The sequence below is a fragment of the Anomaloglossus baeobatrachus genome, chromosome 3 (genome assembly GCF_048569485.1).
Source record: "Anomaloglossus baeobatrachus isolate aAnoBae1 chromosome 3, aAnoBae1.hap1, whole genome shotgun sequence".
Classification (NCBI taxonomy): domain Eukaryota; kingdom Metazoa; phylum Chordata; class Amphibia; order Anura; family Aromobatidae; genus Anomaloglossus; species Anomaloglossus baeobatrachus.
Window position 1 is genome coordinate 289,623,201 of NC_134355.1, and position 72,089 is coordinate 289,695,289.

Genomic DNA, 72,089 nt, shown 5'->3' on the forward strand with positions numbered 1-72,089 from the left:
TCCTGGTGGATCTTTCCCGATCAATGCTTGCAAAAAGGAGGGCCCTGAGACCCTTACTTGAGGTTCTACGCAATAAAAGCATTGCTTATTCTTGGGGCTATCCTTTTCAGCTTCAAGTCAGGAGAAGCCCCAATCTGATCATATTGAGATCTCCAGCTGACTTGCTAGATTTCCTTATGATTATGGATCTTCCAGGAATAAAGCTGTTGGACTGGCCATACACTGCACCTCTACCTCAGAAGGGGATCCACCATGGAAATTCCTACTCCTCTGATCAACAACGTGCTCAGCGACAAAGGCCTCAGAAGTCGTCAAGAACCTCACCAGCAAATACTTGAACTCTCGATATTCCTGGGGTGTAATTGTTGTTCGAGGAGAGGAATGGAGCTCGATACTGCCTGGTTTGATGTCTAACCAATGCTGCCCTGTGTCTTTCCCCCCTTCCCCCTTTTTTCTTTTTTTTTTTTTTTCCTTTTCCACCCCTCCCCTCTACACCCCCCTCTATATCTAGGTTGCATTGCCTTGTTTTCTGTTATTGTTGATTTTTTTCTATATAACCTGGGCACTACCATTTCCAATAATGCTGGGATTCTCTGCCTCCCCTCTCGGCATCCCCCAATGTTGAGATGGGATAGCTGATTTCCCACGGTTATGTCTGCCTCTCATAAAAACTTTATGACATATGAGTTAGAGGCGGGAGAGTATTATTACCCTGCCCCTGATATTGTTGTTAACCATACTAAGCCTGGGGAGCTATGTTTATTACTTACATTTTGGTAAGGTGGGTTACCGCCTGTGGTTTTCTGCATTAACTAGTTAGGTAGTGAGGTAGCCAGCCTCTTAGTGACATAGTTTTCAGTCACCTCCCACATTAGGGTGTGTTCTTAGAACACTAGTTACGAGAATTTTCTCAGTTTTGATTGGTCCTCTGAGTTAGGACTCAGGAGACTAAGTAAAGACAAGTTTTTACATTATTCTTTATTATTCTGGTCTCTTTTTCTTATCTATTTCTTTTTCTGCTCTCTTTTCTTCAATCTTGGTTTCCTTCTTCTCCCTTCCCACTTCCCTGCTTTTCCCTTCGGGTGCCCTGGAGATAGTGCTTCAGAGATGGTGAATCTTAATCTATGCTCTCTAAATGTCAGAGGATTTAATGTACCGGAGAAGAGATCCAGGATCCTCTATAATATGCATAAAAAATTCCATATCTTATTGTTACAGGAGACTTATTTTAAAGCAGACCACATACCCACACTTAAGCATAGATATTAAAATTCTTGGTTTCATAGTACCAATCCGGCTGCAAAATCCAAGGGTGTAAGCATTGCTCTGCACAAGTCTCTTCCAGTTTAGGTCCTATCAGTCAAGTCCGACCCAGCGGGACGATTTATTTTTATCAAAATTAAGATTTGTACCAAATTATTTACTATTGCCAATCTTTATTTCCCAAACCAGGACCAAGCAAGAACTTGCCAAAAATACCTGAACATACTCTCTGATTTTGCTGAAGGCTCCTTAAGGGTAAGTTCACACAGTGCGTTTTTCGCGGCGTTTTTGCGCAGTTTATGACTTTGCTTCCCCAGCAAAGTCTATGAGTTTTCAGTTTTGCTGTCTGCACACAGCGTTTTTTTTCAGCTGCGTTTTTGTGGTGCCACAAAAATGCAGCATGTCAATTATTCCCGCTTTTTTCACTGCGCTTTTCATCCATTGAGTGCAATGGGATGTTGAAAGACGTTTTGGTGCGTTTTAGTGCGTTTCTAAGACCAAAAACGCAGCTATAAACGCAGGAGGTGGGTCGTAAAGTGACATGTACAGGAAGAGGATTCCTTCTGTCAGCAAATACAGAAGCGTGAATCCTCCCGGTACCGTCACCGCCGCTTCCACCTGTGCATGTATGCTTCCGTGCGGCGCCATGTCTGGGCGGGAGGTGGAAGCGGCTGCGAAATCAAAAGTGAACAGTAGAAAAAAAAAAAGTTATACTCACCTGTCTGCAGACTCCCGGTGGCATGCCCGCTCCCATCTCCTCTCACGGTCCCGCCGCTCCGGCTGTGTGCAGATGCTGGTGCTAGTGCTGGGACACCTCCGATAGATGCAAGACCTGGCGATGGATCACCTGATGCAGTCACCTGACGCATCAGGTGATCGTAAGTATCGCGGTGACGCGGGCGCCCGGCCGGTTTAAGCTATCAGCGGATGTGTCAGGAGACTTCATCCCTGATTACCGGCAGCTGCTGCAGCGATCGGACAGGATCAGACTCCGCTGCAGGAGCTGACGGTAATCAGCACATAAGTGAGTATTTTTTTTTTTTTTGCACCGATGCATCTGCTGATTGTATAAACGGCTTTTATACAATCAGCTGATGTGTGATGTGATTCAGCCCCTAGAACCTGACACATCATCTGATCGCTTTGCCTTCCAGCAAACCGATCAGATGATATTGGATCCGGATTGGACGGCGCGGGACCCTTGACCCAGGATTACTGCGGAGGGGGGTTCTTTATTTCAATAAAGATGGAGTCACTAATTGTGTTGTGTTTTATTTCTAATAAAAATATTTTTCTGTGTGTTGTGTTTTTTTTTTATCTTTACTAGAAATTCATGGTGGCCATGTCTAATATTGGCGTGACACCATGAATTTCGGGCTTAGGGCCAGCTATACAGCTAGCCCTAACCCCATTATTACCCAGCGAGCCACCCGGCATCAGGGCAGCTGGAGGAGTTGGATACAGCGCCAGAAGATGGCGCTTCTATGAAAGCGCCATTTTCTGGGGTGGCTGCGGGACTGCAATTCACAGCGGGGGTGCCCAGAAAGCATGGGCACCCTGCACTGTGGATTCCAATCCCCAGCTGCCTAGTTGTACCCGGCTGGACTCAAAAATTGGGCGAAGCTCACGTCATTTTTTTTAAAATTATTTCATGAAATTCATGAAATAATTAAAAAAAAAAAGGGCTTCCCTATATTTTTGGTTCCCAGCCAGGTACAAATAGGCAGCTGGGGGTTGGGGGCAGCCCGTACCTGCCTGCTGTACCCGGCTAGCATACAAAAATATGGCGAAGCCCACGTCATTTTTTTTGTTTGGGGGGGGCAAAGAAATCCTGCATACAGTCCTGGAAGGAGGATGCGGAGCCTTGTAGTTCTACAGCTGCTGTCTGCTCTCCTGCATACACTATTGGATGGAGGATGCTGAGCCTTGTAGTTCGACAGCTGCTGTCTGCTCTCCTGCATACACTATTGGATGGAGGATGCTGAGCCTTGTAGGTCTGCTCCCCCTGACTCTCCCTCAAGCATACAGTCCTGGAAGGAGCATGCTGAGCCTTGTAGTTCTGCAGCTGCTGTCTGCTCTCCTGCATACACTATTGGATGGAGTATGCTGAGCCTTGTAGTTCTGCAGCTGTCTGCTCTTCTGCATACACTAGTGGAGAATGAAGAACACGTTAAAGAAGGAAATGACATCAGACCTTTTTTTTTTGTTCACTGATAAAAAACGCATAAAGACGCAGTGAGCAAAAATGCAGCAAAACGCAGCAAAAAAACGCACCAAATCGTGGCAAAACGCGTGCATTTTTTGCCGCGTTTTTTTGCCGCGGGTTCGTTTTTGTGCGGTTTTTGCCACAAAAAACGCACAAAAACGCACCGTCAAAAAAACGCAGTGTGTGAACCTAGCCTAATTCTTGGAGGAGATTTCAATCTTATCTTTGATCGGGCTGTTGACTCTTCTTCGGGTAGGTCTTCTTTCCCTTCTGTGAGACTGTGGGGTCTCAGGAACAAGTTACTTGATTTGAGGCTCATTGATGTCTGGCGTGTTTTACACCCTAAAACGCGTGACTACACTTTCTATTGTCCTGTCCATGATATGTACAGTAGAATAGACCTTTTTTTTTTTAGTCACCACTTGCTCTCGTGTGACCCGGCCTGTAATATAGACCCTATAGTGTGGTCTGATCCTGCTTCGGTATGATTGTCTCTCATGCTGACAGATCTGCGCCCCGGGAGTGGCTATGGTCACTGAACCCGAACTTACTAAAAGATCAGACTTGTCAGTCAACCATTAGGAAGACCATTACAGACTTCTTCGAATTTCATGCCAATGATCCAACCCCTTTACCTCTCCAGTGGGAGACTCTGAAAGGGATGATCCAGGGGGCCTTTATTCAACAGGGAGCCAGACTCAAAAAGGATAGAGCCTGTGAAATAGACAGACTATTGACATCCATTCAGCGCCTGGAACAGGCCCATAATCGGACTCATGATCCTCAGATTTTGGCAGATCTGCTTAAAGCTAGATTGGATCTGGGCTCCCTCTTGGATGCAGCGTCCGCCCGTCATCGAGATAGATGCCGGAGGTTTATGTATGAATTTTCCAACAAACCAGGCAGAGCTCTGGCTAGGTTTCTTAATCCTCGCCTTCCCTCTACATTTATCCCTACCATTAGATCGCCTTTGGGTCATTCAGCACATAAACCTCATGAAATAGTAGATGTGTTTCGAGACTATTATAATGGTTTATATAATCTTAGTAGCCCAGTGGCAGACATGTCCCCACCAAATTTCCAAGCAAATGTTGATGAATATGCTAATAGAACTCCTCTCCCCCTACTGAACCGTACGGATTCTCTCATGCTAGATGATTCTTTTGACGAACGGGAGGTCACTGAGGTCATTAAAAATTTGGCCAATGGTAAGAGTCCTAGTCCGGATGGGTTTCTGGCCAACTTTTATAAACAGTTTGCCTTGGAATTGACGCCCTTCTTGACTTTCAATTCCATATCTTTAGCTTGTCCCTTTGCCGCACAGACTCTTGCGGCCACCATAACAGTAATTCCCAAGCCTGGTAAAGACCCCTCTCTGTGCTCCAACTACCGCACTATTTCTCTCATAGGAGTAGATGTCAAGATTTTCGCCAAACTTATAGCCAACCGGTTATCTCCACTATTACCTGCCTCAATCCATACTGACCAAACAGGGTTTGTCCAGGGTAGAGAGGCGCGCGACAATACTATTAAAACTTTGCTTCTGACCTCCCATATGTACAGACAAGGAATACCGGCCTGCCTTCTATCGATTGATGTCGAGAAGGCATTTGATCGTATTAATTGGACCTTTTTACGCTCATCTTTACGACAGCTAGGAATCGGTCAAACTATGTTAGAGAGAATTTTTGCCTTATATCATAATCCCTCAGCATGAGTCCACGCCAACAATACTCTATCCTCTCTCCTGCAAATATCTAATGGCACTAGACAGGGGTGCCCTCTCTCACCCCTGTTATATATTATAGCTATGGAGCATTTGGCTATATCTCTCCTAAACTCTCCTGATATAAAGGGCTTTGAAGTGGGTCAGAAACATTATAAACTTGCCTTATACGCGGATGACTTACTCCTGTATTTAACAAACCCGGAAATCGCTTTTCCAATTCTTATTCAAGAATTCCAACACTTTGGCACAGTTTCTAACTTGAAAGTAAACTATACAAAGACAGAGGCCCTTAATATTTCTCTTCCTGCCACACAAGTCAATAGACTAAAGTCCACCTTCCCATTCAAATGGGAGACCCAATCCATCAAATATCTGGGGATATCTGTTTCGGCTGATCCAGATGAGTTGTTTTTGGCTAATTACTCCCCATTACTTAACAGAACTCTTGCTGACCTTAATAGATATGACCGGGGCCGACTTTCCTGGTTTGGCCGAATCAATGCCCTAAAGATTGACATACTCCCGAGGTTCCTCTATCTATTCCAAACAGTCCCGATAAAGGTTGCCAGACAGTATTTCCGACAACTACAAAGAGCATGTAGCAGGTTTGTTTGGGGGACGGGGAGACCTCGGATTAGATACTCCACATTGGTGAGGCCTAAATCTAGAGGAGGTGCTGGCATACCTGATTTTGAAAAGTGCCACCAGAGTGTCCTCCTTGCGAGGGTCTTGGATTGGAGATTTAATGATCTCAATAAACAATGGGTGGGTGTTGAGACCCTTTTTTCCCCCTTCCCATTAGTGCAGCTCCTATGGGCCCCCCTACAGCATAGACTGGCAATTTCGGGGTTTCAACCTTTGACTCAGGCACTCATGGTTTTCTGGGACAGACATCTGGAGACTTTAAACTTATCACACAGACCGGGGCGTATGAGTTTACTTTTTAATAACTTAGACTTCCCCCCTGCGATGGAGAGATCTTCCTTCCTGTGTTGGAACTCATCGGACTGAGTTACACTGGGACAGGTTGCCAATAGACTATCTGGAACAGCATCATTTGGGGCCCTGCAGGGGACCTGCCCGGAGAGGAGACTATCCTGGTTGGAATATACTCAATTGACCACATTCCTAAAAAAAAAAATTCCCGGGAAATGCTGTATCATCCCCACCTACACATTTTGAGACCCTAATCTCACTTACTGTGGCACCGAAACATGCCATTGCATTGATATACAACCTCTTATGTGCAGCCCAGTATAGAGATACCACATCATATATAGAGACTTGGCAAAGAGAACTCCAGATCACGTTGTCGGAGCAGGACTGTCTCAAAATATTTACACTTTCTCATAAAATGTCCATTTCTTGTAGCGCACAAGAGAAGAATTTCAAAATTCTTACACGCTGGTATAGATGCCTTGACATATTGCATAGGATCTTCCCCACAGCAGCAGATACCTGTTAGAGGTGCGGAATCGAAATTGGTACTATGAAACACATATGGTGGGATTGCTCTCTGGTATGGACATACTGAGATTCAATTTTTGAAATATACTTTCAAGTGACGGGTATGCGGGTGGCCCCCACACCTCAAATAGCCTTGTTGTCCTTACTTCCTGGGTCCCTCTCTGTAGCCAAAGGAGGTGTCCTACGTTTCTTTCTCATCGCCGCTCGTATGATTATCCCAAGACATTGGAGGACAACTACAGTCCCCTCTGTGAGGGAGTTTTTGGAGGAGATGAAGAGACTAAAACGTATGGAATCCCTGATGACGGACGATAGTGACAAATGGGATAAATATGCTAGCACTTGGTTTTCTTGGACTCTTTTCCGAGAGACCTCGGGTTGTACATCTTGGCTCAGATAGGGGGTTTTGCCTGGGTCTTTCCCCCTACAGGTTCTGATATGTAGCTAATGTTTGCAACATGCGAATAAATACGTCTATCTCTGCGAGGGAGCTCTTTGGGCACCCTATCTACCCATACCTACCCATATCTACCACTTACTCTTCTCATACCCCTTTCTCTTACTCTTTTCTATCTTTTCCTTCCTTATTTCTTTTTTCTGATTCACAATTAGTCTTTACATTTAATATTGATATCCATAATGTTTCTATAAGATTACATTCCATAGTAAGGTCTACTTTGAGTTGGTATGTCTTATCTCCTTTATTGTCTTAACAGACTATGTCACATTCTTGTGAAAGTATTCTTTTGATACAGCATTTTCTGAATGAACTGAATATTTAGATAAGTTTCAGCATCATTATTATTATTCTCTTACATGTGTTATAAGCAATATCTTGTTTACTATACCTTTAAAATTAAAAAATTATTTACTGGAAAAAAAATGAGGATCATACAGAATCATGCAGGAAAATACATCAACTGGTATAATTCTTCACATAGATAACATAGAGACCAGACAATCCTGATCAATCTAACATTCACTTATTGTACACTGTCCTGGAAATGCATATGTTATCATTAGTGCATTATACATGAAAACTTGCTTTATAACAATCGTATACAAACGATATCCCATTGATGATAGTGGAGCAATCTCCCTCAAAGCGCTGCATGGATTCATGGAGTATCCTCAGAGCTTTTGTCCAGCTGCTCAGCCCGGAAAGTCTTGAAACACAGGACTTAAAGGTAATCTGTCACCAGATTTGTCCCCTATATGCTGCGGTCACCACCAGTAATTCTGAATTCTAGAATGTTGTATATAAGTGCCTAGGTTGATTTGTATAACATAAAAAATGGCATTTATTATAGTATATGTGGATGACGTGTTCTACGACATTCACACAGAGTCAGCCATTGCGCACTTCTCTCTGCCCTGCTGCGGGCAGAGCAAAGTACTGTAATGTGCAGGTGTTTGGAAAGGTCAAAGACCGAGACCAGAAACGCCCAACAGACCAGACCGCCCCGCAGATGTGTACAATAAAAGCTCATTTTTATTTCCAATCTTTCCAATCTCCTACAGTCCACTGTTTGTTCTTTTTTGCAAACTCAAGTCAACGTTTCTTATGACCGTTTTTTCGATCCACCAACAAACTTGTGCAACTTGTGTCACAAGGTGCTTGCTTGTGATCTCACTATTATGAAGCATATGAGTCACGTCTACTGCCGTGTTTTCACACCAGAACTGAGAGACCTTGGGATGAGCCAACTTGTTGTTTGGATGTCCACATCTTGGCTTTTGAATGGACGGATGGACATCATTTTGTATTCTTCCAACTGTCATGGCACTCACATGATGCAGTTTATCCTCAGAAGAAAATATGCAAAAATTTAGGGAACCAAATTTAGAAAACTATAGAAAACCCCTGAAAAACAGTCCTTTATTCAGTCTTGTTAAAATAATAACACATACAAATATGTGCACCTTATAACCATTAAACAAGAAGGGGGGTATCCGTAACAGTGAGGATCAATTTGCCATAGTCAGTGTTAGACAGAAGTCAGGATCCAGCACTAAGTGATCAATGTCCCCAAAATGGAGGGCTATTCCTTCCCTATAGCAGCAAAAATTCCTGCCTACGAGCAGTTTTTTGGTGCCCCTGTTCCATGTTGGCTGTCCCTCACTAACCCTGTACGGAACACCTTTACAAGCCACCAACACCCTAAAGTCCAAGTGCAGTGTGCAAGTCAGTCTTGAGTCTCTAAGTTAGCAGGCCATTGGTTAAGCAAATATGGTATATAATATGTATATAGCAGGTTATTAGTTTACTCAAGACACTGACTGGTAAAGTGCCCTTGTGGTTCTCTGTTGCTATGTTTCTTTGTGACTATACATTAGTTATTTCCAATAAGGATATCACTCATAACGGCACTGAATCAGCTGCCATATACAAGAGGATCCAATCTTTCTGTTGTGATAGCGACTATTACATCACACAAGTATTTAGGTGATCAGCCAAGTACTCATCACTGTCCTGTCAAGACATGTTTCTCCCCCATAGTATACAAAACAGCCAACGTGAAGGGTGGCCACCAAAAAACTAGGGTTTAAACCTCCGCTGATAGGCAGGAATCTTTGCTGCTATAGGGAAAGAATACCCCTCCCTATATAGGGCATTGACCCCTTAGTGCTGGCTCCACACTCCTGCCTAACACTGACTACGCCAAATTTATCCTCACTGTTACGGATACCCCCCTCTTTTTTAATGGCTATAGGGTGCACGTATTTGTATGTGTTATTATTAACAAGACTGAAAAGAGAACTGTTTTTAGTTTTTTTTTATGTTTTTACATGTCATGATTCAGTGTACCAATTTTCTTGCCTGATGAACCAAGAAAGCTGGATGATGTTGTTTCTCTTTTCTTGGGAAATCTTCTTCATGGCTGCTGCTTAATTCGAACCAATGACCATTCACTTGGTAAACAATATAATAACACAGTAAGCTATTAGGAAATGTGAGAACAGGTTGTAATTAGTAGTATACAAGAAGAAAAAGATTTTTCCACCACCAAGATCAAAACAGTAACAATGACATGACAAGAATCTGCATAAATAATCATATGCTATATTGTTGGAAGTCAAATTTATGTTTGAAATAACCAAGATGATTGTCTATAAAATGCAGATAGTCTCAAGTTCTGAGATGTAGTGGATGGTGAAATATGGAGCCTGAAAGTCAAAAACACAAAGCATTGCTACCTTTTTACTCATCTGTGTATATCCATTGAAGTATTCAATATTTTAATACAGTGGATCATTTTTGTGTTAAATAAAAAAAAATAATAATAAACAACAAAGTTCAAATATTAAGTATAATATTTTTTTTTATTGAAACCATAACAAAACTAATTAAAAGTTGATAATTTAATTTCATTACCAGTTTCACTGCTATACCATTTATGTCCACCAGGTGGCACTATACATAGACCTTCCACTCAATATTGTGCAATGAGCTTTTGACATATTAAAGCAGAGGCAGTTGAATATTAATATATAATATATTTAAATTCATAATTATATAATAGTAGATCTGACGAGATTCAAATTCATAAAATCTGACGGATTTTACCAGGAAATTATATTTGCATCTAATTTATTCTTCGTGAATTGAATGTTCATTTTTATGCTATGTGGTCTGGTAGAGACCCAAAGAATACTAAATATAAGATGTGGGGAAAAAAACAGCCAATACTCACCTGATCATTCAAGTCTGATTCTCACCATGCAGCTCTTGGCGGCTCTTCTTACAGTATTTGTAAAAGCCTAGCCATCTTCATGCTTCTCCTCCGTCCATGACTAGGCCCACTAAGACCCCATTCGAATGTCCCTGTTTCTAGTACTTCTGGTGTCCCTTTTCACTAAAGATACCTTCACGGGCATTCATTAAAATCTCTGTAGATTTTCACACTTCCTCGTTTTCACATGGACCATGTGTTCTTGTGAATCACAAGTGTGTCTATGCGATCCACTGGGAAACATGTCTGTTTTTTAGCATCAGTATGGATGACCAGGACCAATTGAATTTTATGGGTCTATGAAAAACACGTACAGCTCACGAACGACATCCGTGTGACATCTGTGCAATATCCACGTAACACGGACCAGAATTAAATGCATTCGAGAAATTAAACATTTTTATGTGTTAAAGATGTGCAAAGATGATAGAGAGATAGATGATAAATAATAGATTGATTGATTGATTGATTTTATAGCTATTAGCAAAATAAATAATTAAATTAAAAAACTGACTTGGTCCCCACCATTTTTTATAACCTGCAAAGGTGAATGAGACAGCTGTGAGCTGATATTATCAGGCTAGGCAGGTCCATGGTTATTGGTCCCTTCCCCTCCTAAAAATACCAGTCTGCAACCACCCCAGAAGTGACACATTACACTAGATGAGCCAATTCTGGTGCTTTGCTTTTCCTCTTCCTAACTACCCTGGTGCAATGGTAATCGGTGTAATGGATTAAGGGGTTTATGTCAGCTGTAAAGTGTCAGCTGACATCAAACCCAGGAGTTAGTAATGGAGAGGCATTTATCAGACACACCATTACTAACCCAGTAAACAAAAAAAATTCCCGAAGAAATAATTTATTTCAATAAACACTACCCAAAACTTTTCCTTGACATAGTCCAAGGATGCTGATGAGCAAAGTAAATGGACCATCGTTGCTAAACACTCCACAGACTTTGTTTACAGGCAATTCTGGGTCCTGCTATACTGCGTGAGAACCGGTGCCTTTGATGAGCAGTGAAATCAGTAACATTATTGCTGTTCAGGGTCGCCGAGTCATCAGATCACCATGGATCACACTGCACTGTGGGTGAATTGACAACTCTGATGACCGGTAACGTTAATGATGTCCCCACTCATTAGAGGATCCGGATCTCTTACAGTGCAGCATAACCTGGAGTGACATGATGACCTGGTGATCTTGAACAGCGGTAACATTAGTGATGTCACCACTCTTCAAAGGCTCTGGTACTCATGCAGCACAGCATGACATGGAGTGACATGGTAACCCAGCAACCCTGAATAGCGGTAACGTTACTGACCTGGAATTGCCTGTAATCAAAGCTTAGGGCGGCACGGTGGCTCAGTGTTAGAACTGCAGTCTTGCAGTGCTGGGGTCTTGGGTTCGAATCCCACCAAGGACACCATCTGCAAGGAGTTTGTATGTTCTCCCCGTGTTTGCGTGGGTTTCCTTTGGGTACTACGGTTTCCTCCAAAAACATACTGATAGAGAATTTAGATTGTGAGCCCCAATGGGGACAGTGTTCCTGATGCATAAAAAGCATTGCGGAATATGTTAGCGCTATATAAAAATAAAGATTTATTTTATTTTTTTTATGAGGTGTTTGAACGATGCTCCACAGACTTTGTTAGTCGGAATCCCTGGACTACATTGGACCAGCTGGGAATTTTTTTTTCTTTTGAATAAAGTGGTGAATGAGGTTAGTGTCTTGTTTTATTTTTCTGTGTTTGTATGTTTAGGTTTTTTTCAGATACTCTTTTATGGGCTACAATGGCTACTGTCAACAGATTAGGTGGACTATGGTGGAGCTGGGTTTTTTTGTTTTGTTTTTAATAAAATGGTAAACAATAGAAAGTTTTGGGAAGTGTTTATTGAAACAAATTAAATTTTCATGAGTGTATTTTTTTGATTACTGGGTTAGTAATCAGGGTGTCTGATAGACACCTCTGCATTGCTAACACAAAGGCTTGATGCCAGCTGACACAAAATAGCTGACATCAACCCCATACATTATTACCCCAATTGCCAATGCACAAGGGCAATTGCATTTTGATACATAGCCAAGATAAAGCACAAAACTGCTTGCTGCAGCCTTCAGCTGTCTGCTTTATCTGCACTGGGTATCAAAATACAGGGGACCACATGTCATTTTATCCAATTATTTAATTTTTAACTCCACCACTGGGACCCATACAGCTAGTGTGAGGGCAACCAATCAGAGACACCGGCACAGAGGGTAAGGGTACAGTCTGACTGCAACCAATCACAGATGCTGTCACAGAGGGTGGGCAGGGTAAGCAGTGAATATTCATAAGGTTTAATAAGTGGACCCGGAAACAGTGGGAGAGCTGCGCGGAAACTTGGTAAGCATAATTGTCTTGCTTTAATTGCCATTTTGCTTTCTTTTTAAGCCCCCTAGACCTTACTCACACCCTTTTATAGCACTAAAGTTCATGTCCCCGTAGACTTATATGAGGTTCGGGGTCCGGGCTCAAGTCTAGACACAAATTGGACTTTTTAAGTTCGGTTGGATCTGGCAAACCCGAACATCTGCAGGTTCGCCCATCTCTTCTGGCAAGTTGTGTTGTAAAGGGCATCATATGTATTTCACAAAAAGTTTGGAACAGGTTATACTATTTAACACATTAATGCAATCCATCATAATTATTTGCAGTTACAATTATTATAATTTAAGTGTGTATAATAAAGAGTTTGAAGAGATATATGATTCAGTTCACTTATTATTTTAGCACATAGGGCCCAATTCATCATTTAAGTCGCTTTTCTTTTTTTTGTCCAGTGATATTTATTAACAGTTTTTGTGTCAAATACTGCAAAATGGCACATACAGCTCACGAGTTTTGCTTAAAATAAAAAATGCTTTTTGTTCTTGCCTTTAACCTGTTTGGTGCCTTTTTACAGCAAAAAATATTGAATGTTGCTAGAAAATGTCACAACAATTTTGCTCAAAAATATCAAACAAGTAAAAGAAAAAAAACCTAATACCTCCCCACTAACCTGTTTTGGCACCCTCTGCTGTCTATGGTGTCTGCCTATTTGGTCCATAGGGCCTCTTTTTTCATGACACATGCGTCCTTATTTTCAATTCAGAACAGTGCTTCTGGCCACGGGCCAGACCTCAGAGGTCAGGGCATGACATGAAACCAGACCTCTGAAGTTTGGTGTCTTTAATCCAGAAGACTACTTTTGGGTGCGACTGGGACTCAGAGGTCACACAACACTTGGTAATGTTGTGATATCATGATGCGCTGTGATCTCAAACACCTAGTCACTAGTGGTGGGCGAAGCCGAACTGTAAAGTTCGGGCTCTGTACCGGATACCTAGTGTCCAAGCACGGACCACGAATATAAATGCCTCAGGGAAGTCCGTGTAACTGTTCGGGTTCGGCCTCCCAGATAATGATACAAATGTAAAAATAAATAAGAAAAAGAAAGAAAATAAGGAATAAAGCAGGAGCATTATACATACCTACCGACCTTCCCCGCTGCTGTCACACTGCTTCCAGGTCCTCTCATTAACCCTCATACATATTCTCTGCTTTCCCCTCCAACTCAAAAAAAATTGCCTATCTCTAGGGCTGGGCATAAAAAAAATATATATTTTTTAAAGTGACTTTTAGTTTTAAACAAAACAAAGTAGTAAGTAAATAATAAAAAAAACTGTATAAAGGTAATACTGTCATTACTATATTGATCCACATAATCACATTTACATTCCAATGATGAATGGTAACTGAATTGCTTTTTGTTTATTCCCCCTCCCAAAAATAGTAATAAAAAGTATCTGTACGTACAGCAAAATGCTCAAAGAAAACTAGTCACTAGTGATGGGCAGACTTGCAGATACCGATCCCGAATATCTGGCCGAACACCGGTCCATATTTAAGTGTATGGAATCCTGAATCTGGCACTTTAAAATGGTGGTAGAAGGGATTGGAGCAAGCGCGTTTTACTTAACAGTTTCCCGCACGGCTGTAACACTACTTCCGGGGCTGCTCAATAACCTCATGCATATGCACTGCTTCCCCCACCCACCGGCAGTCCCGGTGTCTGTGATTGGTTGCAGTCAAACCACGCCACAGCCCTGTGTGACAGTGTGTCTGACTGCAACCAATCACAGATGCTGTGTGTGTCCCTATCGTGGTGTAAAAATAAATAAATAAAATAATTTAGAGTCCCCCCATAATTATGATACCCAGCACAGATAGAGTATATGGCTACAGGCAGTAGCCCCTAGCCATGTGCTTATCTTAGCTGTGTATCAAAATAATAGGAATAATTTAAAAAAACAGCATGTGGTCCCTCCCCCCCCCCCCAATTTTGACAACCCAGCCATGATAAACCTGACAGCTGGGGGCTGGTATTCTTAGGCTGGGGAGACCCATGGTTATCGGCCCTCCCAACCGAAAAATAGCAGCCTGCAGCTGCCCAGGGTTTTTGCATCCATAAGGTGTGACAATCCCGGAACTTTACCTGGCTCATCCCAATTGACCTGGTGAATGGCAATTGGGGTAATAAGGGGTTAATGACAGCTCACAGCTGCCAAAATCCCTAGATTAGTAATGGGGAGGGTCTATAAGACCCCCCCATTAACAATCTGTAAGTGAAAAGAAATAAACACAAACACCATAAAAATCCTTTATTTGAAATAAAATACAAAAAAAAAAAACAAGACCTGAGTCACCCTCAGACCCTAGCACACTGTCTGTATGTATAATAAAAGGTCTTTTTGGTGCATTGCATACAGGATTGGGGACATACATGCAGCATCCTAGAATGTTATAAAAGAGGGCTTAAAGGCTCTAGTCGCTACTTTATATGGAGGAAACATGGTGACAGGTTCCCTTTAAATTATATGTACTCCAAAATAACCTAAACAGTTTGCTCAGTAAAAAACAAGCTTTCTGATGGTTATGTTGTATTCTTGCTTATTTTTTTAATTTTGTGTGAAACCAGTGTAAATCATGTACTGTATCAACACTGTGCCGATCTTACACTGTTTTGGTAGTGCTGGAGTTGGAGTGGTTAGAAGAAATACATCTAAGGCTAGTTTCACACGGATGCAATGGATGTGTTGCATATAGTGGCACAACGGATCGTACAAAACAACGGAATCAGCCTTTTTTTTTTTTTTTTTTTTACACAGTTTCACCGACGGCAGACTATTGTGAATATATCAGCTGATCGCTCCCAGCAGCCGGTCGCCGGGTGATCAGCTGATCGCTCCCAGCGCCGGGTGATCAGCTGATCGCTCGGCCGCTGAGAATGTGTGCGGGGGGCGGAGTGGGTGGAGCCGAGCGGGGCCATGGCGTTGAGAACAGGTGAGTGCGAGTGTGTGTGTGTGTGTATATGTATATATATACATGCGGAGTGGAGTGCAGAAGGGGGCGGAGCCAAGCGGGGAAGTGTCAGGCTCCCTGCACATGTGGCCAGGGTAAATATCGGGTAAAGCACTTTGTTTAGTTACCCGATATTTACCTTAGTTACGGGTGCAGGGAGCCAGAGAGAGCATGCACAGGGAAATCCTAAGGTTTCCGCTGCTCAAAAAACGTTACATGCTGCGTTCCTCCCGCTGGGCGGAAGCAATGCAGCGTCGCCCTGTGGAAGCAACGCAGGTCCTTTTGACACAATCCGTCATCCATACAAGTCTATGGGAAACAGCGGAATCCGTTAACGGATTCCGCTGTTTTCCAAAAGGGCGGATTGTGACGGAAGGAAAACAATGCAAGTGTGAAAGTACCCTAAAGCATTGGGGATGATGCAGGCATTATTTGGGGTGCACAAACAGAGCGTGCTACTGTTCTAGAAGAATTGTCAGTTTTGCCGGTCAAAGGTTGTAAAGCAATGTGGCAAATTTATTGTCCAAACAGCCCTGTTATCATGCACAGAATAGATTTATGTTTGAAAATATACCTTTATCAGATCCCTTTGACATAGGGATAATGTATTTTTCTGTCCGTCTGGAAAAAAAATAGATTACATTCAATTTAATTTTATTTATTTTTTTGTATTTAATTTAATTTTGTATTTTATTTTTTAATGCCATTTAGTAGCTGCAATATGTCTACACTTCCTATTGACTCATTAATACCTCTTTCCTAGAATAGACAAATCTTTTAGTTTGGCCTTAATGTTTATTTATGCCAGAAGCAATTATTAACATACACTTACCAAGTTATCATTTACCTGTCTACAGTAACCTGGAAAATAGAGAAAACATGCAGTGTTATGCCCAGACAAATCTGTCTTTCTCCCATAGCAGCCGGTTATATTACAATAAATGAAATATATACATGTTTGCTATTCAATTGCACTACTGTAATATAAAGTTTTGGAATGCCTGACTAATGGATGTTATCTGCAGTCGGTATTGATTAGCTTATGGGGAAACCTTTAAATATAGTGATTGTTTATATAGTTGTCGCTGCCTCTTTTTGGTGCAGGTTATGGGGTTGTGGCGCCCCTGACCTGGTCAGGCATCACTGAGTACTGCACCCATGCTGGGGACAGTACAATACAGGTAATCCAGAAGGCTGACAGGGGTGTGGTACACAGGCGCATAGTGATCAGCTCTCACACATGTACCCATGAGAGGACCCCTGGGGATCCCAGGAGGGGGAAAAGCCTTGACCTTCACTGGAATAGTGGAGGGGGCCAAAAGCCTCCATCTCCTCTCAAGGGGTGTGGTGGAGAGTCTGGTTGCTAGGTGGCGTAGGCAAGAACAGGAGAGGAGGGGCAGTGAGTCAGTTAGAGCAGAGAACTCCATAGGGCTCAGTGAGGAGCAGACCTGTGGGGCTGTTGCTGTCTAACAGCGCCCGCGCAGTGGCTACTGACGGGGGAGAACGGTCAACTAGGAGTGCTACCTGAAAGCCAGCTTCAGCTAGAGAGAAAGCACGGAGTGGGAAGTAAAGAGACTGCTAGAGAGCACCAGGCCCAACCGGGCGGCAGATCCCGAAGCGAAGATAGATCCAGCTTTCTTCTGCTAAACCTGCCGGTGTGGGGCTCTCAAAGCCCACACCACAACACCACAAAAGCCGCAGCCACGTAACCGCAGTGAGGGCCCATAGGTCACAGGAGGCAAGCAGCTGGAGTGGCCTGGTCCGGGGAACAAGCAAACGGCAAACAAAAGGGGGAGAGAGGCTGCAGCATCTTCCCTGGGTGACCCCCATAGGGACTCAAAGTCGGGGTCACCCCAAACCACCAAGGGCTAAGGAAGGCGAGTCAGTAGTCACCCTCATAAAGTCAGCCTGAAGGATACCTGGTTCCCATCTGGTTCATCCCAGCTACGCCCGGGCTACTCACCCTGCCATCAAATGTGAGTAAAGCCCTTGAAAGACAGTTCTGCCTGTGTGAGTCATTCTGCGACTTGTGGTACTACAAACCTACACTGGGCCCTGGGGCTTGCCTCACTCTCAGGAGGCTATTCCAACTAACTGCACACACCATCAGCCCCAGGCGACCCTCAACCTGCAGTGGCGGTCCCTACTGGCCGCAATACTGAGAGTGGCGTCACGATCAAAACCGAAGATTCCCTACCTGTGACCAGATCCAGCTGAGTGGAGTCCCTGAAGGTAATGCACCGACACTACACCTGTGGGGCTTCACATCTGGCGTCACGAACAGGATAAGGACTAGACCTGTTCAGACAGGTGACCATGTGCCTGGGCGGTCCGCTTGAAAAATTGGAAGCGCCGCCATATTGCCACCATGAAAAGCGCGCTGAAAAACAACAGCAGCCCGCGCTGGAAGAAGTTACCGCCCACGAAGAGGTGTGGCTACCCAGAGATCCCCTGCAGAGTTCTGACCTTGCCAGCTATGAGAGTGGAAGCGTCCGGAGACGTCGGGACAGAAAGGGAGCCACAAGCCTGCTGCTGGGAGAGGAGCTGCTGAAAGAGGCAGAGCAGAAACTGAACAGCTTGCTATCAGAGGCAACGGCGAGTCCACAGCTGGAGAGTCGTGCAGAAGAGGGCGCAGAAGAAATGGCGTCTGACCGCAGAAATCCAGAACCGGGCTCCGCTGCCTGGTGGTATCGGGAGCTGGCCCAGTTCTGCGACCGACTGGAGACCCGGGTTGTGGAGCAGATCCGGGAAGAACGAATGGAAATGCTGGAGATGACCGCGGCGGTTCGGGCCTATGAAAGGAGAGCCGCGCGCCGAGTGCCAGACAGGACGGCGATGACGCAGACCCCGATGCTGCCACCGGTGGCTGAGTCGAGTGATGCCCCGGCCAGCGCAAGTGCCCCGACCCCTGCTGCCACGCCCGCGGTCCCCGAAGAGGCGTCCGGTGCGGCGACGTTGAAGCAGGCCGTAGCCACGCCAGGTGCGGCCTTCCAAGCCCCAGCGGCCGCAGCGGTGCCCTGCTCGGCCTACCAAGACCCGGTCCCTGCAGCAACGCCCAGTCCGGCCCGCAAAGAACCGGCTGCCACCGCGACCCTCATCCGCGCCGCAGGCGTAACGCTGACCCAGGCCGCCGCCCTGCTAGGCCCGGCCCGCCGAGACCCCACCGCCGCAGCAACGCTCGTCCGCGCCGCAAGTGAGGTGCTGAACCAGGCCGCAGCCACGCCAGGCGCGGCCCGCCAAGCCCCGGCCGCCGCAGCGATGCCCTGCTCGGCCCACCAAGACCCGGTCCCTGCAGCGACGCCCAGCCCAGCCTGCACAGATTCCATCACAGCTGCGACGCCGATCCAGGCCGCCGCCATGCCGGGCGCGGCCCGCCAAGACCAGGCCGCCGCCAAACAGGGCGCGGCCCGCCAAGACCAGGCCGCCGCCATGCCGGGCGCGGCCCGCCAAGACCAGGCCGCCGCCATCCAGGGCGCGGCCCGCCAAGACCAGGCCGCCGCCATGCCGGGCGCGGCCCGCCAAGACCAGGCCGCCGCCATGCCGGGCGCGGCCCGCCAAGACCAGGCCGCCGCCATACAGGGCGCGGCCCGCAAAGAGATTGCATCACCATTTACCCCGGCCTGCAAGGCCAGAGCAGACACCGCTCCCCAGTCCAAAGAGGTCCCTGCTAGGAAGACCCTGATAGGAGAGGACTCCGCATACTGGCAGCTAAAAGCCGACCTGGAAGCTAAGTTCCCACAAGAGATGGTGGATCGGTATCTGCTCCCTCCGCATACCCCCAAGGAGATTCAGGCAACCCCTGCAGCCGCGCCAGAGAGTCCACCGCCCAGACCAGCTGAAGAAAGCCCATCCCCAGCACTGCCACCAAAGGAGTGCCAAGAAGAACTAAGGGGGAGAGGAGGCCAGGAAGCTGAGGAGCTGACTCCAGAGCCATACCCAGAGCCGGAGATGTTACCCTATTCCCGTTGGGATGAGGAGGACTTGACACCGTCCGCTGACGAAGATCTGCCTAAAAGTCTCACCTGGGAGTTTGCAAGCTGTACCACGCAGAGTTCAGGCCGCAAGACAAGGCGTCGCAACAGAACAACGCTGTCCCCTGCACCACAGTCTCCAGAGCAGAGAGAAGTCACAGCCAGAGACCTACAGGAGAAAAGGTTACTGAGAAGGTCCAGAGCCCAGGCTAGAGGACCCCTTTGCAGAGGAGTAGTAGAGGACTTTAACTTGAAAAGCGGATATGGCTTTATTGTAGCCCCTGGTATCAAGGAAGGGATATTTGTCAACCGAAGAGATGTGAGCGCTCATCTGCCTAGAGGACACCCTGGCAGAAACCTAAAGATGGGGGATTCAGTACAATTCACTATGCATGAAGGCGAAAGAGGACTGTACGCGCTTGATGTAGCACTATGCACCAGCAAACCTTACAGCCACCCCATGCTACAAGAAAGAAAAGACAGAGATAAAGACACAGATGAAGATCAAGAAAGAAAAGACAAGGAACCTACAGACGAAACTACCTCAGACGACGACAAGGAGCAAGAAAGCAGCAGGTGCCGCAGCCCAACAGGCCAAAGCCCTGGTGAAATGGAGGAGTAAAGTAAAGAAAGAAGTTACCAGTTAAAGTTTTGAAAAGTTTGTTTTGCAACGTTTACGTTTAAGCATGTGCCCACAAAAACTATTGTGAGAAAACCATAAACCTTAAGGCTATGAACTGGCTATAGCCACAAACTCTCGCAGTGTAAATAGTTACACCAAAAGGGCACCACCGCCACCAGAGTCAGCCTGTTTAGGGGCTTGGCTCGTCTGCAACCAGGAGGAGCCCGTCCGTATATAGGGCCTTGGCTCACCTGCAACCAGAGAGCATGCCTGTTTATGGGGCCTGGCTCTCCACCACAAAGAGGGTACCTGGTCAGCACCAACTGTGGAGGCCGCCTCTGAATCCTGCCAGAAGAGGCTGAAGGCGCGGATCCACCAGGCCAGGTATACCCTGAAGACCACCAGCCCATGTAAGCCGCCTCTACATCCTGCCAGAAGTGGCTGAAGTCGCGGCCAACGTGAAAGGGTTTTGGGTGGGTTAACGGACTTGTGGGTGGAGGGTGGTGATGTATGGTACCTGGTGCTTTTAAAAATGTTTTACATGTTTTAATGTTTTATGCATTTTAAAATGTTGTCTTGCAGCCCGAGGACATGCTGGTGATAACTAAGGGGGAATGTGGCGCCCCTGACCTGGTCAGGCATCACTGAGTACTGCACCCATGCTGGGGACAGTACAATACAGGTAATCCAGAAGGCTGACAGGGGTGTGGTACACAGGCGCATAGTGATCAGCTCTCACACATGTACCCATGAGAGGACCCCTGGGGATCCCAGGAGGGGGAAAAGCCTTGACCTTCACTGGAATAGTGGAGGGGGCCAAAAGCCTCCATCTCCTCTCAAGGGGTGTGGTGGAGAGTCTGGTTGCTAGGTGGCGTAGGCAAGAACAGGAGAGGAGGGGCAGTGAGTCAGTTAGAGCAGAGAACTCCATAGGGCTCAGTGAGGAGCAGACCTGTGGGGCTGTTGCTGTCTAACAGCGCCCGCGCAGTGGCTACTGACGGGGGAGAACGGTCAACTAGGAGTGCTACCTGAAAGCCAGCTTCAGCTAGAGAGAAAGCACGGAGTGGGAAGTAAGGAGACTGCTAGAGAGCACCAGGCCCAACCGGGCGGCAGATCCCGAAGCGAAGATAGATCCAGCTTTCTTCTGCTAAACCTGCCGGTGTGGGGCTCTCAAAGCCCACACCACAACACCACAAAAGCCGCAGCCACGTAACCGCAGTGAGGGCCCATAGGTCACAGGAGGCAAGCAGCTGGAGTGGCCTGGTCCGGGGAACAAGCAAACGGCAAACAAAAGGGGGAGAGAGGCTGCAGCATCTTCCCTGGGTGACCCCCATAGGGACTCAAAGTCGGGGTCACCCCAAACCACCAAGGGCTAAGGAAGGCGAGTCAGTAGTCACCCTCATAAAGTCAGCCTGAAGGATACCTGGTTCCCATCTGGTTCATCCCAGCTACGCCCGGGCTACTCACCCTGCCATCAAATGTGAGTAAAGCCCTTGAAAGACAGTTCTGCCTGTGTGAGTCATTCTGCGACTTGTGGTACTACAAACCTACACTGGGCCCTGGGGCTTGCCTCACTCTCAGGAGGCTATTCCAACTAACTGCACACACCATCAGCCCCAGGCGACCCTCAACCTGCAGTGGCGGTCCCTACTGGCCGCAATACTGAGAGTGGCGTCACGATCAAAACCGAAGATTCCCTACCTGTGACCAGATCCAGCTGAGTGGAGTCCCTGAAGGTAATGCACCGACACTACACCTGTGGGGCTTCACAGGGTGAGCAGTTAAAGGCTGCAGAAAAAACAGATGTAGGAGAGGGATGCTAATGGCTCTTTCAGCTGTTGTTTATTTGGATCTTTCTCACTTGCTGTTTTACTGTTCATCTGTCTCTGGCAAAAAATAGTTTACGAATAAAAATGACCGAGAATACAGCTTTCTTCTTCCAGCATGAACCCTTCCAAAGTTCCCTTTAATAATATGCCATTGTTCTCTCCAACCACCTGCCATCATTGGCCCAAGGTTCTGTGCTTCAGACAATAGAACCAGGACACAGAAGCAGGACACTTGGCTACAGTCTGAAGATAATGTGGGGAAATCGTCTGAAAATGCATCCAATTTCAGACAGGCCAAAAAGCAGCTTATTTAGAAAAAAAAATGGCATTTTCCATCCAGCTTTTCTTCTTTGAAAATAAGTGTGCTTATGCTGTGTCCCTGTGATTTTAATAAAATCAGCTGCTGTGCTTCTTCCCGTCTACATCTTTTCCTCAACACGAGTGAAACATTTTAGTTCCTATCACGCTCAAACACAGGGCCAGATTATTAACCCCCTAGTGACAGAGACATATTTGACCTTACCCCCTTCCCGGTAGCCTCTTTTTATCTTCACAACCAAGCCAAACTTTCAGTGCAACTCTATGAACTCTGGAAAGTTTCAATATTTCCCAGTGACTCTGAGACTGTTTGTTTTTGTGACACGCTATAATTCATGTTAGTGGAACATTTTGATGTAAAGTGGAGCCTTGGATTACGAGCATAATTGTTTCCAGGAGTGTGCTCTTAAACCAGGGGTCTCACACTCAGCTGGGTGCATGGGCCGCATATAGAAAAAAAAAAATTGAGGGGGGCCGCATTATTTGCAGGGCAAAGTGAACATTTTTAATGGAATCCATGATTTTTTTTCTATACATCTTTGGATCACTTCTTTAAGCATTTTTTGCTTGTATATTATAACAAACGTGCACTTGTTTTGTTAAGTTTATATATAAAAAAGCATTTTTAACGTAAAAAAAATTCATGCTTTATTATGATTTTTTTTTTTAAATTATATTTACTTGTAATATTGTTTTACAATTAGCAGCATCATATAGTAATGTGCTCATGCTGCAGAAATGTCCCCATCCGTGTGCCCTGTAGTAAGGTGCTGATTCTTGTGGTGTTGTGCCCACTAGTATTCTGCCCATCCTTGTAGTATGTGCCCAGTAGTATAGTGCCCTGTAGTATTGTGCCCTGTAGTATTGTGCCCAGTAATATTGTGCCCAGTAATATTGTGCCCATCCTTGTAGTATTGTGCCCATCCTTGTAGTATTGTGCCCATCCTTATAGTATTGTGCCTATCCATCCTTGTAGTATTGTGCTCATCCTTGTAGTATTGTGCTCATCCTTGTAGTATTGTGCCCTGTAGTATTGTGCTCATCCTTGTAGTATTGTGCCCATCCTTGTAGTATTGTGCCAATCCTTGTAGTATTGTGTCCATCCCTGTAGTATTGTGACCATTCTTGTAGCATTGTGCTCTGTAGTATTGTGCCCATCCTTGTAGTATTGTGCTCTGTAATATTGTGCCCATCCTTGTAGTATTGTGCTCTTTAGTATTGTGCCCATCCTTGTAGTATTGTGCTCTGTAGTATTGTGCTCATGTGCTCATATTGTGCTGGTAGAAATCGGTCTACAGTGAATATAGATTTTCACATTACAGAGATGACATGCATACTCAAAAATACACCAGGGTGGATTGGAGTGGACTTGCGCCAAATTTTGCTACTTTTCAAATTGACGGAAATATTTGGAAGTGTTAAACTTCACTCACAAAACGGAAAACAAAATCAAAAACAGGTAAGCATATAGAAAATAGATGGGTGCAAAAAAAATAAAAAAGACACAAAACTAGAAAGAAAAATAGGCGCAAAGGCATTAATGAATCAGGGCAAATGTTTGTTATTTGTTATTTGTTGTATGACATTTTGGAGGCATTTTTGATGGTCAGTGTGTTTTGTTGTTTTTTTCAAAAACACATTTTGTTGTAGGCATAGCATTTTTCTATTTTTTGTTTTTCAGATTTCTCTCTGAAAGATTTGAAAACACATATTACAACTATAACAAAATGAAAAATACCACAAAAAAATCTTGTAAATAATGCTAAGAAAAAGACTTAATATTCATGGCATTTTTTAAAAGCAGCACATGAAGTAGGTCTAGGAGTGGAGCTGAGCGTAAATATTTCAGTGAAACTGAACTCTACTTGAATATTACAAAAATCCACAATTGACAAAATTTGGAATTTTTTTTGTAATCCACTTCCACGTAGATTCAACAAACTGGCAGCCAGACATTTTGCTGAACCATAAAGAGCCATCAAAAGGTTATTAAATTAAGAAAAATATTTATACTCACTTTATCACTTCCTTCTACAGCCCTACAGCTCTCAACACCTCAAAATGAACACCAACCCATTCCCTTGTGACTTCTAACTCCTATGAGGCCCAAGATATTTGCAGGCACGTGCGTGTAAGGGCATGCCACATGTCGTGACATTGTAACTTTTTTTTACCCTTATCCAGAATCATTCCGGACCTCATGAGAGCTGGACTCCCTATTGTGATAAGGATGGTGGAAGGTGAGGAGGGGAGGGGCCAGAGAGGTGAGTAGTAAGGTGAGTGTGCTTTTTTTTTAACATTGTACGCTTAGTATTTAACAGTTCGCAATATTTCCTGACATTGCAGCGCATAGGACAGGACTATAGTTTATATCATGATTATTTTTGGCTTTGCAAACCTTCTGTCAGATTATTCTTTATACATACTTCCATGTGACAGTTCATATTATGGTCACCATCTTTTCAACTTTCCCTCTATTTATTCATTTCTGGCACAATATCTGCAATTAAGGGGTTTGTCCCATGAGCATAGTATATTTTAAACAATAATATTATTATTTATTTATTTAACGGCCTTCAGCTCAATATCAAGCCATGCCAACTTGATGGACGGACGCTCTATAGGAAGATCAATCTTCTGCAAGCCTAGATAGGTCCACCAGGATCTTCTCCACCATTTCCTTGATAGTATCAAGGAATTGGGTTGCTGGTCTTCTTCATTTTGTACCTTCTGTCCTTTGGACAATTTGGTCCTTCTCCAGTGAATGTTCCCTTAGTATAATGTGTACAAATTAGGTATGTCATACCTTGGTGATAATTGCTGTGATGACAAGTCTGGCTTGATTTGTTCCAAAATTGATTTGTTTGTTCTTCATGCCAACCAAGGTATTGATAACAACCTTCTCCAGCACCACATTTCGAAGGTGTTAAATTTTTTTCTGTCTGGTTCCTTTATCTTCTAGGTTTCACATCTATATGTTACCACAGAAAAGACCAGACTATATACGCGATATATTTGCTATGAAGACTTTCCATTGGATGGATAAAAAGTGGGATACCCAATTGAAGAGAAATCCAGAGGTAGATGAATGAAAAGTGATTTGTCGACTCTTTTCTGAGTGAATCAGACTCTTTCATCAGGAATTAATTAATTTTGTTTCTCCACTTAAGTAAAAAAAAACTATACTATAGTGTATTTGGTATCTATAAACGCATACTGACATATGGAATCATACAGCCAGGTCAGTTTTACCATATAGTGAACATGGTAAATAAAAAACCATTGTGGAATTGCACTTTTTTGGCAATTTCATCGCACTTGGATTTTTTTTCACATTTTCTAGTACAATATGGGGCAGACTTAATGGTGTAATTCAAAAGAAAATCTCATCCTGCAAAAAATAAGCCCTCAAATGATTATATTGATGGGAAAATAAAAAAGTTATGGCTCTTGGAAGAAAGTGAGGACAAAACGAAAACGGAAAATCACTGGGTGGTAAAGGGGTTAATTATATACTACTACTAGTATCCTGTAGAAAACTATTAACCTATGGTAATAAAATGTTCATGAATTAAAAAAAAGAAATCACTATAGATAAATAAGACAGCACAAAATATTATAAGACATTCAAAATCTTGATGGCTGAGAATATAGAAGTTGCTTTGCAGATGGATTAAGATCTCAATAGGAAATATAAAAAAGAAATCAAGCTAATTACTGAAAAACAAAAGCCCGACATTAAAATTAATTAAAACATTTTTAATAAATGCATTAATGCCAAAAATAAAAAACGGATAATATCGACCCCTTAAATGATAATAACATAATAATTATGGAGAACTATGAGACTATGAGACTATTTAAGACCCCGTGACGCCATGCTCGGCACACCATACCCGGAAATAGTGTAGGCAGAGTTTCTGCTGGAGAAGGGATAGTGCTTTATAGTGTTACAGTACCTGGTGGTGCAACATTAAAACAACAGTCCTTTTCAGGGATAATTCAAATAGATTCTATTCTATCATAATACCAAGCCTAGCTGCAATTAGTATCGGGTTAGCTGCTAGAGTAGTTAAAGTGTATTAGAGTCATTTAGGCAGTGTTTATTGCATTACAGTCCTTGGTAGAGTTGAGCGCGGTTCGCGGTTCGTGGTTCTCCAGTTCGCGGTTCGAGTGATTTTGGGGGCTGTTCTAGATCGAACTAGAACTCGAGCTTTTTGCTAAAGCTCGATAGTTCTAGTTACGTTCGAGAACGGTTCTAGCAGCAAACAGCCAAGTTAATTACTAGCTGGCTTTCCGCTGTAGTAGTGTAAGTCACAGACTATTACACACTATTATGAAATTTCAGTGTATAGTGTGCGGGAACAGCGCATTCAAATCACTGCTGCTGGGATAATGGCATTTTTTTTTTTTCTTGTCTTCCTTCCCTAAGCGCGCGCGTGTAGTGGGGCGGGCCAGCATGTCAGCCAATCCCAGACACACACACAGCTAAGTGGACTTTTAGCCAGATAAGCAATGGCATATGTGATAGGATGTCCATGTCACATGTCCCTGCATTATAAAAACGGGTATCTGCCCGTCCGGACGCCATTATCTCTTCTGCGTCTGGGTGTCAGTCACCGCTGGCGTAGCTCCTGTCTCCGATACTGCTGTGTACGCGCTACAGACAGCGCTATACAGAATAGGGATAGAAGTTTCTATTAGCCTTTGTAAGGGCTAATAACAGCAGGCTCAGAGCCATAGGTGACAGTCAGATCCATGGAAACAGATTTTAACAGCTACAGATAACAGCGTCTGTGTAGCTAAGGTCAGGGACTTCCTCGCTGCATTTCCCCGTTGGGAGGGATAGAAAGTGAGGCTTCCTTTACTGTACACTGACCCACAACCCTGCCACTGTACCCTCTGTTAGAGAATAGTCAGCCATAATATGCGGAGCAGCCATGTTGTATCTAATAGCCATCTTGGGCAGACTTGAGCAAACTAACTTTGCAGCTAATGAGATGCATTGGCTGGAGTTCTCCCCCAGAGAGGAGATAGAGATGTCATCAGTGTTGTTAGCAAGTATAAGAAAAAGTCTAAAAAGGTTAAATCGAATAGAAGAATACAATTGCGTCAGTTGATAGATGGTGATGTGTAGTCATAAACAGTAGGTATATTGAATTGATAAAGAAACAAAGTTGTCAATAGAGTTGTCAGTGTTTGAAGAGTTATGTGAAGTAGAGGCGCCTTCAGGGATCAGAGATGTTAGCCATGACAACATTACTGAATTAATTAAAAGTACCATGGAGGCCCATAGGGATCTGATAAGTTTCTACCGCAATGCTCGTAAATAATGTCATGATGTATCATTATATTCTTTGTTTTCTAATGTGTACGCCTTTCTCTGCAGTATGAGCTTTCCTTTGTTTAACATGTATAAAAGCCCCCACCCGCCTATCGGGGGACACTTCTTCTTCATCTGTTGCTAATTCTGCTGTTCTACAAGACACCTGCGTGTGTCTTCGTGTCGATAACCTGTCTTATCTGCTCTGTTGCTATCTCGGAATAAACTTCAGTCTTTGCTTGGAACGGATTGTCTACAACGTCTTCTTAGCTCTCGAGGTCTACGAGAACTTTTTCTTTCAAGTGGCGAGCCAGCCAGGAGGAGAAGCCAGGACGGTGGCTGCCTCCAAGAAGAACCTAGGAAGAATTTGTAGACGAGAGCTAAGGACTGGAAGGGAAAAAGAAGAAAAAGCGTTGCGCAACGTGGAAGTCACTCAAAGGAAGCCAGCCTGAAGAGAACCACTCACGAGTGCATCCCAGTCTGCCCGATTGTTTTTTTTATTTTATTATAAGAGACTAAGGACTATAGAGATTTATGTTTAACTTAAGGTCCAGTCACACTAAGCAACTTACCAGCGATCCCAACAACGATAGGGATCGCTGGTAAGTTGCTAGGAGGTTGCTGGTGAGCTGTCACACTGCGACGCTCCAGCGATCCCACCAGCAACCTGACCTGGCAGGGATCGCTGGAGCGTGGCTACACGAGTTGCTGGTGAGCTCACCAGCAACCAGTGACCAGCCCCCAGTCTCCTAGTTACAGCACACATCAGGTTAATTAACCCGATGTGTGCTGCAGCTAAATGTGCACAGAGCAGGGAGCAGCGCACAATGCTTAGCGCTGGCTCCTTGCTCTCCTAGTTACAGCACACATCGGGTTAATTACCTGATGTGTGCTGCAGCTAAATGTGCACAGAGCAGGAGCCGGCAGCACAGGCAGTGAGAGCAGGAGACTGGTATCAAAGGTAAATATCGGGTAACCAAGGACAGGGCTTCTTGGTTACCCGATGTTTACATTAGTTACCAGCCTCAGCAGAAGCTGGCTCCCTGCTCACTGCACATTTAGTTGTTGCTGTCTCGCTGTCACACACAGCGATCTGTGCTTCACAGCGGGACAGCAACAACTAAAAAATGGCCCAGGACATTCAGCAACAACCAACGACCTCACAGCAGGGGCCAGGTTGTTGCTGGATGTCACACACAGCAACATCGCTAGCAACGTCACAAAAGTTGTTCGTTACCAGCGATGTTGCTAGCGATGTTGCTTAGTGTGACGGGGCCTTAAGAAGAAACCTCTTTGTGAGTTTATCTACAAGGACGTGGAGAACTGTTTTTGTGCCACGGTAGCAAAGAGGCTTTAAAAGACGGAGGGATATGCCTGGCAAGCGTAGTGAGTGAGGCTGGAAAGCAACTACATCTCACTTGGTCGACTCAAGCCGGCACACGGGTCTTCCATACAGACAGGTGTGAGTATCTAACTCTTGCTTGAATCGCATTGGTTGATACTAGAGCAGACTTAAAACGAGTCCTTGTAGACCACTGAACTGATATGGAGTGGTTAAAAAGACAGGCAGAAAGGCACGCTAACACATCCCAGGTGGAAGGGGTTAATACAGAAGTTACATCGTTAAAAAGGATGCACTGGTTTGTGCAAGAGAATAGAGAATTAGACAGAAAGAAGTCGCTAGTTAGGGAAGGGTGCCGAGTAGCAGCTTTGTGTAAGACAGTGATGGCTTTTGACCAGACAATTGAAAGACAGCCTCAGAGACAGCATATTAGTGGGGTCACATGGAATAGAATAGTGTATGGGGAGAGAGAAGCGCAGCAGAATGAGACATTAAAGCAAGCAGAGGTAGCACAAAGGGAGGGGTATGAACTCCGGGACCTGCATGCAGCGATGAAAGAGAAGGGGGAGGTGGCACGGAGTCAGAGTGTGACAGGGAAGAAAGTTGAGGAATGGAGACTTAGGTTAGAGAACTGGATGAGAGAACATATGGAAAAGCAAGAAGTAGTGACAAAACATATTCAGTTGATGCAGGAGCAGTTAAAGAAAGAGTCTGGGGAGGCTGATGATGGGGACGATTCATCCCAGATAGAGGACAAACCTAATGCCACTTCTACCCCTAAAATAGCTCCCGGCCAGGCGTCCCTGTTACATCTTAAATTAATTAAAAACCTGCCCAATTGGGATGAAAGTAAAGGGGTGTTCCGTAATGTTCGTGGTTTTGAATCATGGTTGAATAAGTTTCAAATTGAGTCCACAGAGGATGCTGCCCGATACTTTCTGTCCTTTGTTCCTCCTGAATTTTTGTCCCACTACAAAGTACAAGAAGGAAGAGGGATTCATTATGACCTTACAGATTCTCAGGGGAGGATGAAGTTAGTGATCTCCCAAAAGCCACGAGGGAGAAAGTCTAATCCGGGATTGTTAGAGTCCTTCAAAATTAAGAAAGGGGATGAGCTTAGAGGTGAAGCAAGTAAGTGGGTTGCAGCCTGGTGCGTAGTGTTTGACAAGTTATTGAGTAGTATGGATCAAGGGAATAGAAATGTGATGATGGAACAGTTTGTGAAGAAAGTACCCTTTGACGGGGCTTTCAAGTCAGGGGTTTTGAATAATGCTGAATCTATTGAGGATGTAGTCGAAGCCTTGTTAACCAATGTCAGAACCATGCAGTCCGAGACGAAGGGAGACGAATCTAATGTTTTTGCCTACCGCGCGCCTTGGGTTGCATCTGCTGATTCACGGAGACCAGGGTTTCCAGGGGGGGACGGCCAGCTGCCGAGAATGGGCTGGTCCCAGTCGGCAGAGCCCACCTTTCGGAACCCCAATAGGGGTCCTCCGGTTTGTTATTTCTGTGGACAGGTGAGACATATCAAACGTCAGTGTCCTCATTTGGAACAGAGGAACATACCTCGGGTACCATTTAACCCCCCCATGTCCCGAGGTATTCCCGGACCCCATCCACAGGGAGTTAGACCTCCTTATCCCCTTGTGGATGATCCCCGGCAGTATCAGTAGTGCAATGGTCTTCAAATGGTTAACCCTGCCTCTCAGGGACCTTCCGCCCCCCTAGCTCTTAATTACACAGGCCCAGAGATCAATGCTATTCAGGGTGGAGCCACCCCTCCTCGTTTCAATGCTCCGGCAGTGAAGGAGCTGCAGGAATATGAGGACCAGGCTCTCGCTGATGGTCTCTTTGGGGCAGAGGTATGGGCTGTGGGGCGAAAGACTCTCATAGACGAGAATGATGGATTTTTTGGGCTTCCCACGGCGGAAGACACGGATTGATGCCGTGAACCCCTGTTCCCCTCACCTTTCTTGCCCATCTTTCCCTGGGCAGGGATGGACGACCGTATGTCAGAGGGAGAATGGAGGGGCTATCGTGGGAAGACATTCTCGTTGATACAGGAGCCTCGGTTTCGGTAACTGGGCACAAATTGCAGTCACCCCCTGGACTGCCTGAAACTACCACTTTGGTAGGATTTGAAGGCTCCTCTATTCAAGCAACAAAAAGCCGTCCAGTGAACCTGAGATTTCAGGACTCAGGGGGATCGAAGCAAAGGGGTCTTCGATGTACTTTTTGGGTAAATCCACAGTTGGACTCCACCATTCTGGGAACTGATGTACTAGGAGCATTGGGAATTGTTGTTGATTTATGTAACCGAGTTCTGTGGCGTGACAAGAGAGCCACTGTTTGTTCTGTTATTGTGCCTGTGGAAGAAGAGCTGGAGAGTCATGAAGTAGACATTGCCAGCTTGAATCTATGTACTGATGAAATTCTGGGGGAAAATGTTGCAAATGATGCTTTAAAAGATGAATTGAAATAGTTGTTCCCAGAATTGTGGACTTCAAATGAAACTGATTGTGGTCTAATGTGAACTCAGGTTAAAATTGATGGTGATAAGCTACCACCTTTCCAGCGACAGTACCGAATTCCTGAGGAAATCCTCCCGTACATATGGGTGGCAGTTTCTGGGTTGGAAAAACAGGGCGTGGTCGTGCATAGAAACTCCCTGTGCAACAGCCCCATCCTGCCTGTCAAAAAGACAGATGGTAGCTTTTGCATGGTTGTGGACCTGAGACTTGTAAATAAGTACACTCTGTTAGTTGCTTACTTTGTTGCATCTGTCTCTGAAGTCATGTCGCAGCTGAGGAATGAATGTAAAGTGTTTTCATGTCTTGACATTGCAAACGGATTTTTCTCTTTACCCATTGTTAATTTTTCCAGAGAATTTATTGTGGATTTTGCTTGCCTTGCTAAACCACTATATGAGCTCCTAAAATGTATTGAGAATGATTATGTCCAAATCATTATCGAAGTCCTACAGGCCTTTGACGGGTTAAAGCGGGCTCTCACTGCAGCCATGGCATTAGTCAACCCTGATCCATCCCAGCCCTTTTACATCCAACCCTGCATATGGGATGTATCCATGTCAGCTGTGCTTTTGCAAAAATGGCCCAAATAAAATTCTGAAATTGCAAGTCAGTTACATACCTTGGGTTTTCCCTCTCGGTTGTTAACGTCCGTGGAAAAGGGCTTCACTTTGTGCATGAAGCATATACTGGCTGTACACTGGAGGATGAATCGAGTAAGACACATAGTCGGATTTGCCCCTTTGATTTTACCAGCGATTCTGCTGGCCATCCGTGCTGTGGCTTCCAAATCCACAGGAATTTCTCCTTTTGAATTAATGACAGGAAGACAGATGCCTGTTCATTTGCCAAGTGACATTGTATCTCCTTGCCCAGAACAAGCCATAGTACAGAGGGATCAGTGGCAACAAAACCAACAACAGATTTAGCACCTTTAGCAGTATTCTGCTAAAAGTATTTTTTGGCTAAAAGTTGTGTCGATCCTAGTGAAAAATCCTTTCAATCCAATCTGCATGCAGAGACAAACCTTCCTTGGCACTCCCAGAAAAGGCAACTTTCCCTGTCACCACTGTGTGCAGTGTAATAATCTCACTAAGGGGAGCACTTTCACTCATCCACTGTCTGGTCGCATTTTTTCCGTACGAGGTTTCTTCACCTGTGAATCCTCTTTCGTGGTCTACTTAATCAAATGCCCGTGCGGTCTCGGATATGTTGGAGAAACCACCCAGCATATCCGAGACCGCATCAGTAAGCATAAATCTACTATACGGTGCAAACAAATCCTTTTACCAATTCCTTATCACTTTATCACACATGGTCACACCATTGCCCAACTTAAGTATCAGGTACTAGAACACGTTCCTCCCGCTAGAAGAGGTGGTAATCGCATACGTGTCCTTAAAGAGAGGGAATCTTACTGGATTTTCACCCTGAATACATTGGAACCCAAGGGTTTGAATAGAGAACATGATATGTGTATATGATTGTGAAGTGCTTCATTTTTTTGTCTCTCTAACTGTGCTGCTTAATATGGATGTCAGTTGGGATTTAGTGACCCCGCTTTCTTCATATATCATTGATTTAATGGTGTCTTGTCATACATGTTTTTGTTCATTTACCTCTTGTTTACTCTCTTGTAAAACCTCAGTATAAGGACCAGTATAAGGAGTGATATTGGTATAATCTTTAGTTTACATAGCAATCCTGTTTCTAACTTGTTCCTCTTATTTTTAGGCTCCCTCCACCTGATCCCTCACCCATTGGCACCAGCAACAGTCTGCCTTCACCTTGTAACAACGTCACCTGGCACTTTGTAGGCAATGTAAATGTTTTTTCCAATGACACTGTTATCAGCCATACACCCTGACCTGTGCTCTGTGCCCGGCTCGTGCGTTGTGCAAATAGCCAGGCGCAGCGTGCGAGCTGCATGCAATCCACAGGCCGGTTCACTGTTATCCCTCACTCGTGATGTTTACATACACGCTCCCTTTGGATTATACGTCATGTCACCTCCTCTTCTGTTCTCTGCCCGGTGGTCCGCTCCCTGCGCGTGCGCGATGCTGGCCACGGCACTGCGCATGCGCGGCGTGCGCTCCACGGTCAGCACACTGCGTTCCACATTCAGGAAGTGGGACGGTGTGCACCGATTAACATACACTATATAAGGCTATCATATCATGGCTTGGCGTGCACTATCCAGGGGCCTATACCCTACACCAGCATCATAAGGTATGTGTTATCTGACGGTCCACGCTGTCCGGCACTTGATAGATTTTCACTGATCTCTACCTATGCTTCCTCCCAGATTCGTTCCTCCATACTTTACCTAGCAATTTTTTTGCATTGAGTTCCCATTCACACTCTCCAGGTATGTGTTTCTATTAGTGCTCTTCCACCTCACCTACCCCTGTTTTACTGCCTGAAGGTCTCATATCTTATATATGGTTTTTCATAGAATCTTAAAGGGACATGTGTGCTCTTTCCCCATGATAATAGTACCCGATAACTATTGTCTAGAAACGCTGCAATAAGGTAGTATGTTGATTTTTATCCATTACATCCCCTGATATGTGTGTCTTATACTGATGTTATATTCTCAGATATGATCTTACTCTCGTGTATCCTTCATTTTAGCATTTGCTCACTTGGAGGTAACTAAGTATCACTCAGTGTGGGAATCACATTACTCCCACTAGTGTCTCTTGTTATGGTTTCTGCCCAATAATCCAGGTAGTGTGTTTTTCTCTTATACAAAGTCTTCACTATATATGACTTTTTTTGCACGCCCCAATAATGCTATTATTGATCTTCATTTAGAAACAACTATAAATCTATGTTACTTCCATCCCTGCAATAAGGGCCTCAGCCACCTTTCTCATTATCAACCGATAAGTACATGAGGTATAGACATACTCATTATTTTTAATAAGCTATGTAATGAAAAACACTGTTCCTGGATGACTTTCGCCTTATGTCTTATCACACACTTCTCTCCATTTTATACATAGGATCGTAATTTTTTAATCCCATTATACCAAATGGCGATGTCCATTTATCATTGAGCGTACATCTTCGCATTGTTGATATAGGTGGGTGTGCTTGCTGTACCTGTATCATTACCATTGTATATGTTTTCAGCTAGATAGGTTTCTGTACAATGTACGATATTTTCTTTTTTTCATGTCCTCATGTTTATTATGTGCTTTATATGATCAAACTTATGATGCATGTTTTGTAATATTTGCATTATTTATGTTACATTCTGTACTAATTTCATTTTTTTGTATTTTCTTGTACATATTTCTTGTGATCTTAGATAATTTGATCCTTGATAACGACCAAAAAGATACGGTCGAAACGTTGGATGAATTATCCTCAACTTTTTGCACTAATAAATTGATTCAGCATTCAAAAGAAAGGTTTCATATGTCATCCATTATTTCAGTGTGCCAGAATTATTACTATTTTGATTGACTTCCATTTTTTCTGGGCACCTAACTTGCGCAACTGTGAGCCAGACATATTCGCTTACTAAAAAGCTAAGAGGTTGACTTTATCCCTCTGTAAGCTCTTGGCTACCGAAATGCTACCTTTCCGCCTGGTGGACACACAGGATTTTCGAGACCTTATGTCTGTCGCTGTGCTCCAGTACCAGATGCCCAGTCGCCACTACTTCTCTAAGAAAGGTGTGCCCGCGCTACACCAGCATGTTGCACACAACATCACCACTTCCTTGAGAAACTCTTGTGTGTGAACAGGTGCATTTCACCACCGATACTTGGACCAGTAAGCATAGACAGGGACGTTACATGTCGCTGACTGGGCACTGGGTAACTATGGTGATAGATGGTGAAGGGTCTGCTGCACAAATCTTGTCGTCCCCACGACTTGTGTATCAATCCTCTGTCTGTCCAAGTTCCGCCACTGCTTCTGCCTCCTCCACCTTGTTTGGGTCCTCCACCTCCGCCCCAAGCCTGCCTGGTCAGGCCAAGAGCGTTCTAACTGCGCAGAAGGAATCATGCACCCCTCATTACTATGCTGGCAGCAGAGCGCAACGGCATCAGGCGGTCTTTAGCTTGAAATGTCTTGGAAATAAGAGTCACACAGCGGCTGAGTTGTGGGCAGCTCTGGAGACTGAGTTTAATAAAAGGTTGTCTCCACTCAACCTGCAGCCTGGTAAGGCCGGGTGCGACAATGCTGCAAACCTGGGTGCGGCCCTTCGCCTGGGCAAGATGACACATGTGCCTTGTATGGCTCACGTATTGAACCTTGTTGTCCAGCAATTTTTAACACACTATCCCGGCCTAGATGGCCTTCTGAACAGGCCACAAAAACTGTCTGCTCACTTCCGCCGTTGAACCACCGCTGCTGAGCGACTTGCATCGCTCCAGAAGTCTTTCGGCCTGCCAGTTCATCGCCTGAAATGCAATGTGCCGACACGCTGGAATTCGACTCTCCACATGTTACAGCGACTGTGGCAGCACCGTCGAGCCCTGGTGCAATACGTCATGACGTATAGCCTGGGCCAACGAGATGCAGAGGTGGGACAGATCACCCTGATGGAGTGGTCTCAGATCAAGGACCTATGCACCCTTCTGCACAGTTTCGACATGGCGACGAATATGTTTAGCGCTGACAATGCCATTATCAGCATGACAATTCCAGTCATTTACATGCTGGAGCACACGCTAAACACTATTCAGAGTCAGGGGGTGGGACAACAGGAGGATTCATATGCGCAAGACACAACAACATCACCAAGGTCCAGACGTTCATCATCACCAACACAGCAGGCATGGGACCATGAGGGACAGGGATCAACAAGGGCGCATAGTAGCAGGCGAAATGTTGAGGAAGGTGCAGGAGAACATGAAGAAATGGAGGACGAACTGTCCATCGACATAGAAGAATCAGCGGATGAGGGAGACCTTGGTCAAATTTCTGTTGAAAGAGGTTGGGGGGAGATGTCAGAGGAAGAAAGAACGGTTAGCACCTCTATGCCGCAAACACAGCGTGGACTTGGTCCGCATGGCTGCGCAAGACACATGAGCGCCTTCTTGCTGCACTACCTCCAACATGACCCTCGTATTGTCAAAATTACTAGTGATGGTGACTACTGGCTTGCCACACTATTAGATCCCCGGTTCAAGTCCAAATTTTGTGACATAATTCCAGCCATAGAAAGGGACGCACGTGTGCAGGAGTATCAGCAGAAGCTGTTATTCGATCTTAGCTCGGTTTTTCCACCAAACAACCGTGGTGCAGGGAGTGAATCTCCCAGTTGTATATTGACAAACATGGGACGGTCTCGTCATCTTCAACAGTCTACCCGTACCAGTAGCACCGTATCTGGTGCTGGTAACAGCAATTTTATTGAATCTTTTCTTAATTTTTTTAGACCATCCTTTGCAAGGCCACCAGAGACAACAAGTCTGACACATAGTCAATGGCTGGAGAGGATGATACAGGAGTATCTCCAAATGAACATCGATGCCATAACTTTGCAAATGGAGCCTTGCTCATTTTGGGCTTCAAATCTTGAAAAATGGCCAGAGCTCGCCACTTACGCCTTGGAGATTTTGTCGTGTCCAGCTGCCAGCGTTGTCTCTGAACGTGTCTTCAGTGCTGCTCGGTGTGTGCTGACAGATAAGTGCACGCGTCTGTCCAGTGACAATGTGGACAGACTAACATTCATCAAAATCAACACGTCATGGATCCACAAGGAATTTACTACCCCTGTGTCATCCTGGGGAGAGTAAATGCTTGTGGATTTTGAATGTGCTTGATGCAAATCTACCTGTGAAGTGTACAACTGGGGCACAAGTGCTGCCACTGAAGGGGTGGGTGTGTGTGGGGACCAATTTTTGGAAAAAAGGGAGACTCCGCTTGGAGTAACCCTTGCTTACAGTGTTTTTAAAAATGATCCAAGATGAACAGAGCTGGGATCAGGAAAGACTTAGCTACCTACCCCGGTGTCATCCTGGGAACGGTTAAGGATGGTGTATTTTTGAATGTGCTTGATGAAAATCTACCTGTGAAGTGTACAACTGGGGCACAAGTGCTGCCACTGAAGGGGTGGGTGTGTGTGGGGCCCAATTTTTGGGAAAAAAGGGAGACTCCGCTTGGAGTAACCTTGCGGTGTTTTACATGATTTTAGAAGGGCATGACATGCCTATATCTGTGTCTCCTCCTCTTTTTCCTTGTCCAGCTCTTTTGTTTTCGCATGAGTATATGTCCTTGTCACTTTCCCATGTGTTTGTGTTGTGTTGTGAGTTGTTTGTCACCTTTTGGACACCTTTGAGGGTGTTTCCTAGGTGTTTTTATGTGTTTGTGATTGCCTCCCATTGTTTCCTATGCGGTTCGAGCGGTTCGCCGAACCGGTTCGTCGAACCGAACTCGAACGAGACCTCTGTTCGGCGAACCGAACTCGAGCCGAACCGCGACCAGTTCACTCATCTCTAGTCCTTGGTGCTGCCACATACAATCAACTGTCCTTTTCAGGACTAATTTAAATACAGTCTCTGCTATAATAATATCGCTCTTAGTTTGCAATTAGTATAGGGTTAGCTTCTGGGGTAGGGATAGTTTATTAGAGGCAAGCAGGCAGGGATTCTAGCCTTGCAGACCTTGCTGCTGTTGAAGAAAATAATCTATTCTATTCTATAATAATACCTCTCATCTTCATTTAGTGTACTGTAAGCTGCTAGAAAAGGGATACTGTATTAGAGGCATATTGGCAGGGATTCTAGGCCTTACAGACCTTGATGCTGCTACGCAGGGCCGGCTCCAGGTTTTTGTGGGCCCCGGGCGGAAGAGTCCCAGTGGGCCCCATCCACACACAGACACCGATACGAACACGTACATATACATATTTAAAGACAAACTCACAAAAATACATATAAACAGACAAATCTATACAGTCATATACACTTACAGACAGACACACACACACACACAAACACAAGTCTGCTGCATACAGACAGACACACACACACAAGTCTGCTACATACAGACAGACAAACACACACAACTCTGCTACATACAGACAAACACACACAACTCAGCTACATACAGACAAACACACACAACTCAGCTACATACAGACAAACACACACAACTCTGCTACATACAGACAAACACACACAACTCTGCTACAAACAGACAAACACACACAACTCTGCTACATACAGACAAACACACACAACTCTGCTACATACAAACACACACAACTCTGCTACATACAGACAAACACACACAACTCTGCTACGTACAGACAAACACACACACAACTCTGCTACATACAAACACACACACAACTCTGCTACATACAGACAAACACACACAACTCTGCTACATACAGACAAACACACACAACTCTGCTACATACAGACAAACACACACAACTCTGCTATATACAAACACACACAACTCTGCTACATACAGACAAACACATACAACTCTGCTACATACAAACACACACAACTCTGCTACATACAGACAAACACACACAACTCTGCTACATACAGACAAACACACACAACTCTGCTACATACAGACAAACACACACAACTCTGCTACATACAAACACACACAACTCTGCTACATACAGACAAACACATACAACTCTGCTACATACAGACAAACACACACAACTCTGCTACATACAGACAAACACACACAACTCTACTACATACAGACAAACACACAACTCTGCTACATACAAACACATACAACTCTGCTACATACAGACAAACACATACACAACTCTGCTACATACAGACAAACACACACAACTCTGCTACATTCAGACAAACACACACAACTCTGCTACATACAGACAAACACATACACAACTCTGCTACATACAGACAAACACATACACAACTCTGCTACATACAGACAAACACACACAACTCTACTACATACAGACAAACACATACAACTCTGCTACATACAGACAAACACATACAACTCTGCTACATACAGACAAACACATACAACTCTACTACATACAGACAAACACATACAACTCTGCTACATACAGACAAACACACACAACTCTGCTACATACAAACACACACAACTCTGCTACATACAGACAAACACATACAACTCTGCTACATACAGACAAACACACACAACTCTGCTACATACAGACAAACACACACAACTCTGCTACATACAGACAAACACACACAACTCTGCTACATACAGACAAACACACACAACTCTGCTACATACAAACACACACAACTCTGCTACATACAGACAAACACACACAACTCTGCTACATACAGACAAACACATACACAACTCTGCTACATACAGACAAACACATACACAACTCTGCTACATACAGACAAACACACACAACTCTACTACATACAGACAAGCACATACAACTCTGCTACATACAGACAAACACATACAACTCTGCTACATACAGACAAACACATACAACTCTACTACATACAGACAAACACATACAACTCTGCTACATACAGACAAACACACACAACTCTGCTACATACAAACACACACAACTCTGCTACATACAGACAAACACATACAACTCTGCTACATACAGACAAACACACACAACTCTGCTACATACAGACAAACACACACAACTCTGCTACATACAGACAAACACACACAACTCTGCTACATACAGACAAACACACACAACTCTGCTACATACAGACAAACACATACAACTCTGCTACATACAGACAAACACATACAACTCTGCTACATACAGACAAACACACAACTCTGCTACATACAGACAAACACATACAACTCTGCTACATACAGACAAACACACACAACTCTGCTACATACAGACAAACACACACAACTCTACTACATACAGACAAACACATACACAACTCTGCTACATACAGACAAACACACACAACTCTACTACATACAGACAAACACATACAACTCTGCTACATACAGACAAACACATACAACTCTGCTACATACAGACAAACACACACAACTCTACTACATACAGACAAACACATACAACTCTGCTACATACAGACAAACACATACAACTCTACTACATACAGACAAACACATACAACTCTGCTACATACAGACAAACACACACAACTCTGCTACATTCAGACAAATGCACACAACTCTGCTGCTCTGTGGGGCCCACACCCGCGGCTCGGCGGGGACAGCACCCGCAGCAGCACCCGCGGCTCGGCGGGGTCCACACCCGCGGCTCGGCGGGGACAGCACCCGCGGCAGCACCCGCGGCTCGGCGGGGCCCACACCCGCGGCTCGGCGGCGACAGCACCCGCGGCTCGGCGGGGCCCACACCCGCGGCTCGGCGGCGACAGCACCCGCGGCTCGGCGGGGCCCACACCCGCGGCTCGGCGGCGACAGCACCCGCGGCTCGGCGGGGCCCACACCCGCGGCTCGGCGGGTACAGCACCCGCGGCAGCACCCGCCGCTTGGCGGGGACAGCACCCGCGGCAGCACCCGCAGCTCGGCGGGGCCCACACCCGCGGCTCGGTGGGTACAGCACCCGCGGAATCGGCGGGGGGGATTGGCAGGGGCCAGGGCATACATCTGGGGGGTTAGAAGCAGCTCACCGGGGCCCATAATGGGGAGGCGGGGAGGGCACTTACCCGATTAGGTCACGGTGGAGAGGGGGCCCACACAGCGCCGGACAGAAGCTCGCCTCCTTCATCTGTGGGACTGAGAAGGCGGTAGCTCCGCCCACAGATGAAATTCAAACCAGGATGTCTGCGCGCCTTAAAGTGACGGCGCCGCAGATTGCTGCCGAGGACTGCGGTCCCCGGAACTCGGCTAGGGACCGCAGAACTGTAAAGGCGAGTGGGCCCCGGCCAAGGGACAGGAGAACTGACGAGGCCGAGTGGGCCCCCCCGGCTCTCCAGGGCCCCGGCATTTGCCCGGGTTTGCCGGGTGCTGACGCCGGCCCTGCTGCTACGTAAAAAATCAGATTTATTCTCTAATACCGCTCTTATCTGTATTTAGTGTAGTGCAAGGTGCTGCAGAAGGGATAGTGTATTAGAGGCATTTTTTCTTTTTTTTGTTCTTTATTTTCTGATTTTTTTAAAAAATATTTGGACTTTTTTTACTTTTTTTGTTTTACTTTTTTACTTATTCTCTATATGGGACAGTACCTTTTACTGTCCTGAATACACAATCATTGTAATACACTACAGCTTTCAGAGCAGCACTGACAGAAGGATCTGGGATCATTCTCCTGGCATGATCTAGAGGCTTTACATACCTTTGTAACCCAGAGGTTGTCATGATGACGTAGATGTCCAAGGTCTGGTAAGTGTGATTCTCCTGGGGGGGGTCTTAGAGAGGCACTTTAATTTAGGAACACATAACTACATATCACAGCCAGCAAGTGAGGGTTACTGAGCATGCGAGGGTGAAGTAAAGTCTGAGGGGGGCAGGTAAGCCGTGATAACTGTGTAATACTTTAATTTTCTTAGTGTCTGTCTGTGATACCGTGAAAAAGAAAAAAAAAAGCGTGTCTTATGATTTAATTGTTAGTAGTAGCCACACCTGTTCCTAGAATTGTTCCAGAACTACATATCCCAGTTGTGACGCCCTGGACTAGCCAGGTAGTCACAAACACAACATCACACACACACCCCCTCCCCTGGTTAGGCAACAACAGTCAAACAAAATCCTTGTTGCCTCCTCCAGGGTCTGATGTCCACACCAAGTGGGGCGGAGCCAGGCAGTTGGCCCCACCCACCGAGGAGTTCACAGGCCTGGAGGCGGGAAAAGTTGTCAGTTTAAGTTTGGAGTTAAAAGTGACAGGAGGAAAACTGTTGGTGTCTGGGTTGGAGCCCAGGCACTTACAGCAAGGTCGGCAGACGGTGGTTGCCATCTGCAGGAGTGGGTGCAGGTCAGCGGAACCGTAGGACCAGGGATGGGCGGTGGCCCGCCGGTACCGAGCCGGGGAGCAGATCTGTACCAAGCACAAAGGCAGGGTCATCAGACCCCGACCAGGCTAAGAGCCGCCGAAAACGGTCAAATCCGATAGTGACCCCAGGGGTTCCCTCACACCCAAGACCCGACAGAAGGCAACAGTCTACACAGTGAGGATAAAAAGCCACCGCCATAGGCTAGAGATCCAAGGGCCAGCGCCTGCGGGCAAAACGGGCTCCTTCGGTACATACACGCCGGGGAGTGGACTACCAGTGGGAAACCATCGGAGTCAATACATTCTACAACGGTGCAGGGAAAGACAGCCACCATCAACCTGTCCGGGGAGAGCAAAGACACTGCAGCCGGCTGCGGGACCCGTCCATCCAGCCGTTTTGTTTACCAGAGACTCTGTGAATCTGTGCCTGAGTGAGTACAACAGTGACATTCGGCACCGTGCCGCGCTGCCCTGTAGACCTGCACCACGACCCTACTGCCTCCCCGTACCATCACTATCACCACGACCCGTGGGTGGCGTCACGAACTATCTCCTAAAAACCACCCAACACCCCTTTTCACTCGGGGGCGAGGAGCGCTGCTCGAGTCCCCGGGTCCGGTCCGCCGCTCGAGCCACCGAGCAGCAGCAGCCCCGGACCCGAGCATAGCGAGTGCGGCCCCTCCACCCGCGACACAGTCAGCAAGCAATAGTTGCTGAGCTTGCAAGGGGGCAATGAAGTCCATAGTTTAAACTCAGTACCATAGTTTGACACAAGAGCATAGTTTTGAGTTATCCTTGCAAGTTTTCCATACTTTTTCTACTGTTATCTGTGCTGTTTATCCACATTTAATAGGTGCTCCATGGACAATGCTACTAAGTGTGTATCTTGTGAGATGTGTGCATGACTTGAACAGCTGTTTGAGGGTGAATATGACTGCACTCAATGCAAGTACGTTACATATTTGGAAGCCCAATTAATTGATCTAAATATGCAGCTTGCAACACTCAGGAGCATTGCAAATCTGGAGAGGAATTTAGAGCTCACTGAGCATGGTCTGGCTGGGGCCAGTGCTATGGAGGAGGCAGGAGATGGGGATGGTCAGGAACCAGAGGTAGGTAGCTGGGTAACAGTTAGAAGAAGAGGTAGGGGGAAAGTGTCAGGGACCCTAGTTCTGATCTGGCACAACCTAGTAAATATGCCTGTTTGGCTGATATTAGGAATGCAGGCCCAGGACTAGGATCACTACAGCAGGTCAATGCTCCTAACAACCAGGAAAATGACTGCAAGAGTGCAGCTGTGCTGGGGGAGAAAATGGGCATACGGATGGAGGAACTTTTAAACTAGGATCTGGGGTAAAGGGAGGGTAGTGAAGCAAATAAGGGGATAAATAGAGCAGATAGCGACAGTGAGACAATAGTGGTCAATGAAGGTTTATGGGGGCTGGGACATGCAAGGAAAGTAGGGAGGCAAAAAGTAAGGAATGTGTTAATAGTATTAAATGTCTACTGGCAAATGCAAGAAGTCTTGCAAACAAAATGAATGAATTGTAGAATTTTATGATAATCATGTATTATGATATGGTGGGTATTACAGAAACCTCGCTGGATGAGGGCCATTACTGGGTGACAAACACAGAGAGTTGTACTACATTCAGGAAGGACAAGAAAGACAAAAAAGGTGGAGGGGTGTGTATATTTATCAAATGTAACCTATGACCTGTGCTCAATGACGACATTGGGGGGAGCTGCAACAATGTAGTGTCAGTATGGGTAAATGCACATGGGGAGGGGAATAATGGAAAGCTGCTAATTGGAGTTTGCTATAAACCTCCTGGGATGGAGCCCGGACACTGCAGGCTAAATCCCAGATCTCTACAGGTCTTCTATTCGGAGCCGGCCACTGGCACCGCTGCTCAGCCGAGGCATCACTCCCAGCACTTAGCGCATCTCCGGGAGGTTCGCCGGTGTACTGGCTGTACTGCAGCTAAGTCCCTAAAAGGCTCTATGGCACATGCCCAGGTTGGAGGTGCTTTAGCTCCTGAGTCTTAGTGCAGAACCCGCACTAGTGAACATGTGCGTGATGTGACATCGTCCTATTGGTGGTCTGGCGTCAACAGGCCTGATGGCGGGGCGCCACCGTATTCACTCACGGGTGATGTCACTGCTGACTGAGTGTTTGGGGCAGGGTTTAGGTTATAAGAAACCCCCACTGGCGCACATGCGTGTGCAGTTGTTATTTACATTGGAGAGAGAGTGTGTTAGTAGACGCAGCCAAGGCGGCTAGTGCCTTAGTGTGTGAATGCTGGCTTAGCACGAGTGCCGGGTAAGCACTACTATTCTAAAGTGTCAGGCAGTCTGGTTAGGATTCACCTTTCTAGCATAGTGGTGTGTTCACGGGGCAGCGTGCACACGCATTCCTAGTGCTTGAATATACGTCTTTTCTCCTTTATTTCGGCAGCATACTTGTGGCCTGTCAAACTATCTTAGTGAACGGTGGACCCCGGGTTCCAATTGGAACTTTATTTATTTTCAATCCGCCAACCCCAACACCTCCTAACATACCTGAACAGGCAGAGGGTGAAATGCTGCAACAAATTGAAAAGGCAGCAAATAATAATACTAATCTGGTCCTTATTATGGGAATTTCAACTATCCAGACATACAGTGGGACATAGAATTTCGGATTGTGCTAAAAGCTGAAAGTTCTTATCTACAATTCAAGACAATTACCTCTCTCAGATGGTAGATGAACCAACAAGTGGAGATAATTTGCTAGATCTGGTCCTGTCTATTAGACCAGAAACAGTTTCAGATATACAGGTCAGGGGGAGCACTTGGGCACCAGTGACCATAATAGGCCAGGGCCACACGGAGACTACTGCAATCCTCGCATGACACTCAGCTCACGCTGGCAACACAGCGGGAGCTGAGTGTCACGCGAGTGTCATTGCGACTGAGGTCCGATCATGTGATCGGACCACAGCTGCAGGGGCGGGCCAGCTCCGAGGAGGGAAGGGCCGGCTCTGAGGAGGGGCGGGCCGGCGCTGCTGAGGGGGGGGAGATTTATCTCCCTCTCTCCTCTGTAGCCGGCTATTGCCATTCTTGCCCTGCACTCGCAGTACACCGGTGTACTACGAGTGCAGTGCGATTTTTCTCTCACCCCATAGACTTGAATGGGTGCAAGAGAATCAAGGAATCATTACAATCGCAGCATCCTGCGATTGTTTTTTCGGTCCGATTAGGGCTGAGAAAATAATCGCTCATGGGTGCTGGCATATAGGCTAATATTGGTCTGAGTGGAATGTGATGTTTTATCGCATTCCACTCACTCCGATTTTCATGTCGTGTGTCCTAGGCCATATGGTAAGCTTCAAAGTAATATTCAATATAACATTTGAACGGGAATTGCAAAAACCTGGATTTTTAGGAAAGCTGATTTAAACAAATTAAGGGAAAAGCTTAATTGTGTAGATTGGGACAATGTCATGATAACTGGGGATACTGAACATAAGTAGGGTAAGTTTAAGGATATACTACTAGAGTCCTGTAAAAAAAACTTATTCCCTCTGGTAATAAAATGTCCAGGATTAAAAAGAAACCACTATGGATAAATAAGACAGTACAAAGTATAATAAAACAAAAATAAAGGGCATTTAAAATCTTTAAGGCTGTGAATACAGAAATAGCACTTCAGGAGTATAAAGATATCAATAGGAAATGTAAAAAATAAATCAAGCAAGCAAAGTTAGCTACTGAAACAAAAATTGCCAAGGACATTAAAATAAATCCCACATTTTTTTAAAAATACATTAATGCCAAAAGGAAAACAAAGGATAGTATCGGCCTTTTAAAATATAATAAGTTAATTATAGAGGACAAGGAAAAGACTGAGATATTAAACAGGCACTTCTCATCAGTGTTCACAAAGGAATTGACTGTTCCAGGGATCTTTCAACAAGTCAAAAATCTAAGTTCATTACCTGATATAATTTATTTAATACAAGAAGAAGTACGCCTGCGTCTGAGTAAATTAAACATTGGCAAATCCCCCGGGCCAGGTGCCAATCATAGAATAATATTGAGGGGAAAAAAGCTCAGTAATTAACAGACCGCTGTATCTCATCTTCTTAAACTCGTTTGTAACAGGGTTGGTGCCTCAGGATTGGAGGATTGCTAATGTGGTACCGATATTTAAGAAAGGTAAGAGGGTGGATCCAGGCAAATACCATCCAGTAAGCCGGACATCAGTAGTGTGCAAAGTTTCTGAGGGCATTTTAAGGGATGACATGCAAAACATATTGCAGAAAATAATATAATAACTGACAGACAGCATGGATTCATGAAAGATAAGTCATGTCTAACCAACATGTTGGGGTTCTATGAGGAGGTAAGTGCAAATCTGGATATTGGTAATGCAGCTGATGTGATTTATTTGGACTTTACAAAGGCATTTGATACTGTGCCACTTAATAGCCTAAGGCTATGTGCACACTTTGCGTCGAGGTTGTTGTAGTTCTAAACGCATCCTCTGGCAGAAATGGTTTTTGCCGCAGTTGATTTTGACCACAAAAATGCTATAAATACGCTTGCGTTTTTACCGCACTTTTGCCGCGTTTTTACATGCTTTTTCATTGTTTAAAATCACATGCGTTTTGAAGACAAATACATTGCTAAATAAAGTTTAAACATTCAAACAATATGAAAAAAAGGGAAAAAATGATAACAAATATCAATGTTAAAATCATATAAAAATTGCTTATTTTATTAAAATGATAACCATGTGCTAATATTTATGCATAAAATTACATTTATTTATTGATTTTCATACATTTAATTATCGGACTATGTGTGTGTGTAAAGGGACATATCATGCCATTAATATTTTGTCAAAAACGCATGCAATTAATTGGTTAAAAACCATGTTTTCTGTGTCAAAAAAGCATGTTAAATGCTAGAATTTTGAAGTAGATTGCGTTTTGCAACTTCTCATTGACTCCAATGTTAGCAAAACGATGCCAAAATGGCAAAAACAATTGACATGCTGCTTCTTTAAACGCTGAGTTTTTGCCAAATTTTCTACAACTAAAACGCTGCGTTTTTAACAGCAAAGTGCGCACAAGAAATCCCTATTTCCCATAGACTTTGCTTGAAAATCAAACCGCATGCCTTTTGGCATTAAAACGCTGCAGTTAAAAATGCTAAGTGCGCACATAGCCTGATACTGAAGCTCCAGAAGCAAGGACTAGGGGAAACTATATGCAACTCGGTAAGGAATTGGCTAAAAGATAGGAAACAAAGAGTAGTCATAAATGGTACATTCTCTAAATGGGCTATAGTCAGCACTGGGGTACGGCAGGGATCTGTGCTTGGACCGATTGTTTTTAATCTCTTTATTAATGACCTTGTGGATACGATTGATAGTATAGTATAAGGGGCACTTTGCATAATACGACATCGCAAGCCGATGCTGCGATGCCGTGCACGATAGTCCCCGCCCCCGTCGCAGCTGCGATATCATGGTGATAGCTGCCGTAGCGAACATGATCGCTACGGCAGCTTCACATGCACTGACCTGCCCTGCGACGTCACTCTGGCCGGCAAACCGCCTACTTATTAAGGGGGCAGGTTGTGCGGCGTCATAGCGATGTCACACGGCAGGCGGCCAATAGAAGCGGAGGGGCGGAGATGAGCGGGACATAAACATCCCGCCTACCTCCGAACTTCCGCATAGGTGGCGTGAGCCGCAGGACGCAGGTAGGAGATGTTCCTCGCTCCTGCGGCTTCACACACAGCGATGTGTGCTGCCGCAGGAACGAGGAACAACATCGTAACATCGGTATTTCCCAATTAATGGAAATGATCGACGCACCTGCGATGTCGTAGTGTGCAAAGTGCCCCTAAGTCTTTGCTGAAGACACCAAACTATGTAGGATATTAAAAACTGACCTGGATAGTACAATATTACAAAAAAGATCTGGATAAGATGTCAGAATGGGCAGACACTTGGCAAATAAGATTTAATGTTGATAAATGTAAAGTAATGCACCTAGGACGGAGTAATCCTATAGCTGCGTATACATTAAATGGAAGTAAACTCGGGACTACAGAACAGTAGAAGGACTTGGGTATTCTCATTACAAATAAGCTGAGCAGCAGCACTCAATGTCAAGCAGCAGCTGCTAAAGCAAACAAGATTCTAGGGTGTATAAAAAGAGAGATTAGATCCCATGATCCCAACGTATTGTTACCCCTCTATAAATCACTTGTAAGGCCACATCTGGAATATGGGATCCAGTTTTGGGCTCCACATTGTAAAAAGGACATGTAGAAGTTAGAATCAGTTGAAGGCGGTAACTAGACTACTACAAGGAATGGAAGGCCTCCCATATGATGAGAGATTGGAAAAGTTAGATTTGTTTAGCTTAGAAAAAAGACATCTCAGAGGAGATCTCATTTATATGTACAAATACATGTGTGGTCAATATAAAGGACTGGCACATGACTTATTCCTTCCAAAGACAATACTAAGGATAAGGACCAGGGGGCATTCCCTGGGAGTGTAAGAAAAGAGATTTCGGCAGCTAAATAGGAAGGGGTTCTTTACAGTTAGAGCAGTCGGACTGTGGCATGCCCTACCACAAAAGGTAGTAATGGCAGATACTATAACAGCTTTTAAAAAAGAACTGGATGATTACCTCAGTACACATAACATTGTTTGTTATAAGTGACTTAATGGCAAAATGTATAATTGGTGGAGGAAGGTTGAACTAGATGGACCTAGGTCTTTTTTCAACCCATGTAATTATGTAACTATATAACAAATATAACTTGCCTGAGCTGTTGCCAAAAGAGATTACAATTTACATTATTTTTTTAAAGTCGTGATTTTCATGTCAAGAGGGAGGGTATTTGGGGGTGTTCAAAATGTGGGGCCCCTCTATGTGTCACAAAATAAATATCTTAATTTGTCTACCTATTTTGAATGAATATTAGTAAAATAAGGCACACATCCTTTTGTCTAAAGGTACACAATAGAATAATATCTAGGTTTTAATATTGTTCCAGTCATTTCAGAGGTCGTTCTAACATACTGACCTCACATAGCCTCTTCCAAGATAACATGCCAGAAATATCAGCTTTGGAATAATTGGCTCTCAAAATGGTATCCTTCTATTTTAAGCCTTGTGCTTTATCATTCTAACATGTGCGAATCACATATTGAGTATCTCGGTATACAAAAAGATAGAATAATATGAAATAGTGTGTATTTTATCAGTGTTAAAGGGAATTTGTGTTGCGTTTGTTTTTTTGTTGTTTTTTTAAAACACCATTTTTTTTTCACCTTCAGGGTGGTGTTACTAATGTAAGTTCCCTGCCCATAGTAAAATACATAATTACATAGGTTGAAAAAAGACTTCTGTCCACTTCAAACTTTCTCCACCATCATGTATTCTTTGAACAGTACTGTGCAAATTAATTGGGACAAATCAAAAAAACACATTTTTGAATATTTAATAATAAAATGTTATAATGCACTGTTTCATACCAATTTTAGTAAGAAATATGTCCTCTTTTAACAGATATGAGATGTCCAATGTGTTTTGGCATTGATTCTACTAAGTTGTTGCATAAATTCTTCATCATGGAACCACACTTGTATGACACCGTTTATCCTGCGTTCATTGGTTGTACAGTCCATTTTGCCAAGACGTCTCTTCACAATGCTCCACAAATTTTCTATAGGATTTAAGTCTGGTGAATTGCCAGGCCAGTCCAGCATTTTTACTTTATTTTCTTCCAGGAATTTCTTCACACACTTGGAATTGTGGCATGGAGCCAAATCTTCTTGGAATGTCCCTTCAAACTTACGCATGAATGGCACAATAAAACGTTTTAAAACGTCTATGTATTTGGATCAATTCATCATACCATCAACAGGAAATAAGCTCCCTGTACCATCAGCTGTAAAAAAGCCCCAAAACATCTGTTTTTGAAGGTGTTTTACAGTTTGTTAAATATAATCAGCTCACAATTGTTCATTTTTGCTTCTTCTAACAACACTTGTTCTGTACCTATGAACAAAAGGATGGGTTTCATCACTGAAAATCACCTTTTTCCACTGGCTAGTTGTACAAGATTTAATTTTTTTTGCCCATGCGAGTCGTTTTGCCTTCATTGTAGATGTCAGAAGTTGTTTTTTTACTGGCTTTGTTGCCCTCCGACGAACTTCAAGAAGCCTGCGCCGTACAGTCAAATCGCTAATATCAATACCTGCAGCGAACAAGTCTCTTTGGAGGTCTTTACTTGTTTTTCTTGCATTAATTTTACTATTTCTGATAACTGTTATCAGTTCTTGGTGTCGTTGTCCTTTTTCTTCCACATTTCCCTTTTCATTTTGGAGAAAACGATCCAGTTTCATTGTGTGTGCGAATTATTCTTGAAGTGGTAGATTTTCCAATTCCAACAGTGGAAGCGATTTCTCTTACAGTCAGACTTGTATGTTCAATAAGAGTAATAATTCTAGACCTCTTCTGTGGAGTAACATCCATTTTTACCTCCACGAATCACACTGAGAGAAAATCTACACTAAACCACTTGTAACAGAAACAAACACTCAACTGAAGCTGAGGGGGCAGCTAGCTGTTATTTTCTGACTAAAACCAGTCAAACCACATTTTGTTACTCAAGGTTATACACTCACACCTGTTCAAAGCAGATAAAACTGGTTTGAATCACTGACTGGTAACCAACCTACGATTTTGCTTAAAAAATGCTTTGTCCCAAATAACTTGCACAACATTGTAAATTATCTATATCCGACAATGTTGTTTGCACTGAGGAAATCATCCAGCCCTTTCTTAAAAGCTGTTATAGTGTCTGCCATTGCAACTTCCTGTGGTAGGGCATTCCACAATCTTACTACTCTAACTGTCAAGAACCCTTTCCTATTTAGCTACTGGAATCACTTTTCTTCCACTTGCAGTGAATGCTCCCTGGTCCTTAATATTGTCTTTGGAAGGAATAAGTTATGTGCCAGGCCTTTCTATTCAGCACACGTGTATTTATACATAATAATGAGAACTCTTCTGAGGCATCTTCTTTCTAAGCTAAACAAATCCAACTTTTTGAACCTTTCATCATATGCCTTCCGTTCCTTGTAGTAGTCTAGTTACCAGCCTTTGGACTGACTCTAACTTCTGAATATCTTGCTTAAAATGTGAAACCGAAAACTGGATCCCATATTCTAGATCTGGCCTTACAAAGTGATCCTTAACAACTACCATCTTCTGCCCTTCACAGCGCTGCAGCAGTCGCACTCCAGCATCTTTTGACCACAATGTCATGACCCCAGCAGTGTTTCCTGGAGCAAGGCTGGGGGGGAGAGGCCCCATCCGTGCCTCATTCCTGGGATCATGACGCATTATCTTCAGTTCACTTATGTTCATGCTGTGCCAGTTATAATTCTGCTCTGCAGTGTGCTGCTGGTCCTTTAAGTTCTGAACCTGCCTCCCGTCTTGACTACATTAGTTTTCTCTGCCTCACATCCTGACTGTGTCTGCTCCTCCCCTCCTGTCCTGACTGTGTACGTTCTCCCTGCCTCCCATCCTGACTTTCCGTCCCCTCTGGTTTCCGTCCTAACTGCCTCCATTCCTCTCTGACTCCCATCCTCCCTCCTCTGTTGTTCCATCCTCCTGTAGTCCCTGCTATTACCTGCTCTCCCAGCTCCCAACTTTGGCTTGTCAATAAACTCTGTATTTCCGCACTCCCCCGGTCTTTGACGTTCTCTCTCGGCTTCCTCATTTGGCTCTCCCTGGATTCTATCTCTGTCTGACCCCTGGTACCTCTTCGATATCCTGGTTCTGACTCCAGCCCATACGACCATCCACTACTTTCACTGGGGAGACTTGTGCCCTCTAGTGGAGAATTGCTGTCAGCACTCTCCTGGTGCTCCAGCTCCCCTTGCTGGTTTGTTAAGTCTAGTGCCACCTAGTGGGGAATCTCTACCTAGCACTCTCCTGGTGTTCCAGCTCCCTCTGCTGGTTCATTACACACAGCTTCTGAATGATTGGAAGTCAGAACTAACTAGTAGAAGCTCCCAATATATATATATATCTGTTTGAGTCTTGTTCTAGCTCTTATAGACATATTGAGAAGTGAACGTCAGCTCACCCAGCAAGCACTAGGAAGATCTGGCATGTTACAAACAGCAGAAGACGACCAGAGGGGTGTCGAGAACAGAAGCAGATGGCATCTGGTATTTTATAATGTGCAGGGAACATATATTAGTAATACTACTTCAATGGTAAAATATAAATAAAAGCCGGAGTGGTGCTTTAAATTTTATTTATTTTTCAAAACGTTGTCTGTATAAAATAAAAATAAAAAAAAAAACAATTGTTCAATTTTCACTCTTGCCACTGTGGACATTTTAAAAACATTCTTACTGTCTTTTTAAAAAGAGTTTTCAATCGCCTCTTTATCAACAAAGACAAGATATCAATAACATGCAGAATTATGACATAACTAATAAAATAGGATCCATTCACAATATCAGATGTCAAAAGTGACCTTGCTCCCCTTCCTTTCACAATGATCTTTCCACGCACTCATTAGATATGGTTTGAGCCACAATAGTACATGTCAATTTCCTGACGCAACAGCAAGTAGCAATCTAACAAAGATCCAGTGGTCAGCGTGATTATTGCAACATTATCTCATTTTTATTTTTAATACAAATAGTGGTGTGCAAAAAAACCCTTCAAATTAAAAAAATATATATTTTACATAAAAATTGGTTTTGAAACACTTTATTAATTTCTTTATTTCCTGATTATTTTAGACAGTAGCACGAACAAAGTCTTCAGCACTGAAAAGTTATCCCTGGAGAAAACCTTTTCATTCGAGTTATTCTTCTAGTGTGAAGGCTGTTTCATAGACTTTCCTTCCCCCACATTGAGCTGTCTAAACACCTTGTTGTAACATCCAAAAACACTCAGCACATAATCCATTTTTTGTGACACCTGCACTCAGAGCCAGAATGTACCTAATGTGAATCTGGCGGTGTCAGACACATTGTATCGTCATCATGTACATCTGGAAAGTGTTTCACTGTATTTGCAGTATGAGTTATACTTGTTTTCTAGAAATATATGCACACATCCACACAACTGCTAGTATCAATTTTTTCATTTTTAAGTAAAAAATTATGCAGTCTGGTGTTTGGTGCTGTTAGTTTACAATAGTGGCCTCTAATAGAGATGAGCGAGCTTGTGAAGGTTCACCAGATTCAGCGAGAATTTATATAAAGTTCAGTTTGGGACCTGAACTTGATCCCAGATCCCAAACCCAATGGGAAGTCAATGATTGGCCAGTTCGGCTGTTTGCCCACAAACACTCCATAAACAGATCATTTTCAAAGGAGGAAAGGTGGGATTTTTTATGGGTGGGGGTTTGGATGCACTATATCCAACAACATTGTTTTCACCATTCACCATTGAACCATTCAGAGACTGCAAGCGGCTCGCACTGGACCGAGCACAGAGGCTTGCTCATCTTTAGTCCCTATATTCGGTTTGCCATCTTTTTCCAAGCCCAGCATTCCTTGGTATGGATTAATATGCTGAATTTCTCACAAAAATGTAGATCAAATAAATGCATATACTATATATATATATATATATATATATATATATATATATATATATTTATTTATATATATATATATTTCTATATATATTTTTATATATATATATATATATATATATATATATAGATAGATAGATAGATAGATAGATAGATAGATAGATAGATAATATATATAGATCGATAGATAGATATAAATTAAAAACATATGTTGGATCAGATGAATAGGTATATAAAAAAAACATGTTTTGAATCAAATAAATACATACGTATATAAAAAACATTTTTGGATCAAATGAATACATATATAAAAAAACATATTTTGGGTCAAATAAATGCAAAAAAACATACTTTTATAACATCACTGAAAGCAATACAATAACACAATATACCATGAAAAATGTTTTCTTACAGTTGTGGCAAAAATGTGATGATATGTCATCTGTGAACCTAGTCACCGACAAGCAAAATGTGTAAAACTGTGTACATTTAAAAAAAACAAAACATAGTTTTACCTTCTCAAAGCAATTTACCAAAGTAAAGAGTGTAATTGAAGCATGCTGAGGTTTAGTTCCATGAAATGATCCTTTCAGAACAAACATCTGCTATGTGTGTATCACTCTTACGTCAGCAGTTTGTGTCTGATAATTTTTGTTTAGTCTGTTCAGGTTGTTTACCAGGAGAGAGTAATGTATTAGGATTCTGTAATATCAGAGCTCTGGAAAAGCTAAACCTGAGCTGACACTGAACCTCCCCAAAGATGAGACACATCTGCATATTTTGTTCTATCAAGTGGAGGATTATTGGCATCAGCATCATTCGGGTTACATTTACCTATAGTCACGGAGGTATTCCTCTCTACTTACCATTCCATTTCAACGCACTTATGGCTTTAACTCTAAAGATTGCATGAAAAACTGCAGTGTTTAACCCAAAAAATGCTGAATATGAAAACAACCTTATTGTTCATTCCACTGGTGAACACAGAATGGAGAGTCCATGTGTAAAAATAGTATAAGGGCCCTTTGCAGTCCAATATCTCGTCATAATACACAATTCCCATGCTTTGGAGGTAGAAGTTGAACCAGCTGATATTATTTTTCACTAAGTGACAGGATTGCTTTCTAATTACTGATAGATTTCAGCTGGTGTCATGACTCTCCATAGCTCATTGCACCTCTGTTTCGTCATGTGTTCAATTCTTTTCCCTGTGCCATCTCTCATTTTGAGTTGTTACCAACATCTGGTAAGAAATTCATGTCAATAGCACCTTTAGAAATACGGGGTGGGCCATTTATATGATTACACCTAAATAAAATGGGAATGCTTGGTGATATCAACTTCCTATTTGTGGCTCATTAGTATATGGGAGGGGGGGACTTTTCATTATGGGTGGTGACCATGGTGGCCATTTTGAAGTTGGTCATTTTGAAGCCAACTTTATTTTTTCCATTGGGAAGAGGGTAAAGTAACACATCATACTTCTTGAGAATTTCACAAGAAAAACAATGGTGTTCTTGGTTTTAACGTAACTTTATTTGTTCATTAGTTATTTACAATTTTATGACCGCTTGACACAAGATACAAGATGTGCAACATCTGAAACCACAGATACTGGAAGCCTGTGCTAGCATTTCTTCTGCAGTGTTGCTATTAGTGTGTCAAGAGTGGGAGAAGAGGGTTGCATTGACAATCCAACACAATGGGCAGCACTTTGAACACATTTTATAATTGGTCATAAAATTGTAAATAACGAACGAATTAATAAAGTTACGTTAAAATGAAGCACACCATTGTTTTTCTTGTGAAAGTCTCAATAAGTTTGATGTGTTAAATGACCCTCTTCCCATTGGAAAAAATAAAGTTGGATCCAAAATGGCCGACTTAAAAATGAGCAACATGGTTTCCACCCATCTTGAAACGTTTTCCCCTCCTATATACTAATGAGCCACAAACAGGAAGTTGATATCACCAACCATTTCCATTTTATTTAGGTGTGTCCATATAAATGGCCCACCCTGAATATTTACTTATTAATTATTATTATTATTATTATTATTAATTATTTATAGAGCACCATTTATTCCATGGTGCTGTACATGAGAAGGGGGTTACATACAGAATACATATACAAGTTACAATAGACAGACTAGTACAGGGGGAAGAGGACCCTGCCCTTGCAGGCTTACATTCTGTAGGATTTTGGGGAGGAGACAGTAGATGAGGACAAAATTGGCGACGTCAATACTTATTTCACCAGCTATATCAACACAAACCAAAAACATTGGTCAAATGCTCATTTAAAATGGACTGAGGCAAAATAAAAACTGTTCTGTGGTCAGATGAATCAAAATGTGAAATTCTTTATGGAAACTATGAACACCATTTCCTGTGGATTGAAGAGAGGGACCATACAGCTTGTTATCAACACACAGTTCAAAAGCCTGTATCTCTGATGGTATAAGCACCTATGGCAGGGGTAGCTTAAACATCTAGAAAGGCACTATCAATGCTGACAATTATACTGTATAGTGGATTTAGAATAATTTGTGCTCCCAACCAGACAATGTCTATTTCAGGCAAATCCTTGCATATTTCAGCAAGACAATGCTAAATCACATGCTGCATCCATAACAACAATATGGCTTCACAGAAGAGTTTGGGTGATGAACTGGCCAGATGCAGTCCTATTCTTTAACCAATAGAAAACATTTGGTGAATTATGAAATGGAAAAAATCCAGCAAAGACCCAAGACTAGAATCCTGTATCAGACAACAATAGAACATTCCACTCCTAAAGGCCCCGTCACACTAAGCAACATCGCTAGCAACATCGCTGCTAACGAACAACTTTTGTGACGTTGCTAGCGATGTTGCTGTGTGTGACATCCAGCAACAACCTGGCCCCTGCTGTGAGGTTGTTGGTTGTTGCTGAATGTCCTGGGCCATTTTTTAGTTGTTGCTGTCCCGCTGTGAAGCACAGATCGCTGTGTGTGACAGCGAGACAGCAACAACTAAATGTGCAGGCAGCAGGAGCCGGCTTCTGCGGAGGCTGGTAACCAATGTAAACATCGGGTAACCAAGAAGCCCTGTCCCTGGTTACCCGATATTTACCTTTGTTACCAGCCTCCTCCGCTCTCACTGTTAGTGCCGGCTCCTGCTCTGTGCACATGTAGCTGCAGCACACATCGGGTTAATTAACCTGATGTGTGCTGTAACTAGGAGAGCAAGGAGCCAGCGCTAAGCATTGTGCGCTGCTCCCTGCTCTGTGCACATTTAGCTGCAGCACACATCGGGTTAATTAACCTGATGTGTGCTGTAACTAGGAGAGCAAGGAGCCAGCGCTAAGCATTGTGCGCTGCTCCCTGCTCTGTGCACATTTAGCTGCAGCACACATCGGGTTAATTAACCTGATGTGTGCTGTAACTAGGAGAGCAAGGAGCCAGCGCTAAGCATTGTGCGCTGCTCCCTGCTCTGTGCACATTTAGCTGCAGCACACATCGGGTTAATTAACCCGATGTGTGCTGTAACTAGGAGAGCAGGGAGCCAGCGCTCAGTGTGCGCTGCTCCCTGTTCTCTGCACGTGTAGCTGCGTGCCGTGGTAACCAAGGTAAATATCGGGTTGGTTACCCGATATTTACCTTAGTTACCAAGCGCAGCATCTTCCTCGCGGCGCTGGGGGCTGGTCACTGGTTGCTGGTGAGCTCACCAGCAACTTGTGTAGCGACGCTCCAGCGATCCCTGCCAGGTCAGGTTGCTGGTGGGATCGCTGGAGCGTTGCAGTGTGACATCTCACCAGCAACCTCCTAGCAACTTACCAGCGATCCCTATCGTTGTTGGGATCGCTGGTAAGTTGCTTAGTGTGACTGGACCTTAATACTCCAGCAATTGTTCTCCTCACTTCCCGGATATTGAGAGACAGTTGTAAAAAGTAGACATGGGCACGTGATGTGTTGCTGCCATCAATTTCTAAATCAGTTTTTTTTTTCAACCTGAATGGCAAAAAGGCACTTCTGATCTATGTTGTATATTCTGTTGCGAATACAATATGGCTATAAGACATTTACAAATCACTGCATTCTTGTTTTCTTTACATTTTACACAGTATCCCAACTTTTTGAAACTGGGGTGGTGAAAAGATTGGATTAGATGACAATGCTAAATAGTTTTTTTATGAAATACTAATTATAAAAATAGATGAGTTCATGTAAAAGGTGTGTGAAGATAAACCTCCTTTATGAGTCACAATTAAAACATCTGTTGAGCCTGCTGCACCAGTTAATAATAGTGCACACTAAGCTTGCATCATAAGTATTTGAATATTTCAGGTTTACACTTTTGTTACATCCAAAAGATATAAGACATCCACATTCCTTTGTTTTATGATTCTTTCTGAGTAACTGCAGTTATAGTAGTTATAGTACCTGTATGAGATAAGGTGTGTCTTAGAAATTTTATTTGGAGTGAAAATAGTCAAAACGATTTGCCAGATTAGAAATTTGCAGATTGATTTTTATTTTGGAGAATGAATGTATTGAAGAATTTTTGCTCTAAGTCCCCAACAATCAGCTACTTGTTTGATCAGAGACTATTTAATTGCCTATTTACCCACAAACCACATTTAAAGGGAACCTGTCAGGTGCAATATGCACCAAGAACTACGAGCAGTTCTGGGTGCATATTTCTAATCCCTGCCTAACAGTCCCTGTATACACTAGCATAGATAAAGAGATCTTTAGAAAAAGTATTTCTAAAGATCCTCTATGATATGCTAATGAGGCCAGGGACTAGTCCCGAGGGCGTTTCTCCCCTTAGCTAGTCGGCCCACATAGCATGTTACCACGCCTCTGTGTGCGTCCTCAGCATTTCCGGTCATGTGCACTATACCTCACTGAAGCATCAGTTTAGTGCGCATGATCGGAAGGGTACTCCGGATCATGTGCAGCGTGCATTCATCCTCCACCGGCCACCATGAAAAGTGAGATATGTGCGCGTCACTGCGTATTTATTAGTTTATTAGTAGGCCCTCAGAGGCGTGCTACGATGCTATGTGGGTCAATTAGCTAAGGGAACAGACACCCTAGGGACTAGTCTCTGGCCTCATTAGCATGTAATGTACGATCTTTAGAAATACTTTTTCTAAAGATCTCTTTATCTATGGCCTCCGTCACACATCCGTGCCGCCGGTACGTGTTTGCCATTTTTTACACGTACCGGAGACACGTACACACGGAGACCTAGTTAATCCTAATGGTCAGGACACACGTAAGTATTTAGGAACGGAACGTGTGTCCATTCCGTACTTACGTGTGTCCGTGAGTTCCATACGCTGACATGTCAGTTTTTCTCTGGCAGCACGGGTGTCACACGGCCCGCACACGTACCACATGGATGTAGTGTGGATGCGGGCCCGCGTGACACGCACCGTAGAAACACACGTGTCATGTTAAAAATAAAAAAACACACTCACCTCCACGAGCTCTGCAGTCTCTGCCGCGGTTGTCACATGCATCCAACAACCAGTGAATTTGAACAACGCATCTTCTTCACTGGGGGCCAGAAGCGGCGTCCGCGGGGCGTGGCCTGTGCCAGACACTGGGATTCAGCACCGCAGACAGCACCGGAAGAAGCACGTAAGGTGGAGCTTTCCGTTCTCCATGTGTTATTACGTATAACACACGGAGAACACGTACGTGCCACAAACACGGCACATGGGGAGCAAACCACCCCTTTAACACGTACGTGAAAAAACATCACTTTTTTTCACGTGAGTGTGGCAGAGGCCTATGCTAGTGTATACAGGGACGGTTAGGCAGGGATAACTAATATGCACCCAGAACTGCTCATGGTTCTGGCTGCATATTGCACCTGACAGGTTCCCTATAATATGCCCACAGAATGATCATAAATGATCTGCTCTGTGCACAGAAGCTGCCATTGTTCTTGACAGCACATGCCGCATTTACACAGAACAATGTGCTGCAGAGAATAAACTTTTAAGCAAACCAAAGGATAATTTCAGATAGCTAATGAGCGTTTAGCTTGCTCATCAAGAGACTGGCAACCTATTTACACTGCAAGATTTGCACAGCTATAGTAAATCATCCCCACAGTTGTATCTGGTGTAGCTTTGCTAGACCTTTCAGTGATGAGCTCCTGATGTGAAGTGTAAGGCTACTTTCACACATCCGGTTTGAGCACTGCGGCTCAATACGGCTGTGAAAACTATGCAACAGATGCGGCGAAAACACCGCATCCGTTGCATAAGTTTTTACATGCGGCCCGTCCGGTTTTTTCCGGTTGCGGCATGCTACTGAGCATGCGCAGTGGAAAAAACCGCATGCGGTGACCGGATGCGTTTTTTTCCGCATCGCGCCGCATCCGGCCTCCATAGGTATGCATTGAAAAATGCGCCGCAGTGGCCGGATGCGGCGCGATGCGGTGTTTTTTGCCGGAGCAAAAAACGTTGCAGGGAACGTTCGATCCGGCCGCGGCATCGGCTAAATCTGCCGCATGCGGCAAAAACCGGACCAAACGCAAGCTTCTGCGGCACAATACGGCACTAATGTAAGTCTATGCAAAAAAAAACGCAACCGGCGTTACAAAAGCCGGTTGCGGTTTTTCTGCAGAACGCCGTATTGTGCCGCAGAGCAAAAATCCGGATGTGTGAAAGTAGCTTTACCGATGAGTGGATCCACTGGGCCACAACACACAGAAAACGTAAAGGGGCTTGATTAAGAAAACACACCAGGTTTCAACCAGAGCCTCTAACAGTAAGGGTATTGCGCTGCAGATGTGAGACCAGGTGCCATTCAGGAAAACTGGAGCTGCGACAGTGACAATGGTATAAACACTGACAGGCTCTGTAATGGCAATCTGTAAAAATTTCTTTATTTGGAATAAAAGACAAAAAAGCACCTTCTTTACTTTATTAGTCCCAAAACTACCTCTGCAGGTCAGATATAATCCACACAAGGTCCAACGATGATTCCAGCTCTGCTGCATCTGAAATTACAGTGTGCATACAAAGAACATGTCCGTACGCTGTAAAATGCAGGCAGAAAATGACCCACAATCAGCGGCGACGTCACTCAGGTAAGTTGCAGTCACAGCTGGAGGTTCCCACGGTCCTCCACCTGTGACCGCAGGTGGGGTCACTAAGTTTAATGAAGTACCCTGAGGTCAGATTACCTGCAGTCACAGGTGGAGGACAGTGGGAATCTTTAAAAAAAAAACCTCCGACGTAGTACAAAGGCAAGCATCTCTTCAGCTCTGCTACATTGGGCAAAGAGATAAACACAGGTCTGCTCACACAGAGAGCAGGCACAGACTCAGCTGAGAGCTGTCAGAGACTTCACCAGAGTGCACAGCTGAGGTCAGTCAGCTGTGCCCTCGGGTAACCTCCACTGACTACAGGACCTTCTATGATGTCATAGCCATATGACCAGTCTGTTGTGAATGTTGTTGTTACCTCATGGGTTACAGGACATTCCATGACATCATAACCATGTGACCAGACGTCAGCGCTCTCACTGCCAACAAGCACTCACTTTATGGCATTGTTGCAGTGACGTCAGTCAAGGTTACCTGGGGGCCTCAGCTGTGCACTCGGGTGAAGTCTTTGGGAGCTCTCAGCTGAGTCTGTGCCTGCTTGTTTGTGTGAGCAGACCTATCTGTCTCCTCGCACAGATGTAGCAGATTTGAAGATGCTTGCCGGCCTTTGGACTATGTCAGAGGGTTTTTTTGGGGTAATAAAGATGGAGTCCTAAATGTCTTCTGTTTTATTTTGCATAAAATATTTTTTTGTCTGTGTTGTTGTTTTATTTCACTGTTAAAATAAGAGACAATCACAGACACTGTCACAGAGTGGGCGTCTGTCATTGGATGCTGGCGTATCCTGAAACCAGCCCATACAATCTAGCATCTAGCATGTATGGGCAGATTCCAGGTTACTCCAATAGCCAATCACAGATGCCCATTCTGCGTAACAGTAGTGTAAAAATAAATAAATAATTTTAAAAATGACGTAGCACTCTGCGGTATTTTTGATTCTCAGCGCAGATAAAGTGGACAGCTATGGTCTGCCAACCCCATCTGTCTGGCTTTACCTTGGCTGGAAATCAAAACACAGGAAAGCCCATTATTATTTTTTTTAATTATTTAGAAAAATAAAAAAAAATGCGTGGGCTCCCGCCTGTAGGTAAAGGCAGCTGAGGGCTGGGATTCTCAATGTGGTTGGTAAGGCCCAAGCAGTCTGGGCCCCCCATGCTAAAAACTGCAGCCGACAACCGCCCCTGGAAATGGCGTATTGTTTCTTAGCGCCATTTCCAGGTCCTGGGTAATAAAGGGGTTAATACCAGCTTTGTATTCTCAGCTGGTACTAATCCCAAAATTCATGGTGTCATGCCAAATTAGACATGGCCACCATGAAGTTCTAGTAAGTAGTAAAAAGAAAAACACAACACATAGAAAAAATTTTTTACTAGAAAAAAAAATTAGAGATTCCATCTTTATTTTAAAAAAATCCTTAGTCCGACAAAGTCCACTGGAAGAGCAATTTCAGCTCTGCTTTATCGCTCTGTACAGACAAGCATCTATACAGAGTGAGAAGCAGGCTCACAGTGATAGTCAAAGTTCAATCGAGTCCATCGCTAAGCCATGGACTCGGGTGAACAATGACGTAACCGTGAACATGGTTGAAAAAAGCCGAAGACTGCCGAGTGACGAGCAGCGCAGTGAATACCATACCACCAGATGTTAATGATCGGACCCGGAAGTAGAAGCGGTCGGAAGAAAGCGGCTGTCAGTGTTCCGGGATTTCCAGTTTGCTTTTGTAGGATCTTGCCCTTTGTTAACATGGAGTTTTCTGTTCTGTTGCCCTACTTCCTGTTCATGTGTTTAAAAGCCCGCCCCTAAGCTTAGTCTAGTTGCTTGAGTATACTGCTTCCTGTCTACTCCTGCCCTGCTGCTCTTGGTTCCTGATTGTATTTGGATCCTGTTGAAAATACCTGACACCGGCTCTGGATGCCACCTGGTCTCATCAAGCTGTGCCCTCGCTGGTCCCGGACTCCGTCTGCAGTCACTGGTCGGCGCTTCTGCCCTGTTCCTTCCGGTTCATATCCGCTCTAGGACTCACGTTCCACATCACATTCCGACATTTTTGGACTATAACCTGTTGCCCTTTCGTGTCCCGGCTGCTGCGCATTTAGGCCTTCTGGGGTGATCGCCAGACAGCCCCTGTATAGGGGTTCGCTCCTGGTGGCCTCCCTGGGGGCGTCCGGTGCGCGGTCCCGGGAGTTCCCCTTGCTCTGAACCTGGCAGGTATATACCGTGTTTATGTTCTTTTCTGTGTACATATTTATTGGTTGCATATTATAAAACTTGTTTGCACCAAGACCCTGTCTCTGGATGTCATTACCCTAACGCTATCGAAATCCTCAGTTCATACAATAGTATTACATTATACTCAAGCCCAAAAGAGGATTTCGCTGGGGCAATGACGGAGACACGAGTAGATCAACTTTTCTCCATGATTAACTCCTTGCAGCAGGAGATGGAGGCGGTGCAAACTAAACTTAGAGATGTGGAGGTACAGCTGGGCCACAATCACCAGGTACTTGGTCCGGCTATTCAGGAATTGCAAGCCAGAGTGAAGGCTCAGGAAGCCACCCCCACTACATCTGTATCAGCTCCCGGTATGCCTAGGTTACCTCCATTTCGTTTCAGTGGCGATCGAAGTCAATTCCGTGGGTTTGTTAATCAGTGTATACTGTTTTTTGATGTACATGCTGATTATTACCGGTCTGACCGGTCAAAGGTGTTATGCATAATCATGTTGTTAACATCACGAGCACTGGCTTGGGCTAATCCTATGATTGAGAATCGTGATATCCGTTTAAATAACCTGGATGATTTTTTAACAGCCATGGCACAAATGTTTGATGATCCTAATCGCCGTGCTACCGCTGAATCGGCTCTGCTTTCCTTACGTCAGGGAAAGCGGTCTGTCATCGAATACGCCACTGAGTTCAAAAGGTTAGTGGTAGACACCGACTGGGGAAACAATGCGCTATTGTCAGTTGTCAGAAAGGGTCTGTCCGGTACCATCAAGGACAAGTTAGCTCGTGCCGAATCTCCACAGGATTTTGAACTGTTTCTCCGACACTGCGTGCGTATCGATACCCGCTTAACGGAACGCAGACAGGAAAAATGGGCAGCTGTAAACCGGGTAACCGACCTTGCTTTTCCTTCTAGGGAACCCGCTCACAAGACGCCACAGGAGGCCGAGGATGTTCCTATGCAAGTGGACTCTCTGCAAAGGCGAAAGACCAATGAACGTCGTGAACATCGGCTCCGTGAACGTTTGTGTTTCTATTGTGGTCAATTGGACCATTTTCTGATTGACTGCCCAAAACGTCCCAATCGCCCGAATAAGGTACTGGCAGCAGTGGCAGAGTGTGACAACACGGACGCAGAGTCCGACGTCTCTGAAACAAGTATACACCTGGATGCGGTATTTCCCTCGACACTGATGGCAACTTCACCTAAGGACCCGGAAGGGAAATACACCCATTGCTCGCTTCCCATTCAGATTCGGTGGGAGGGACAGTTAATTACTACATCTGCTATGATAGACTCTGGGGCAGGGGGAAATTTCATGGACTCTTCTTTTGCCAGGAAACACGGTATCCAGACTCAACAAAGGTCCTCACCGGTTACAATGGAGACGGTAGACGGTTCTCCATTAGGTTCCGGACCACTTGATCGGGAGACAGTACCCCTTGAATGTGTGATGAAACCAGGTCAGCAGCAGACCCTTGTTTTCATGTTGATTTCTTCTCCCCATTTTCCGATAATTTTAGGAATTCCTTGGCTGCGGTCTACAAATCAATTGGGATTGAATCAAATCAAATCAATCATCAATTGGGAGACTAAAGAAATATCCTTCCCACCCCAGAGTGGTCCGACCATTAGTCCAACTGTACCGGTTCCAGTAACACAGAACGTGGAGGGCACTGTACAGGTACCTGTTCTACCCCCGGTTTATAATGAATTCGCAGATATATGCGACAAAAAAAAAGCAGATCGGCTTCCCCCGCATAGATTGTATGATTGTCCCATAGAACTACTCCCAGGGGCAGAAATCCCGTTTGGTCATGTCTACCCGTTGGCGGCCCCAGAGTTACAAGCACTGAAAGATTATATCGATGAAAACCTAGCCAAGGGATTTATTCAACTTTCTACCTCACCAGTGGGGGCACCCATCTTTTTCGTGAAGAAGAAAGAGGGGACTCTGCAACCTTGTATCGACTACCGGGAACTTAATAAGATAACCATCCGCAACCAGTATCCGTTGCCGTTGATTCCCGAACTATTGGAGAGAGTACGACAGGCCAAAATATTTACTAAATTGGATCTCCGTGGGGCATATAATCTACTCCGCATACGTCCCGGGGACGAGTGGAAAACAGCGTTCAGATGTCGGTATGGACATTATGAGTATCTAGTGATGCCCTTTAGACTCTGTAACGCCCCTGCGACTTTCCAACACCTAGTCAACGATATTTTTAGGGATATAATGGACCAGTTCATGGTGATTTACCCGGATGATATCTTGATCTTTTCTGATTCCCTGCAGGAACACCAGGAGCACGTCAAGACAGTCCTTGCCCGTCTGAGGGATAACCACCTGTATATTAAACTGGAGAAGTGCGAATTCCATTGCTCAAAGATTCAATTTTTAGGATATGTCATCTCTCCTCAGGGACTGAACATGGAGTCTGGCAAGATACGGGCAATTCTAGACTGGCCGGAACCGGGAAACATCAAGGAGGTACAACGCTTTGTCGATTTTGCTAATTTTTACAGACGCTTTATCAACTTTTCAGAGATCGTCCGTCCTATCACACTGTTAACCAAAAAGGGGCAGAAGTTCGTGTGGTCCACCCAGGCCCAGGAAGCTTTCAATCGTCTCAAGGTTTGTTTTACCTCAGTGCCAATACTAATACACCCGAATCCCGCACTCTCTTTTATTGTGGAAGTTGATGCTTCCGATCATGCATTAGGGGCTATCCTTTCACAGAGGACTGGGGACAAGAGTCTCTTGCACCCGTGTGCCTTCTTTTCTCGCCGGTTGTCCCCTGCAGAAAAGAACTATGACATTGCAGACAAGGAATTATTGGCGATTATTTCTGCTTTTAAGAAATGGAGACACCACTTACAGGGAGCAGCGCAACAAGTGGTAGTTCTCACAGACCATCGTAACCTGGAATTCCTTAAATCTGCCAGGTGCCTGTCTCCACGGCAAGCCCGTTGGAGCCTGTTCCTTAACCAGTTCAATTTTATCGTTACATACCGTCCAGGGTCACGTAATGGGAAAGCCGATGCCTTGTCCCGAATCCATGCTATGGACTCCGTGCCTGGAACCCCGTCTCAGACCGTTTTATCAGATGCCAATTTTGTTGGAGTAATCCGGGACCAGGACTTGTGGAAGGACATCAAGCTGGCCTATGATGGTGACGTATTTCTTGCTGCCCCCCCGAATGATGTGACTCTTGTCCTTCGGAATGGTGTGTGGTTGAGAGAGCGACGTATTTATGTCCCAGAGGCTGTAAGACTTCGTGTTCTCAAGTTGGTCCATGACTCCGTGTTGGCAGGTCATAGGGGGGGTACAGAAGACGCAGGAATTTCTGAGTCATTTTTTTTCTGGTGGCCTACCTGTTTAAAGGATGTGAAAGACTATGTCCACTCATGTGTAGTTTGTGCCCGGTGCAAGGTCCCTCGTGTGGCTCCTACGGGACTCCTTCAACCATTACCCGTACCATCTCGCCCTTGGGGATCCATCTCAATGGATTTTATTGTGGAGTTGCCCATCTTGAGCGGTAACAATACCATTTTGGTGGTAGTGGAGCGGTTAACAAAGGCTGCTCACTTCATTCCATGTACCGGTCTTCCCTCAGCCGCAGAGACAGTGGATTTGGTTATCCAGAATATATTTCAGTTGCATGGGGTACCGGATGAGATCATCTCTGACCGGGGTGTGCAGTTCACTTCTAAATTCTGGAAAGGGTTTTGTTCTGCATTCCATATTGATGTCTGTTTGTCTTCTGCATACCATCCCCAGACAAATGGGCAAACAGAACGGACTAAACAAACCCTGGAGCAGTACCTGCGATGTTATGTCAGCCATCTGCAGGACGATTGGTTAAAGCTGCTTCCTTTGGCGGAGTTCTTGTATAACAACACTCAGAGCAGCTCCACTAAGGTGACGCCCTTTTTCGCTAACTTGGGTTATCATCCGAGTATTTTGCCTAGGTCACCGGTAGCAGTTTTGGTGCCAGCGGTGGAGAAGAGATTGACGGAGCTACAGCAAAATCTAGAGGTTTTGAAGGTCTCTTTGGCTTTGGCTCAGGAGCGTTACAAGAAGTCGGCAGACACTCACCGGAAACAGGCACCCATGTATAAGGTAGGGGACTCGGTGTGGTTATCCACCAAGAATCTAAAACTGTGTGTTCCTTCGCAGAAGCTGGGGCAGAAATTCATTGGTCCATTCAAGATCACCGGGATAGTGAGCTCTGTGGCCTGTCGGCTGAAGTTACCACGGAATTTGAAGGTACACCCGGTCTTTCACGTTTCCCTGCAGAAACCGGTTTCTCCTAATTCGTTTCAGGGACGTATCGTGCCTCCTCCTCCACCGGTGATGGGTGATGGCCAGGAGCAGTTTGTAGTTGAGGACATTATTGACTCCCGGCTCCATCGGCATCGGCTTCAGTATCTGGTTTGTTGGCAGGGGTACTCCCCCGAGGATGATTCCTGGGATCCCATGGGTAACATCCGAGCGCCCCGGAAGATTGCTCAGTTTCATTGGAGGTACCCGGACAAACCTGGCCCTGGTTCGTCCTGAGGCCGTTTCTGGAGGGGGGGAGTACTGTCAGTGTTCCGGGATTTCCAGTTTGATTTTGAAGGATCTTGCCCTTTGTTAACATGGAGTTTTCTGTTCTGTTGCCCTACTTCCTGTTCATCTGTTTAAAAGCCCGCCCCTAAGCTTAGTCTAGTTGCTTGAGTATACTGCTTCCTGTCTACTCCTGCCCTGCTGCTCTTGGTTCCTGATTGTATTTGGATCCTGTTGAAAATACCCGACACCGGCTCTGGACTCCACCTGGTCTCATCAAGCTGTGCCCTCGCTGGTCCCGGACTCCATCTGCAGTCACTGGTTGGCCCTTCTGCCCAGTTCCTTCCGGTTCATATCCGCTCTAGGACTCACGTTCCACATCACGTACGGACATTTTTGGACTATAACCTGTTGCCCTTTCGTGTCCCAGCTGCTGCGCATTTAGGTCTTCTGGGGTGATCGCCAGACAGCCCTTGTATAGGGGTTCGCTCCTGGTGGCCTCCCTGGGGGAGTCCGGTGCGCAGTCCTGGGAGTTCCCCTTGCTCTGAACCTGGAAGGTGTATACCGTGTTTATGTTCTTTTCTGTGTACATATTTATTGGTTGCATATTATAAAACTTGTTTGCACCAAGACCCTGTCTCTGGTTGTCATTGCCCTAACGCTATCGAAATCCTCAGTTCATACAATAGTATTACAGCGGCTGAGGGGGTCTGCAGAAAGCGTTGCGGGTCCAAAAAGTATAATGACAATGTTTATTAACTATATTCTTTATTTTACAGCCCCCCTGCCCCATCCCATAATTGTAAAGTCCAAGCTCGGGGTTCGGACTAAAGTTCGCATTATCTTCGGCCCCGAACTCGACCTTAACCTTCAGATATGGGGTTAATCTACAGGTTAATAGCATTCTGAAAACGTACGGCCATCGCACTGAGAACGCCACTACCAGGAGAAAACTAACTTTTATTCTTCCTGGCAGCCTTAGGTTTTCAATCACAGGGGTCCGGCTGGCGATGCTTCAGTAACAAACACATTTTCCATTTAAAAGTCCACTTCAATAAGGGCCATAAGTGTTTCGGACACTTCAACCAAAGTGCCTTTCCCTAGGATATAGCTTCTTGAAGTATTCCATCTGAAAATGACACAATCTTGTTGTCAATTCTTAAGAACTCTTGAATTGAACCATATATAAAATTGTGAAAAAAGCAACAATTGATTCAGCAATAACCCTAAGATTGACAAAAATAAAGAGAGAAAATTTAGAACCTGCAAAACTGTAATATTGGAGTTGTCTCTAGTGACACTTCCCATGCGGCACTACAACCGGAAGCTTCTCCAATAAGGTCAATTTTTTCATTTTTTTTAATTTTATTTTTTTTGAAGCACTGACACTGACCTCTTCTTCATCCTAAATTTCACTTTCTTTTTTTGGGGACCAAGTCAAGAAGGGTTACCTGTAAATTATAAATAAGGGGCTCAGCAAATGGGTCCATTATGTGTCTGCACCCAACTTCCTTTTGCAATTTTTCTCTAGCTGCCTCCATATTTTCTTTAACTGGCCTTAAATTATCTGATAATTAACAGTAAAAGGCTGAAAAGCTATTTAAATAAACCTACACTAAAGCCCTACTTCTGCTAAGACTATGAAAACGAGAGGAAACAAGTATATTGTGCAAAAATAAGCAAGTTTTATTAGGTGATCAGAAACAGGGAATATATAATATTGATGTGTCTAAAAACAACCATGAGAGAGGGGAAGAGATGATTTGTACATAGTAGGAAAATATCGCCCAATGAGTAGGGCTGAGCAGATCCAAACTGTAAAAATCTGGATCCGCGCGATTTCAAAGATTTCCGGGTGCTGGACCCAGATCTGGGATTCAGGGTGCACGATCCGGATCCGGCCATGGGGAAAATAATTCAAAAATAAAGAAAAACAGAAATAAAACAGCGTTTCATACTTACCGAGACTCGGTGTCATGGCTGCATACTGCTTTCGGGTCGCACATTCACTTCCTGTACTGTGCATCGTATACACACAACTTTCCGTGTTTTCCCTGCCCACCGGCCGTACTCTCGTCTGAGATTGGTTGCACGCAGACGCGCCCCCAGCCTGTGACAGTATCTGCTTGCTGTGCAGTCATCGCAGCTCAGTCATTGTCTGCACAGGCAGCGGTCGTGCTCTATGGCCGCTTGCTGTGTTATGTAGCAGAGCTGAAGCGACGTGGGACCTCGTGTGGACTACTCCGGACCTGCAGGGTGTTGGGGGTTAATAAAGAGGTGAAGGAGGGTATGTGTTTTGTACTTTATTCCAAATAAAGGATTTTTCTCTGTGTCTGTGTTTATTTACTTTCATTTACAGGTTAGTGTGATGCAGGTATCTCATAGACGCCTGCGCTATCACTAACCTAGGGTTTAGTAGCAGCTGTGCACTGCCATTAACCCCTTATTACCCCGATTGCCACCGCTCCAAGGCAATCGAGAAGAGCTGGTATAGCACTGGGATTGTCACATCTAATAGATGCAGCAATACAGGGTGACTGTGGGCTGAGAATACCAGCCCCCAGCTGGCTTTATCTTGGCCCGGTATCAAAATTAGAGGGGATCGCACGTCGTTTTTTTTTTTTATTTATCTACATTAAAAAAAAAAAAAGCCACATCACTGGCACAGCCGCGCACACTTCTAACAGAAACATGTATGTGTTTCTGTGTACATGCACGCTCATGTTCAGAGAGCACAGGCTGTGTCGGCTGATATCATGTTTGACTTGTACGAGTCTGACAGTGCATCACCGGCACAGCCGCGCACATTTCTGACAGGAGCTTGCATGTGTTTCTGTGTACATGCATGTTCATGTTCAGAGAGCGCAGGCTGTGCCGGCTGATGTCATTTCAGACTTGTAGGAGTCTGACATTGCATCACCGGCACTGCTGCACACTTCTGATAGGAATGTGCATGTGTTTCTGAAACACATGCACGTTCACCATATTGACCCGTAGACACTTTCACTGCTTTCCCCGTCCACCACCTGTGATTGGTTGCAGTCAGCTGACATGCTGACACTCAGGGTGCGGTGCTTCTAACTGCAACCAATTACACGCGCCGGTGGGCGGGCAAAACAATGAATATTGAATTGTCGGCTCTGGAAGGGAAAAGCGTGACCCGGAAAGAGTTTGCTGCTATGACACAGCCTCGGGTGAGTATACCGCGCACGTTCCAACCCCCCTATCCCTTCCACCAATGTTTTTAATCTCCAGATTCTGGTCCCCATAGACTTATATGGGCACTGTCCCTGGTACCATTGCAACAATCAGGTAATTATACTTTTTTACAGCTTGTACTGAAAGCGCCAGCACCTTGATGGTGTTAGCACTGATCACTGGCTTGTGATCCGGTGTTCATGTGCACTTATGTATGGCAAGTAATACAATCACTTATGGGTTTTTAACCCTCTATTGCACATGACACTTTATATTACTCCTTTTTCTTTTATGGCGGCATAATGGATTTCTATTGATCACATACATTGTGTAATACATGATATCCTGCATTGAGAAGCACTTTACTTTATATATTTATTTTATTTTTTTCTGACAATTATACATTTCTGCGCCATATTTGTTACTTCATGCAGCACAGTTTTATGGTTTTCCATGAAATTATAACTTTGAAGTAGTTATTTATGATTTCATCATGTTATTTTCTGTGCATATATTGGCTTAGTTTGTGACATCCTATTTCATTACAGTCAATGGCTGGTGGTTTTTGTAATTTTTATTGGATTTTATACTAATAAAGTTTGTAATCATTACACTGGTCTACAAAAAAAACCAAAACATTTTTCTGGCATGGACTTTAAGAACAGTTTTGGACTAATTTGAGGGTGCTGAATTCAAATCTGATCTTATAAT